Genomic DNA, 67,570 nt, shown 5'->3' on the forward strand with positions numbered 1-67,570 from the left:
TGTTTAAGCAAGGTCTTGCTCTTCGTTTATAGCCCTCTCACTCACTCCGATGGGTTCCTTCCCTGGCCTTTCGCAGCCTCTGTTTGCTGCAGGTTAAGAAAATGTCAAGCTCATTTGGAAGTTCATTGCCCCTCCTCGCTTTGCTGCAGCCATTAGTGGTCCTCTCCTGGCTGCAGGAGGCTGACATTTACATCGCAGGCTAGGGTGGGAATAATTGCAGTTAAGTCGGACTTTGTTAATCACCAGTTATGTCCACCTTCAGAAATCAGCTCAGGTGGCCCGAGCTTATTTTCTTCATTTCCCCTCTCTCACACTCTCATCTCCCTGTCTATCCCTGCCTGATCCTCTGCCCTCCCACCCCATCTCCGCTTATTTATTGACTGTGGTGGTAAAGTGTCACCCAATTAAAGACAGAAAAGAAGAAGAAGAAGAAGAATTTTGGAGACAAGGTCGGATTTGTGTGAATTTATTTCTCTTTGTACATGATCATCCCTCCCAACTCTTCCCATCCCTCTTGAACCCACTGGGGAAGAAGCCAAAGGCAGAGCTAGCGATGAAGAGGGTTGGAGTATGCGATCAGTCCTGCTCGTGCTGGAGATCCTTGGGCACTCTGGTCTTCGGGGGTGAGGTAACTTCAGGAAAGAAAGCAGGTGCTGCCCGTTGCATTTTTTCTAGTCCAAACACAGCACTGAGCCAGAAAAGGGAGCTGGCATTTCCTGCTACTGGTGAGTCTCATGCACGCAGTGCTGTATGACAAAGGGATGGATTAGGTGACCTCTGCAAGTCCTGTTCATCCCCAATTTTCTGTGATGCTGCAAGGGTGACATTTAAGGATGAGATCAAGTCTGGAAACAGTGGCTTCTGTGAGGCTCTACTAATCACAAGCTTCATTCAGATTTGAAAATGAGTTTTGACCAGGGCTATTGATTTCCCTTCTTGCTTTGCTTTTTCGATGTGTATGCATATGTGTGTGTTTGCAATTTTAACCTGAAAGACTGGAAGGCACCACTCCCCCCCTCTTCCTGACTTCTGTGCACCCCCCCTTTGAAGCCCCAGTAAGGGACTTCATTAAAAAAAAGCAGACTGCAGCAGTCAGGAAGTGAACGGGAGGAGAAGTAAGAAGAACTGATGAGGACAGCAAGTGTTTGAAAGCTGAAGAAGAAGGGGAGGAGCTGTGCCAGATGTTGCCAGCTGTTGCTCGGTGCGTGGGTGTCACATCAGCCCACCCCAACGAGAAGAACAAGCCCACAAATCAAGGCATTGTGCTATGGCCTTGCTGCTGTCCTTCCCTATTTTAGCTGACACCTCTCCCCAGCCCTCTTTTTGTCCTGCTCTCGTAGTCTTCGTTCAGCAACATCACTCCTGGGTGCTCTGCTCTGTGCTCTGGCCCTCACAGTGGTGTCTGATCGCTGTCAGCCAGCTGTTAACAAATGGGAAAGGGAAGTGGGGGAAACTGATCTTTATTCATATGACTGAAGTCCTCTAAACACATGAAATCAATCCAGCCTGTGTGTTTTGCGTATCTATATAAAAAAAAAATCTGCTCATTTCATAGTCTCCCTTTTCCCTTCTTAAAATTTGCTCGTTTTCCTGGAGTGACACTTTGCTCTGTCATCAGAAAGGGAGTGCTGACGTGTAATCCTCCTCCTCTATGTCACATTGCTCCCTGCGTACATTTGTCTTCTGCCGGCACCCAGAAGGTTTTCTCTGAGGTGTCAGGATTTCCTGAAGCTCCCCTAGGCAGAAGCAACTTGACCACAACTCAATGGGCAAATCATGCCAAAAATCACATCAGTCCCTTCCGTGCCTTCCTTTCCTTTCTCTCCCATTTGAACAAAGAATATTAGTGATGGCGTAAAAAGGAATCATTTGTATAGCCAGAAATAAAAAGTCGGTTATTCATCTAACCCTAGATCTACTCCTTATTTAAATTCATTATGCCATCTTTATTCCTCTGATCACCTACTATTTCTCCCCAGGACCTTCACCTTATTCTGTGTCTAACACTTATGCCTTTTGAGAGTGGACTAGTGAAATGCAACGTAGGAGACTGGTGTCTGGAGTACAGTCACTTCATTTTGTGCAGAAGATGATCTTTTCTCTTTTTATCTCTGCTGGTTCCTCCATGACCCCTCTGCCCCAATCTCTATTCCCACTCCTTCTCCCAAAAGTCAGGAGAAGAAAATGAAAGCTCCTCTGTCCCTGCAGCTAGAAAGGTGTGCCCCTCTGACCGCAAGCTCTCCTGCAACCTTTCCACCGCATGTAAATTTTTATAGCATATCAATAAAAGGATCTTGAGGCCAAATGGAAATCGAGCAGCTGCCTGAACTGCTTCAGGGCAAGGAAACCAAAGAGTTTTATTATTATTATTATTATTATTATATTAAACATTCATATGAATGACCCAATCAATTTCAAGCCTCTTTGTTCTGTAACCCTTCCCAGGAATCCTGGTGCTCCAGCCATGGGACCAGCAGCTCTGCCCTGGGTGCTGCAAGCACCTCTCCTCACCCTTGGGTCCCTCCTCTCCCCCTGGGGTTGTCATTTTGGGGGAAAGACCAGGGAAAGGAGCAAGTGGCTCACCAGAGGGCTTCTCTTCAGCCCACGCAAAGCAGACTGAGCCCATCTGAGTGCTGCTGTGTCTAATATTGGCTTTGCATAATGTGATTAATTGATGGCTTTTCAGAGTGTGTAACTAGTACTGGACTGGAGTTCGGTGCATTTCCATTTCGAAGACTCTAGCTGGAGACCCTCAGCTTCATTGTAGTGATCAATATTCTGACCAGAGCAAGGATGAGCCAGCTGCACACCTCTTGCAAAGCCACATGGGCCATGCCTCATCTTTATTCTCCTTCTCAGTTCCTTGACCGTTCACCCCTCCAGCAGCAATCAGCCTCTCTGGCCCTGTCATTATCCTTGCTGTAATGATGAAATAATAGCTTGCTGCTTCGAGCTTGCCATCAGGATTGTCCTGAGTGCAGATGGCCTGCGATGCCATCCAGGCAAGGGACAGTGCCAGGGGATGTATGTGCTGGCTGTAAGAGCATCCGCAGTTTCAGTGGTCCAGCTCAGAAGTCCTTCCTCAACGGTGTTTCTGCACAGACTTCGGGGGCAGAGCTGCAAGCAGGCTGGGCTTCGGATGCCATGTGTATCTGCAAGGGTGCAGACCCCTTCCTTCCCTCATTACCTCATTGAAAAACATCACCCTGAATGTGTTCAGTGAATTCTTTTGATGGGGTGTTCGATCCTCATAGGGAACCAGTCTCATTTTGGTCTCAAGCATGGTCTCTTGCCCTAGGGAAAACTACTTTTCCTCTCTGTGTATCTCTTCACCTCTTTTATTATTATATTTTATTATTATTATTATATTATTATTATTTTTTATTTTTATATTTTTTTATTTTTACATATTATATATATAATTTTATATTATTTTATTATTATTTTTGGCTGCCTTGACATCGCTGACTGCAAACTTCATAACACTAAGGTTACACAGCACTTGGCATGAAGAGACGCCATGGTCCTACCCGAGCAGTGCGAGTGCCTGGATGGAGGAGCCGGAGGAGCTGGAGGAGCCGGGTGTTGCAGAGCATCACACACTGCCCTCCGTGCTGAGTGAAGCCTTTCTGCAGAGTTCAGCATCTGGAGGGACTTCGTTTCCACCTGTTTCCAAGCTCCTAAGAGCTAGCATCCATTGCAAAATTCAGACCAACTTCCCTGCCCATCCGCCTCTTGTTTATTTGTTATTTTAATCTTCCTCCCTGGTCTACAGTGTGAAGAGAAAGGGCTGATTGACAGCTTAACTGTTTCAAATCAATAGAAAGAGCACTAGGAGATTAAAGCAATTTAAACAAGGTGTTTATGTGGTTTGGAGCTAAAACTGCACTTGAAGGAAACAAGCAGAGGAGACGAAGGAAGTGGGTCAGCCAGGAGACACATGGACGCTGTCTGGGCAGAGGTAAGATTACAACAATAGGCTGGGATGGCTTTTTCATCAGCAAGAGATCGCTGCTTTCCATAAAGGAGGCCTAATCTCAAAATTGCTTTAGCCTCCGACTGATTGTTCCATCGATTTAAACACGCTGGCCCTGCCCCTCTTCCTACCCCCACGCTCTCTAATCTCTGGTGCCTCTCTCCCTCTCATTTTCCCTCATCCCCACTTGTTGAAATGGGGCTGTAGAGACAAACCCCCTCCCAGTGAACACCTAAAAGAGGTCCCCTGGCTACATTTGGTTTGCTGGGCTGGAGAACAGAGGCGAAGCCCCAGCAGCACTGCGGCTGGAGCCTGGAGCTGATGAAGTACCTCAGGGGCAACTCTGAAGCGTTCACAAAGATCCCATTACATTTTTAATCAATGCAAAGGCCCTGTCCCCTTGCTAAATTACTTGATCTCCTCCCTTTCCCAGGCTTTTAGGTAATTGCTGTAGATGAGCACTACTTCATATCAAGGATAGCTGAGCCAGGGCTATTGATCAATCCAAACGTGCTGTTGGCATGGTTTAGAAGAGCTTTACTAACCTACCCCAGGGGCAGATCAGGTTTTTGAGTCAAATCAGGCGAGTTTCATGTTCTTTCTATTTTACATAGCCCTAATGAGGTGGTAATTCAACCCCTCCTTCCCTAGACGCCCACTGTACTATGGCAATAATTTGCCCTGGGACTTGCCAATTGTTCTCCAGCGACCACAGAAGACATTGAGACAATTGTTTTATGCCAAGTGCTTGAGCTCTGGCCAGCTGAAGTTAGAGGGGGGGGCAGTGTGCCACCCAGGAGGGGGCAGCTCTCCCCGTGCCAGCTGAGCATCTGACCCCACTGGGAAGCAATCCTGAAGAAGAGGCACGGACAAACGGCACCAGAGGTGGAGTCCGAGAGAGAGCAGGTGCATGGGGAAGCAGGTGCGTGGGACTGGAAGATGTGGTTTGTCTGTTTCAATAATTACCACATTAAAATTTCCTATAAATATGCAGCGTAGATCAACAAAGACCCCCGGCCTCCAGTCCAAACACGAAGGTTGTCAGCAGCTAAGGGATGTCCTTTAGGGGCCACCACAGAAGGTAAGGAGCCCTCAGACCATCTATCTGACAACCAGACCCTGCCATAGAGTCATTGCTGATTTCAGTCAGTCTCAGGGAGGCAATGTCAGGTCCCAGTTCTTCAGCAAGGAGCTGAGAGCAGAGTGGGTGGTAAATTACTGTTTACTCTCCGTGTCACCAGAAACATGCAGCGGGATCCTGCCTCTCCGGCTTTACAAGAAGAGCATCAAGTGGAAACACCTGCTCCTTTGGTGGGGGAACCGAGTGTGTTTCGAAGGCCATCCGCAGCGTCGATGTACCCTGTTTCTAAGTGTTTATTATTTTCTTGGTGATAAGTGTCCAGCTGACATAGTAATTCACGTGGTGCCTCAAGAGCTGTCACAGCTCCGTGCAATTAGAGTGTGCTGCACAAAGGCACGCTCCATCTTCCTCGGCGACGTGGTGCTTGCAGGGATGCTGAGTGCCGCTGGGTTCATCAGCTTAATGTCAAGCCTTTCAGCTCTCCTGCCTGGTGCACTGGGAGCTGCTCACCCCAGCCCACAGCTGGTACCGCTCCTGGGCTCCCCAGGGAGCAGGTGTGGGGCCGTGTAGCTCAGATCCCAGGTCGCTGGACGTGGGTGCAAGAATTCAGGTTTGTCCTGCCACAGAGAGATCAGCTTTACTCTTTTGTGAATCCAGCTGCTGATCTCCATGACAGGCATCATCATAATTACTTGCCTTAGCATTGTTTGCTTTTTTTTTTTTTAATGAAACTCCTGCCTGGTGTTTGACCCATATCTTTGGAAACGGACAGCTTGCTCTGGGGAAGGCCTGGTGGCCTGTGTGTGGAGGGGCAGGGCTTTGGGTGATGGTTAATTATAAGGAGCTTTGTTTAACAGCGAGGCTAGAGACCTGAGTGAGGTGTCGGCTGCCACGCAGAGCCCAGAGAAACCCAGGCACTGTCAGGGATTCACGAGTTGTGAACAGCCTTAGCACGGCCTGTCTCCGGTGGATGGTGTCCAGCTGAAGCTGTGCCAGCTGGGGCTGGGCTCCTGCCATCAGGTCCTGTCCTGCAGCCCCTGCGAGCTGCACGGATGGGGTTCGGCTGGGGGCCCCGGGGTGCACACGTACAGCTCATGGGATCAGCCTGACAAGGAGACTGTGACTGCAGATCTGCTCATCCGCAGTGGCAGGCACGGAGAGCTGGGAGGGAGTGCTATCCAAATCCACCTAGGAGAGCACGAGATACGCTCCAGAAAAGCTGGCTTTGACCCGACACCTTGCTTTTCATTTCCTGGCAGGTGTCAGCCAGGGCTGCTCAGGGGAGCTTTGCAGGGAGGCAGTGAACATTTGGGATTAATTCGGTATCAGGAAAAGCTTCTGCACAACCACCAGCCTCCCGTGGGCTACTCTCTCTGCAACGGGCTGGGAAGCTTGCTGGAAACGGGGTGAGAAAATCGTGAGATTTGAGGCTTTCATTCCTCCCCTCTCCTCTGTGCATGCTGGGTCCGTGCCATCCCTCCCTGCCCACCCCGGAGCTGGTGCGCATGCATCACCTGCCAGCTGACAGACTCAGCAGTGACAGATTATCTAAGCTGGAGGAAGGCCATTTGGACCCCGGGAAACTGGTGAGGCTTGCAGAAGAGTGCAACGGCCGGCAGCAGGAGAGCGGAGCGGAGAGCTGAGCTTTCCTCTTGTGGCCCGAGAGGAGCCAGAAGCAGGAAGGGGCTGTGTTACTCCAGGTCCTCAGCTGGCTCCTCCTGCCACTCTTTTGGGCAGCTCGTAGGCTAAACTCTCACCTAAGCCCAGAAAATGCTCTCCAGAAAATGTCCAATCCCAAGCATCCACCTGTGTGCATGAGCAGTGGGGTGGCACTGCAAGTTGTCAGCCCTGCAGGGGAGGAAAAAACTCACGGCGCTCCATCGCAGTACCGTGAGCCCCTTCCCCCACATCTAGCATGCCAAAAGGTTGTTGTGTGGAGAAGGGGAAGCTGTACGGAGATGCAAGTTGGATGTGATGTGACCAAGATCCATGCAGAGCAAGGTCAGCTGTCACCTCCTCGTGCAGTATCAGCGGGTGCGTTTGCATTGCCAGCCAATGCTCGGTGCCAGTCTGCACCAGCTGAGCACTCGAGCCATGAGTTTTGTGTGCTGGTGGCATACAAAATGCTCCGCGTTTCACTGTCTTTAGCTTGTAGAAAGAAAAAGGATTGTACTGGAGCTATAGGAAGGATGTCTTAATCAAACATGCTGGATAAATACTGTGCCTTATTTATTAGGCTTTAATTCTCCACCAAATTAGAACCTGACTAAAACATGAATCTATTCTGCAGTTCTTCACATCACACAGAAAACAATGCCAATTTAAATCCCCATTAATTCAATTTTTGAAGGTAAAGGCAAGTGGAAAAGGCACTGAGTTCCCCCATGTCCTTAGGAACATGACAAACCCAGCTGCCTCCCTTTGGCTGCTGGGGAGGAAGGTGAAGCTCAGAACCTGGGAGCACAGATGAACCATGAACTAGGGGAGGTGGAGGTACATCACCTAAGGAAGTGTCCCAGTGGATCACAGTGTGTGCTTGCCACATCCATGACATCCTTCCTGGACTCAGGAGGCCCTTCTATGATAATCTTCCTCACGTGTATGTGAGGAGCTATTAGTGTAGAGAGTAGGGGCATGGCATTGGATGTCAAACGCCACGGTTCTCCCAGGGAAAAAGGAAACTGTGCGAAGGGACCTCCAGATTTCCAAGCTTATCTGATCTCATGGGTCTGTGAACATCTAGAGGATGAAATGACCTGTGTGGAGGCCTCTGGCTGCTCCTCATGCTGTTTGCCTCCACAGAAATACAGTTGCCTCCATCCTGCTTTTAGGAAGCTCACTAAATGTTGTCTGACATGGCAGTGACCACCCCTGGGAAAAGTGCCCTGCTGGATAGCCATCACTTGTCCCTCAAACCATGAGGCCCAGTCTTCAACGTCAACTGCAAAAGAGCCTCTACGAAGATGAAATACCAGCCGCAGAGCACCAAGTGCCACCAAAACCACATTCACTCCCTTCTTGTGTCTCCTGGCGTGATCCCCACCAGGGACGGAGGGAACCTGCTGGTGGGGGACACAGTGGCTGCTGCATTTCAGGGTGCGGGCAGAATCCTGTCAACTAACACTACAGTGGGCTCTCAGATCCTGCAAGGAAGCATAATGTTGTTCAGTAATCTGAACGAGACCATGTTCATTGCTGTGCCTCACTGCACCAGCAAACAGCTGCATACATTACGGCGTCTGCTAGCAGGCAATTCCAGGGGTAATAGCAGTAACCCAGTCTAATATAACTCCCTGGTACTGTGAAAGGTGATGGGAGAAGATTGGGAAATTTCTTTCCTAAGGCTGTTCTTTCTCTGCATTCTGAAGTTGGAGATTTCTGTTCCCCCATTCACACGTATAATGACATGCTCTTAATGGCTGTAAAATTACTGAGCTCTTTTTTAACTCTGGCTCCAGCATATCACTCTCTGACCTCCCGCAGTACTGAATTACATGAGCTGACTACACAGGACACCAGGTGTGTGTTTTTTTTTCTTTTTCTTTTAACCTGCATTAAATTTACCTAACCATTAATCTAATGGAATAACACCATAGTTTTCATATTATGGGATAAGGCAAGGAGAGCAAGAAATTGCTTTTCACTATACTTCTTATAATTCTGAAATACTCCTGCCATTAACATTCCTCCCCAGGCTAAGTATCCTCTGAGAATTCTGGCCACACGGGGTGGTCATAGACAAACCCCATTTAGGCCTTCAATAGCCTTTGTTTCCCTTCAATTTTTTAATCTCAATTAAACGTTGACATCTTCCCCAGTGCGAAATGACCCAAAACATACAGTGGTACAGTCTAAGTACATCCAGGCTAAATTTGGCTGGACTTTTTCCTCAACAGCTGGGAGCCATGGGCAGTGGCTCTTCACCTAATGCAAATGATTTAAATCCCAATTCCCATCGCTCAAATTTCTTTCCCTTCCCTGAAGTAGTAGCGTTGTACTGTGACTGTCCAGTCAATATGCCCATGTCTTTAGGAATGTTTGAAGGTCCCCTTGCTATCATAATATTGATGATCTAATGTGGTCCAATCAATAAAGTTTTCTTTGGGATGAAAACATTGCTGGGCTACCTTCACAAGCCAAGAGCCCAGGTTGTTTCATCACTCCAGAGTATCAAAACCAGAACTCCCAATTGGTTTCAGCAAGCAAAAAATGACCCCATCCTTTTGTTGGAAAGACTGTTGGAAAGACTTTTCCTGACATAATTTTAATCAAATTTGATGTTTCCATTTGTTCATCATCATGTTCCTGGGGTGCTACAATCTTTGCTGATCCCAGCTTCTCATATCCCATCCCTTGATCTCTTCCCCTCTGGCCACTGCTCTGCCTCAGATCAGCAAACACCCCCCTTCGACACAATCAGATCTCAGAAAATCTTTTTTTTGAATCGGGAAAGTCCAGAATGGTTGCTACAACAATATAACCCTGCAACTACAGAGACTCTCGGAGTGATCTTGAAAGGCAGGAGAGCATCATTAGCCATGTTTCACAGGTGGCAGGCACAGGGAAGGGAAGTGATTTATTTGAAGTTGTACCTCAGGGCTGAAGTACAGGCAGGAAAAGATCCCAGGAGTTCTGACTTCTAGTTCCATTACAGAGTGTAAGTGGAAACCAACCGAGTGCTTGCAAGCTTCTCCAGGTACAAGAAAGGCCAAGGCTGCTCCAGCAGACCTGGCTGGCTGCCAGCTGGAGAAAGAAGCACATATGGGGTCCAGCTAAAATAAATGAACTCCTCTCGTGGGAGTTTCAAACTTAATCGGCTGTTTTATGACCAAGTAAGGCAGCAAAAATCTCTGGCCACATCTCTTCCTTACAGCTGAGCAGGCTGTGAAGTCCAAAGCAAGGCCCATAAACACCGCTTGTGCCTCCAGAAACCCTCTTTCTGGTTTGTGCTCAGCAAATCCTGCGTGAGATTGGCCTTTCTGCGTTTTGGTATGAATTCATCTTAGTGGCATTGGCAAGGGAAACCACAAAGATGAGATTTGTTGGGGCTGCAGGCCTTCTGCGAAGGTAAATGCAAACATATTTTCTCAACACTCGCCCTGCATCCACCTTCCACCTCTGTGCAGTCAGCTCCAGCACCAAAAGCGAGCCTCTCTAGGTACCTACACACCAGGCAGGCTTTGAGAAGCACTATCAAGAAACCTGCTGTCCCCTAACAGCTGTGACCATGAACAAGAGACATTCCCAAAGCTTCCTTCTTTTTGCCCATATCTCCCCATATTTTTCAGCACCAGCATCACTGATTTTTTTTCTTTTATTTGATGTCTTGTTTCTCTTTCAATATCTCCCTTTTTTCCCTCTCTTTTACACTCTCCCCCCCACCCCTGGGCTAAGCCATAACACCACTTTGCCAAGGCAGTTTGGCAAGCTGTACAGTCGGAATAAGTTGGAGTCAAGGAACCTGAGCTGTTTTTCAGTACTGATGTAATTATAGCCCTTGGGGAACTCGGCTGAGAGTCAGAGCCCATCTCTGAGCAGAGCAGCTGCTCCAGTGCAGGGCAAAGCTGGAAGTACCAAGGTGGATGTCCGACATGGGTGACGATATGGTGAGGGTAAGATCTGGAAAAACAGCAAGCAGGATACAGAATATCTCCCTGGAGCAAGTTGCTCCAATAATTGTGCCTCAGCCCTTGCTTAATGCAGAGCCCAGCGGCCTATATTTGGAAAAGCTGGTGGCAAAAGGGACGAGAAAGCTCTGGGTATTTCAGAGCAGTCACAAACTTTCACGATAAGAGACATGCAGAGAGGTAAGGGAATGCGTGCACAGCGGCGGGCTGTGTAACACCAGAAGGCACTACAATACTGACTAGAAGAAAGCAGATATCCAACATGCAACCCCCACGGGGATCCGTCTACGTTTCCAGCATAATGATCGCTCAAGAGTCAGTGCTCTTGTCACTAGCCTGGCAGATAACCTCTTGCCATCCTCCCTTCTAGTATGCCTTAGCTGCAGGCAGGATGTGACCCTTGCAGTGCAGACACACTGTACTTACACTGGCCAGTGCTTGGCAAGCAGGTACCAGGACGCAGCTCCTACTATAAAAATCTGACTGAAGACAGGCTTCTGACTGGCAAGGAAGAAATGCCCTTCTTCTTTTTCCTTTCACCATTTTCAGGGCTGCAAGCAGCAAATCAAACCTTTCCCTAAGTGCAGAAGTGCAGCCTGCAGAGTTTGGTGATAGAGAGGGCAGAGCAGGGCCCTGCTCCTGCGGAGTGTTTCTAGCAGTTTGTTTCTCGCTTGTTGTTCTGAAAATGCCTTGAGCTTTTTGTTCTTTCACTGTTGCTGAAGGTGGCAGACAAGCCAGCACTGTTGTTCTGCCAAGGGAGAGGAATAGAAATAAAAATAATAACCATGTGCCTTCACCGTGGCTTGGAGTCGTGGGAGGGAGTACAGATTAAAGGGGGACCTGGGACCTGGTCTGCTGCCACCCCATCCGAGTTCAGAGGACTTTGTAACATTTTAAATACCAAATACAGCTTCAAGTAGTCTGATGAAGCCTGATATTTCCCCGTCAAATACCCAGGATAACACGAGCCAAAGCCCTCCCTCTGCTCAGGTCTGGGTTGTATTTGTAAATGGGCAATCAGCTGGTGTTCCTCATCTCTTCGGAGTCCATAACCCAGGATATCGTATGCAGACCTCACTTCACCTGGCAACACAGACACCTACAGCAGAGTGAGCTATTCTGACTTCTGTAGACATCGGAGAGAAACAGATACCTCTGGTGTGCAATTCATCCTGTGCTGAAGCCTGACAGAGGTGAAATGAATCGTGCCCTTGATGTGCCCCTTTTCTCCTTGGCCTGGAAAGGCAGCCTGGTGCGATGCAGGCAGACAAACAGCACGGTGGGCATCCAGATGGCAGAGGGGAGGCTCTCTGGGCATCCCAAGGGAGACATCCCAGAATGAAGGCAACCAAAAAGGCTTATTTGGGAACCTTTACCCGCATTTGTACAGACAGTCAAGGCCGTTCCCCAGTTGTTTAGCTATTAAACCACACTCGTGGTGCAGGCTCCCAGCACATCCTCCTTTCCCTGGGGAGAGGCCATGCCTCGCGTGGTGCCCGCTGATGGCCTGGGCTCCAGGTCCCCTCCACCCCAGCCCCACAGGGACCTGGTCAGGAACACCTGGCTGCTCTTCTGCTGGCCTCATGATGGAGCCAGAGCAGCGTGAGGACGTGGCACCGGGTGCCAGGGGAGCCTACCTGCCAGGGAAGGGGCGTGAGCGTCTGTGCAGCTCACTGTAATTTCTCTAATGGCTTTCTTTGGCTTGATAGATATTGAAGAAAGCTTGTTGCCGGGGCAATTTCCATGGAGAGATAATAAGAGATCATTTTCAAGTGAGCGAAACTTTAATGGCACATTGTGGTAATGAGGCAGCAAGGAGAGTAATGACCGGAGACCTCAGAGTGCGAGCACATCACGAGAAGGGGGAGGACTCGGAGTTCACTGCTCAAGGCAGACATTTGAGGCCTGATCTTTGTCCCCTTGAAGTCAGGCTGGAGTTTTGCTGCTAGCTACAGGGAGAACAAAATTAAGATGTACGTGCTGGTAAAGGGGTTGGGTGGCTCCACAGAGATGCAGGAAGACCCCGGTAAGGCTCGGGCACCAAACACTCCAGCCTCCTCCTTCTGCAGAAGAGAGGCTGAAACAAAAGCTGGGGGAGAGCTGGATAATCCCACGCACAATTCTGTGCTTCCCTTCTGAAACCAACAGGAAATATTTTAACCTGTATGTGTTAAGAGGCTGTGTTCCTGGATGAGAGGAAAGGCTGTATATCAGAGGGCAAAGATGCCATCTGTTTTAAGCTCTGGACATCTCCAGAAATCTGCAGGAAGCAGGACTGAAATTCAGGAGTGGTAGTGCTGGAGGGTTGGTGAGCAGAGATTTCGTGTTCTTTTCCTTGTCAGGTCTGAATCTCAGATAAACCTGAGAAGATTTGCCCAGGAACTGACATGCAGAAGAGTGTGGATGTCCTGCCTCCACCTGAAGGCAGGAAGGTGTTTCATATCTCCCATGAATTCCCTGAATTCATCTCTGCAACGTGGTTTTGGCCTTCCTCTTGAGGAGGTCCCTCCATCAGCTACTTCCTAAGGGCAGCCAGAGCAAGTTGTTGTTTACCTCCCCTCCAAAGAAGTCGGGTGAAGGGTCTGCTTCCCTCCAGCCTCGTTAACAGTTGTTTCATTAATCACAGCTTTCTCTTCAAAACCAGAGACAATCTGTCCAATTAACATTAAAGCTCTGGCAGTCGCCTGCGACGCGGGGAACTTTGCAAGCAGCACTTTGACAACCGTCGCTAATAAGTCTAAAATTTCAAAAGCTGCTCACAAACAAAACAGCCCGGTCGCACCTCGTTAATGCCCTGTGCCGCCTGTTTTCATGAGCAGCAGAGCCAGCCTCCTCTCTATGCACTTTTATGCTGGATCTCAGCAGAGCCCAGGTCCCAAAATACTTCTCCTGCAGACCTCCGTCCACCACATCCCAGGGTTAACTGGGCAAATCCCTTCTCCTGCAGTGTGCCCCCCACCAGGCTTTAACACTGGACCACACCTGGAACAACTCAGCTCCTACAACACGGAGCTGTAGGTCAGAAAGAATCAGCAAGCTGAAGTGTTGGTCCAGCAGAAAGGACCATTAGTAAGAGCTTGTAGGGGTCATGCCATGCGAGAAGAGAAGAATAGAAGTAGTAAGTTGTGGAGAAGAAGTTATCCAGTTAACTAGAAGCCTCTTAGTCTAACCTTGGCTCAAGATTTCAAAGTGAATTTTGAAGGAAAGAGCAATTAAATACCTGGAGATAAAGAGGAAATGAGATAAGATGCAACATGAGTTTACAAAATGCAGATTGTGTCAGACGAACACGATAGCTTTGTTTTGATAAGATACTTGATTTTTCTAGACAAAGGAAATGCTGCCGATCTCCTTTATCTAGACTTCAGTAAGGTATCTGATAGGTGCCATGTGGGAAATTATTAGAGAAGCTGGAGGAAATGAGGATTAGTAAACTGTAAGGTGAGGTGCAACCCTCTGGAGGGAATTTACTAGAAGAGTTTCTCACAGAACACCTTTGGAACTGATCTTCTTTTCTTCTTGTGTATCATCTCGGCAATGAGAGCACAATCCTGAAGCTGAAATCCCCCAGTGACACAGAACTGGAAGTTTTGTTGATGCAGAGGAAAATGAGAACACAAGTCTGTAAGAACTAAATGACCTTGAGAATAAGAATAACAGAAATGAGACAGAAAGCAAAAAGTTTGAGATGACAGGCCATGAATCTGAGGACTTGCAATAGCCTCAGATATAATACAGAAGATGGTGAGCAGCAAATGATCAAGGAGAAGATCTGTGTGCTCTAAGTGGCTGCAGACTAACTGAGACGTCAGCCACAGAAAGGCAAACGATATCCTCGGATGTATCAGAAGGGGTATTTCAGCAAATAAAGGTTAAAAATGATGTCACTGACTGTGGGTCTTGGTTTTTAAGGTCAAGATAAGCTTAACCTTGCAGGAATGCAGAGGAAGGCTGGAAGCTGATCTAGAAATGGAAAGCAGATCACAGAGAGGGGAGCAGAAGAGTCACGAAGAGCATGTTTAATTCAGTAAAACACAGGCTGATACGGGTGAAGCTCCAGAGAGGTATAGGAGCTCTGTGAGCTGAGGGGATAATGGTGCTGAGGCACCCATGGCAGGAGCATGGTCAGACGAGAACTAAGAAAGAAGGTTCCCTGCCTGCTGGTGGAAGCTGCAGGGACAAAAGGAAAAGTTTTGGGGTCTGAGCTTTTCCTTTCACACCTGCAATGACAAGGAGTGGCCTTGCCAGCCCAGGAGGTCCCTGACACTCGAGTGTTCCCAGGCAGGGCACTTCTCCCTTGAGTTCTTCCCAGTACTCTGGCCAGCTTTCTCAGTGCTGATGCCCCTGCCAGTCCCTTCAGGCTCCTGCCAGAAAGCCAGTACATCAATGTGAGAAACTGAAGTTACGATTGCAGCCCATGTGGGAACATCTCAGCTCTAACGCAGCCAGGTCAGGTAACAAAATCAGGGAAAACAGATCAGCAGGAGAGTTAACATGGTGTAAGAACCCGAGCTATCTGACCGGGCTCTTGGTCCTGCTTGCTATCCTGCACTATCATATTTTTACTCCTTTGGTTAGCATTTCTTTCTTCCTAGCTTACATCAATGTATTAGACATACACATCTCCATTTTGCTGACTAAGGATGCCTAAAGATGTTAAGCTGCCATTTGGAATCAGGTTTGCTGATACAATTTGTGCCGAGCATGTTTTCCCTCCTGTCTGTTGCTCCTGCATTAGACTCATTTTAACCAGCACTTTTTTTTTTTCTTTTGCTTTATATTTGCCTCATTTTCAGGCCTTTTGTGAAACTGGGACAAGTGCTTTCTGACGAACCAGCTATAGATTTGAGGACCTTGCTGAGAAGGCTATTTACTGGGTGGGTATGAACTGGGCTTAAATTTAAAGGAACCATTAAAGCCTTGTCTGGCACGGGGCTATCACACGTGTCACAGCTTTGATTATTGCTGCCTGCCATGCTGGGAGGTCAATGTGAGATGAATGAAGATTGGGAAACACTCAGATTTGAGCAATCAAGGTGATATACCCTTGGAAGGGGGTGGGAGGGAGAGAGGGGAAGGCTTTGGTGATCTGGCAGGGTTTCTGCTCAGCTTTGGACCAGCAGCACACGTTATAATTTCATGTAGAAGCTGGCATTCTTCATGTTTCAGATTTTTTTTTTTATAAAGTTTTGTCCCCTAGCGTGATTTTTGCATTAGCAGTAGCCAGACATTGGGGAATCTGCAGGGCCCTAGGGAAGGAAGAAGCAGGAGCTGTGCATTCAGGGTTGTCAGTGACTTGTTGCCTCTTAAAAAATGCCAACACACCAGTCTGCAGTGGAGTGGGCGACTGCATTGTGCTGTGGACATGGGCTCTACCTGTCCGTCTGTACCATCGCTATAACATGCGTGCTGGAGCAGCTTGTCCGTTTGATGTACATGATGTATGTTAGGAACTTGGCTAAACTATAGTTGTCATTGTTATTTTCCTTCTGTGCAGATCCTGGCTCTTCAGACCCAAGTTCTTTACACACACAGCACAGGAGGGAGGCTGGTGTTCAGGATTTGGCCTGGGGGATGATGGTTTAGCCTCAGAGGGGATGGAGATGAGCAGTTAGGGCAGCAAGTGACACCTGTGCTCCTGTGCTACCTCTCCTCAATCCACTCTTGCCATCCACCCTAAGAAATGCCATAATCCCTGATTGTCAGAGCAGGAAACTGAGGCGCAGGGATTGAAAGCAATGGGCCCAAAGTCAAGGTTTACAGCTGTAAAAAGTATTCAGGAGTTTTTAGCATGTAATACTTTATTCAACATGATGTGAGAGTCAGGCTATCCAAGCGCAGTGTCTGAATGACAGGAGCATCCTTCCCCTGCCCTGCCCGAGGTGTCCCCGGCCAGCACACAGCTCAGTGACTTGTATCACCCCTCCTGGCCCTGCCAGCTCAGGACACCTCCTTAGAGAGGGTCTATATGGGGAAGACACCTCTGCTAAGGACCAAGTCCTCTTTCAGACACGTATGTAGAGTGTCAGGCTTAATTTCCCCATCTGCGCTGAGCCCCCTCCCTTCCTGTGGGATCACCACTTTGGCAGGTTGACGGTGAACCTCTGAGTGTCAGTATTTGTTCCTTCCAGAAAAGGTCAATGCCCAGCACTTCTGGGCAATGGCACCACGACCTTTTCAAAGCATGGACAGATGGAAGTGGCTCTGTGGAGAAAGGCCAGGGCAGGAGGGCAGCTGGCAGCCTTTCTAGAAGTCTATTTAAGTGGCAGAACATAAAAGTCTCCCAAACCCACACACATTTGCGCACATTTTAGGTGTAATTTTGGATGTCTTGGTTTCAGGATGAGACACAAAAGTCTTTGCTAACTGTCTGAACCCAGTGAAATGCCTATCTCACTACCCCACATGTTTAGAGAGAGGTTCAGGCCCAAAAGCACAGCTGAATTGGGCCCAGATCTGGAGCTGTTCCAGAGATGAAGAGAACAGACAAAGCAGATCCAACGCCCTCAAAAGCACACAGTTGGGGAAAATTGCCTTACTGGCCAAATGAGATAAAGCGCGGAGTAAGTTTAATTTCTGTGTTACATTCTTGTTAATAACAATATCTAATTAAGGCATCTGGTGACAAGTTAATGGGCAGAAAAGGAAAAAAATCAAGCAGGCTTTATTGAATTTTTCTTTCAACTCCAGCTCTCTGGATTTGAATGAATCCATCATCGGAGACAGCCTTGTGTGTCTGAGTCTGCCTTCATCCCAGTAGTGTAAGTTGTAGCTTTATTGTCTAGGATCTACCCCTTAAAATTAAACTCGTCATTCTTATGAAGATGATTGCTTGAAGGGGAGATTAACCTTTACGACGTGATGATGGAAGTTGTTGTTCATTTCAAGAGCCCATGAATATTACTGGGCGTAATGAAAACATGCAACAAGATCCCTGTCCCTGCCTAGGAACTTTATGTGTTCCTAAATAAAAGATGGGTGATTTATCAATAGCTGAGCAGTTAGTTTTGTTTGTTATGTGCTGCACATTCCCTTTTCTCCTCTTCCCTCTGGCTTGAGAAAGAGACAACTAGATTGTCCACAGCCTCTTGCAGAGGAAAAGCCCTTTGGTCTTTTCTTCTTGTTACCCTTTAATATGGCTAACATCAAGGCTGCGCATATCAATATTGCGAGCTCTGGCCCCTTGGATTGTGTCTACACCACAACCCAAAGGTTTACCACTGGCTGCTGCAGACAGACCAGAGTTAGCAGCGTGCTCAGGGAGGGAAGCAGTGTTTCCAGGACAGTTCACCCATGGCAAACCTTAACCCTCACAAATATTGTTTGAGTCCAGGAAGGACACAAATGCAGCCCTGACTAAACAGTTCTGTGTAAAATGACACTAAGTTGGTTTTGAGCTCCTCTGCATGTGATTGATCTCCTGTAACAGGACACGTGCAATTAACTGACAGCTCTGCTATTAATAAATATTCCTGAGAGTATGGATAAAATGAATTGGGGTCTCTGTGGATTATTGCCTTTCTCCATCTGACACTTCTTTAGATGAATGACATGGAACAAAAATCTTAAGAGTATATAATTGACTGTGTATTAGGGTTTATGAAGAGATTCCTACAATAAATGTCATGTTCCACCTGACGGAGTAGCTGTTATGTGAACATGCCAAAGTACCACTTTCCTTGCTATGATCTTTGTTCTCACTTGCTTTCTCTGCATTAGCTTAAAATCTCCTTCAGCCAATGCCACTGAATGCAGCCTGAATAATGACTTGAGTGGAAAATAAGGACGGGAATAAAGAATGAGATGAACACTTACCGTCAGAGGCCTCAAATTGAGCACCAAAGCAAAAGGAGGCCCTCTGTTCCAGAGGCAGAGAGTTTCTGCTGCTTCCACTAGCAACAGCTTCTCTGGAAACCAGGAATACTGATTTATGTCCTGTTGGAAATGGAGGACTCGGGCACAGCTGTGCCAGGTATTGTCAAGCCTCTGCTCCAAAGGGGCTGGCTAGATCAGGAGGATGAAGCACTGGAAAGAAATGAAGGCACCAAATGATAGGAAGTACTGAGGGGTCTCTGAGACTGTCCTGCACCAGTGGGAGAGGAGAAGATTTGCTTTCACAGTCCTCAGGGTCATGTTGTGTGTCTCTGGGTGCTCTGACCTCTGACAGAGATGTTTGCTGCTCTCAACTACATGTTACTAACATATTTTCGTTCTGATCAGTTGAAGTCCTGTTGGGATTTAGGAGTGTTGGGGTGCTCTCATTAAAGGAAAGGTTCAGTTTACAAGCAGGTTTCTGCCCTGTAGGCTGGGAGCAGGGTTAATAACACAGGCACAAACCCTCCCCCTGGCCCAGCAGTGGCTGGTGGAGATACAGGCAGCCTGCCTACACCTGCCTGTGGATGTGCATCCTGAGATGGTTTGCAAAAGGACAGTGCCTTTGCAGCAGCAGCCAGCTCTTGTGTCCTTTCATGTCCAACAGCAAGGAGGAAACTGTTTGTGCATCCCAGCCCTCCCTCCCCATCGTCAGCCCAGCCTTTTTTTCCATTGCTGCCCAGGATCTTTACATCCTATCTTCTTTCTCTGACCTCTTTTTCTGTCCTCCTTCCCCCACCATCATCCACGTGTCTCACACTCAAGCCTCTCACAGCTTGCATGCGGTGGGGCTGAGGGATGCTCTGTCACCTTCTGCCCTTCCACGCCCCCCCCTGCCCTACTCCCCACTGATCTCTTGCAGAAGACAGGTAACCTCGGCCAGAAAGACAGATGCCACAGTCCCGTTCCCCTTTTCAGCAGCTCCTTCCCCTCGCTTCTTTCTGATGGAAATCGTGGGCAAGAAAAATCTATTATTACTCTCCAAATCATATCAAATATTTATCAGGGTAATTCTCTAGTTATCACCACCGATTGCAAGCCTTAGTCACGTAGTAAATCTTGTTAGTGTCATCTCTGGGAACGTGTCTCGTCTGTCTCCTCAGCCGAGTGCTGCATAAACCAGGTTGCCCCGGGGGAACTTGGCTTATGGGGAAGGCAGTGGAGAAGGAGGAGGCGCAGGCGATCAGAGATGGTCACAGACTTCCCAAATCCCCTTGCTCCCAGGATGTGAGATGGGGGCTGGTCAGGATGGGGCTAAGGGGAGAGCAGGCAGGTTGCACGTGGGAAGGGGAGGTCTTCTGGGTCACGGCAGCTGATGCCTCCCTGATGTGCCAGGTCTCTGGTGCTAAGGCTAGTGGCTCAATTACGTGATTATTCCTTTGGTTTGAAGCAGCACTGCCCTGGGGGTTCTGTAAGTCAGGGCAACCTTGATATCTCTGCTAGCCATGCCAAGGACTCTCCCCTTCCACCTGCTGCATAAAGGACTAGCAAACGCAGACACTCTAGCTGGGCTTTTTTTGTTGTTGTTGTTGGCACCAAAATGTTTCCAGATTGTACCTATTTTTAAACTCTTTATTGGGTCAGATCTGGACAGCTTGGAGACTTCATCTCTTCCCTCTTTCTACCCCTGTGCACATAACTTATTGCTGCAAAGGGAAGAAAAGAGCAGCAAATTTCCTCTGCCAGAACCAATCAATCTGGCACCTGTCATCAGCATCAGAGCAGCTATAAAATATTTAATTTCTTAATGATGAATTGGCAGATTGTTTAAAAAAGACAACAAGGAAACAAAGAAAAGGAAACAGACACTCACAATCTGCAGTCACTCTCTCTGCCAGGCTAAGCCTTTGGAGCTGATAGCAGAAATGTTTTTCCACCCAAACTACCTGACAGTGCTGCCTATTAATAAAGCCCTACTGGCTGTTTTGCGGATGTTCCTGCTCATACAGTCACTGGACCCTTGACTTGCTATCCCAGAGTCCCACTACCAATTCCTGATGAGACTCAGTCTTCAAAGGAGCCTCTTTTCATAAAATAGAAAAAAACAAAATCCTCAGTGGAACAGATCTTTCCTCCCTCATGTGCTGTTACACCAGTATAAATAAAGGAGTGACCAGGCTGGGTCCAGAGCACAAGCCAAGTATTCTGTCTCCAGTAGTGACCAACAGAGGATGCTTTAGGAAATGTACAGGAATAGGTCAATCATATAGTGCTATTTCTCTAGCAGCCTCCAGCAATCTACAGTCCAGGGAGATCTTTGTGGTTTCTAGCTCCAACTGGAATTTTCTTCCACAAACTTGCCTAGTCATTTTTTTTAAAACTCATGAAAACTTTCAGCATCCATAAAATCTTCACTCAAATAGTCCCATAGTTCTCCCGTATGAAGCTGTACATCTTATTTTGTTTTCAGCATATCACCTACTAATTTAACTCGATGTTCCCAGATTTTGCATTAAAGAGACAGTGAAAAATCATTCTCTCTTCACCTCCCATCCCTTGGACATGTTTGGCTCACAAAACAGGGAGCAGCACAGAGATGTCTGGGCTAACAGAGATCAGAACTGGGAAGTTTGCAGTAGATAGGCTGATTTCCCAAGGAATGGCAGCTGGAGTGTACCCAAAGATACCTTCTGCCTCTGATACCTCCAGTTGTGAGCTTGGAGGGGAGCCTGAGTGCGTACCCATATTATGGTACCCATATATTTCTCTTTGCAAAGTTGGAAAATGATGGTGGTGGCAGTCTGATGCAGCTGCTCTGGAAAGGGCATGGCACAGAAACCAAGCTCCTCCACTGAAGTTATATGAATTACTTACAGAACTTCAAAAATACATCCCTGTCCCCATATCAATTTATTCCCATTCCTCTTGCACCTGAGTAAATCCTCTAAATACACAGGCAAGCAAACTGCCTGGCCAAAAACCTCCTTTTACTGTAGCCTGTTCTAGTGGGCTTTATTGCAAACATAGTGATATTTGTTTTGATGGTTTTCTTTGTTTGATTAACTTTCTAAGTCCTGTTCTTGAAACATTTTAATTACAAGAATCACAAGGTTTCACTAAAGTAAATACAGACTTTTAGCCATCATATATGTGAAAAAAAAAACCTCCAAAGAGTTCTAAAGGCTCACAAAAAAAAAAAAATCTGAAAAAATCTGAAACCCTGAAGAAAAGAAAAGGAAGCGAGCATTTATCATGGTTTATTATTTTTAAGTTGGTCTCATGATTTGAAGTGGTGACGCTCCGTAGTGGCGTGACCGAACCTACACTATTCATCTGGACTGGGGGAACACGCTGGGAAGTTTGGCAGACGCAAGTGGGTGGCTGGCAGCTTGCATGCGGAGCCTTCGTGCTTCCTCCTCTGCCTCTCCTTGCAGTGGGTGGGGAGCAAGGGCTCCGGCAGGCATCCACGGTGGGATTGAACATTTGTAGTTGGGTGGCAATGTCCAGTAGGTAGCACGGGACATGCAACTTCTTAGCTAAAAAAGCTCAATTCACCAAGAGATTTCTGGCACAGCCTTCAAGCTCTGTCTGCTCCAGTGGTTTGTTTCAGCCCTCCTGCAGACATCCTGTGTAAATATGCTAAACAAAAGCTCCCACTTGTAGGGGAAGGGCTTAACCTGCTTTCAAGAGGGGTCAGTGCAATTAAGAGCAGAGCCCGTCGTCGTTGCCAGGAGCTGGTCTGTGATGGCAAACTGCTGCTTCAGACCTCCCCCATCCCTGCTGGCATGGGTTTGCTCTAGGGCAAAGCAGGGTTTCCCCCAGCTCCCGTGCAAAGTCTCTGAACCACAGAAGGATGTTTTCCTATGCACCAAAGCACATTGCTCTCCTAAGGGCTGGTTGCTTTGGCACAGGGATAAGATGAAATCAAAGGCCTCTACTTTTGTGTCAGACAGCTCTTTTCCCCATTAACTCTAGATCTGTCTTCTACAGACGGTGTTTAAAGAGAAGTTTGCTCCATTGATCCTGCCTAATATCTCTTTGAATGTTTTGAATGGAAAACATCCCCTTATCTCTAATCAAAGCTGTGTTTTTATCTGCCTCTGGGCCAAAACACTGCAACAGGCTTGGCCCTTACAGGAGGACTGGATGCTGAGCAGAGAGGGGCTGCCTGCTGCCCTTCCAGGCATGGGGACAACCTGAAAACCAGCCTGTTCCCGCTGTGCCACCGGCTGCAGGCTTTTTGGGTATGCAAGGGGTAATTAGAAAGCAGCAATCCAGCAACTTTTACTAGGTGGTAGCTGATTGCAGCACAGTAAGTCTGAAGAGGAATCTCTTTCCCATCTACTAAAATAGACACCACCGCCAGCAAAAAATTGGGAAGTGTGACTCAAAGCGGGGGAAGGAAGAGGGATAGGGCTGATGGGTAGCTAGACACCCACATCAGGAGAGCATCTAAGCAAAACTGCTTGCATCCTACCGTTGTCAACGTGATTTCAAATTAAGCATATGCTTAAGTAGAGAAGGTACCGAGAGAATAGTTAGTCGTAGGAAGTTTTTGGCTTGCAGCAGTAGAGGACACATTAAGAGTGTTCTTGGGATGGACAGTCTCGGTACCCTTTCTACCACAGTGCTTTTCTATCAAGCTTTAGCAAAGACCATGAGGTTAAATAGACCCTGCCTTTCCTTCCGTCTTATTGCCCAGAATCGGCCCTGAGGACTGGCCTGAGGGCATCCCTTGCCCTTGACTCCTTGCCAGGAGTGCCTAGCAGGAAACCTTCCTCCAGATGGAGCAGGCTAGGAGAGGTAATGAAATGCAAAGAGGAAAGAAATGAAAACATATGGATATCTCTAATTTTGCTTATGTTTTTGATGTCATTTAGGCCACCATAAAATGCAAGGAAAATATTATGATTCCACTCTAATAACTTTTTACATCCATTTGCACTGGCATAAATTTCCTCTGAGTAGAATTTTTGTCAAAATCTAGTTTAGGCAGATTCTTTATTTTATTGTTTGATTGAAAAGAACCTGCTTTCTCCCAAATATATTTTTTTCATTAAAAAGTAATAACGGAACATGGCTAGCCAAAGCCATGTATTATAGTGAATGTAGAGATCTATAGTGTTTGAGAAAAACAGGAATATTGGGCACTGAGGTAGACACATTTCCAGAGCTATTTATAACAGTTTCAGCTTAAATACTTTGGTTCTTTGTTAGCTTTCTTAAGAAATCAAAATTTCTGTGGAAAAGCTTTGACAGGAGGGTTTTGGCTGAGTTTCTCCAAGGGAACACTGTCCCCTCCAGCTCTCTACTGCCATCCCATTTCAGCTCTCCGCTTCTCCACTGGGTTTTATAAAACTAAGCACTGGCTCATGCTTGTGGTGGGTGGTGAATCACACCTTTACCTCCTTGCTTCCCGGGGAAATTTGGCTGAGGCCGCAGCAGATGCACAGTCTGAAAAAAAAAGAAAAGAAAAAAAAAAACAAAACAGCTTACCAGAGAAAGCAAATTCCCTCCCCTGTTTGCCTTGGATGGCAAACTTTATCACTTCCAGGGATTTTATCAAGATGCCTGGAGTCACAAAGCGGCCAGTTTGCGAGTCATACAAAATGGCTGGCACTGGAGGCAGGGGCTGAAAGCAGGGGAAGGAGTGGGATGAATTTCCCTGGCCTCTCCGGGGCTGCAACTTGCTTCCAGAGGACCTGTGTAGGTACAAACTCCTGTGCTGCAACCCATGCTGGGGACAGGGACGTGGCCCCAGGGCCTGCAGTGCCCGAGGTGGGCAGGGAACATAGAGCTCGGCCTGCGCAGCACAGGGCTAAGAACTGCCACCATGGGCTTGCACAGGCCGGCCTGCGGCAGGCTGTCATTTTGGGGCGGTGAAAGCCACCGTGACTAACCCAGCCTGGATGGGAGCTGGCTGGGGAGAGAGGTAGGGCTGGCAATGTGCCAAAAGTCCCCCCCCCCCCCCACCCAACCCCAAAGTTTTCAAGTTCCTGCTGTCCAGCCTGCAGCACAAGGGGCAAGCAAATGTAACGCCCTCCCTCGGGAGGCCACGGCCCAAGGGATCGCTTGCTGTGAGGGAAGCGAAGGCAAGGAGACCACAGCGGGGCAGGCCAGCACTTCGGTAGGGAGGCCTGCTGTGTGAGTGCCAGGTTGCGGGGGCGAGGAGAAAGCAGGGCCAGGACCTTTGGCAGGTATGGTACGAGTGGCCCCGCATCCCTGGGGACTGGGCTGTGGTGAAGAAGGGGGGCAGCCCCTCAGGGTGGGCTTGTCAGACAAGGGGCGCCGGGTGTCTGAGGGGCGGGTGGGGGAGTTTGTCACAGACGGCTGGAGCAAGCAGGAGGGCGAGGGTGTGCCCATTTCCCAGGGAGACAAACAGCCATATGGTGTTTAAAATGCCCTCTGCTCTCAGGTTTCTCCCCATGTCACCCCAAAGCCCAAGGCCCGGCTCTTACTGCCCCTTGTACCCCACTGCAAAGTGCTCTGGAGTGGGGATGCTCCAGGGGCCGAGCTCCTCTGTCACGCTGACAGTAGCCCCTATCCCCATGTAACACCAGGCCTTATTTTCCTCCTTTTCCCCACAGAAAAGCTATTTCAGGCCATGGTTATTATAGCAGTTGGTTTTATAACCCAGATCCCAGCATGGCTAGCCAGCGGTGTGTACCCCATTGCTTATCTTGTCTGCTGTCAGGCTGCTTCATTTTCCTCACCTCTGGTGATTTATTTTGTTTTGTTTTGGTATTTTATATTTTATTTTATTTTATTTTATTTTATTTTATTTTATTTTATTTTATTTTATTTTTATTCTATTTTACTTTATTTTATTTTATTTTACTCTATTTTACTTTATTTTATTTTTCTTTTTCCTGTGAGTGCAAGAGCCAGAAACAAAGGCAGTGAAGCCAGGAGTGCCCTTTGCTGCCACTGTGCCTGTCCCTGCAGTGAAGCTGATCAATGTGTCTGCTTTTTGGCCCCGGCTGCAGCCTGCTGTGTGGGGCACAAGGAGCTGTGAAAGGCTTTTCCTCTCTTCTCTCTTTCCTTCTGGTCTGTCTTCCCAGGAACTTAGCTGGGACAGTCTCTGCCCCAGGACGTGGTGTGGACTGGCAGGCAGAGAGCTGTGAGGGCGCTGGAGGGTGAGCTGGGGCCTTGTGGTGTGCACATCATCCCCTCTGCTTGCATCAGCCATGGCAGGTTGCGCTGCAGGCAGGGGAGATGTGGGAAGGCATGTGCATACCCCGGGGCTCTGAGAGCCAGCCTCTCGCCCTGGGCCTGACAGTTCGTGTGGATCCTTCCTCTTCCTCCTGCCCTGCAGGGCTTGTGCCTGGAGCACTTGGGGTAGCTCATTTTTCCCATGCAGCAGTTCGTATTTTTCCTTGCACAGTAAGTTGGGTCTTGGTTAGGCTCCAGGGCCTGTCTGTGCATCTTGCTGCTGTTCTAAGGCTTGGGGATGGGGAAGAAAGCTGCAGAGAGCAGTGTGAATTGCTAAAGCTTTGGGCTGGCAAACTGACATCAGATCAATGGGAGAAAACATGAGGGCTGAAGGAGGGTTGCGTTTGGAATTGTGCCCTGGAGGGGAACGGGAAGGAGCAGTGACAGCAATATCCATGTGGGGAGACAGGACCCATGCCGGCCACAGAGGGATGCAAAGTGGTCTGGTTCCACAGAGACAAGGCTGCAGCACCCCAAGGTGCCTTTTCCGAACGAGAAGGCAGACCAGAGCAAGCTAAACACAGAGATGCCAGTGGCCCCAGTGCTGCCAGCCATGTGCTCTGCCCTCCCCACACTGTGCACAGCTCCTCCATCCCCGGCTCTGCTGCTGGATGTCCTCTTCCCAGGTCCCCTGAGGTGGCCGGACACCATGCTGTGCGTGTTGCTTGCTGCTGCCGTCACTGATCGGGGCACTTTGCAGCTCTCACCCTAGGTGCTGTCAAAGCACCATGATGCCATTTGCTGGCGTTGTTAATGAGCACTCTCTCCCATGGACTCGCTTAACAGCGTGGCACAGTGCCCGCTGACAGCGGCTGAGGACCTGCCACAGCTGGAAAAGGGCTTTTTAAGCAGAGAGATGGCCCTGCTGGGACATCTCTAGGGTGGGGAATTTTCCAGGCGAAAAAGGGGGGTAAAATCCCCATTTCCCACTCCATGCTTCTTTTGCTGGTAGTTCCTTTGCTATTCCCCTCTGAGATCTTGGTAGCCTTGTGAGATGTTGGGCTGATTTCAGGCCCGTGCTGAAGGGCACTGAGATTGCTGAAACATTTGGTCTGGAGCTTTCACCCACACTTCAGCACTGCACCCAGGCTCTGTAGCACAGCCATGCTGGGGCTCAGAGACCTCCCTGGGAACGGGAGCAGGTCCTGTCTGCCTCCCTCCTCCCCAGCCCCATGCAATTCTCCGTAGGTTTTCTGTACATCCCCTGAAAAGTAATGCAAAGACAGCAGCAGAAAAATGAAGCCCAAGTTGATGTAGGGTGGATGTGGCTGCTCTCCTGTCCCTGTGCATGGATGACTGCAGGGAACGAGAGCCTGTTTGGGGTGGGTGCACGGCACTGGTGAGGTGTGCCCTGCAAAATCCCCAGTTAATGCATCTGGGGGTCCTCCAAGTCCCTCCATCCCCACTTTACAAAGTCCTCCCTTTAAGGTCACCTGAAGCAGTGGCAAGCTGAAGTAAGGCTGTGGCAGCTGTGGCACCTCCTGGTCTCAGGCTGAGCTCTGACGCAGCCATTGAGCTGACTTTCTGCGGCACGTGGAACGGTTGCACAGTGTTGGTCCACAGAGCGTCCCGGCGCAGGGCTCTCCTGTGAACACTTCTTGGTGCCCACGCACATGTGGAGGTGGTGGCCACAGGCCATCCTGCTCCTGGGCGGTCAGTGCTGGGAGCTGGGATGTGCCACCCCCAGGGACACCCAGGGTTTTGCTCACAGGTTCCTCTGCCTCCTTGGCCTCTGTGAGTTTTGGCACACAGGAGATGCTGCAGTGCATACCTGAAGCACATGATGGCACTGCAGGAGCGCAAAACAGCCTCGGCCTCTTCTGCAGCTCAGCTGGGCTTTTAACCCCTCCGAGGAGGCAAAGCTACTGCAAGTGCGGTGGCTTTCCAGGGACCAGGTGAGGAGGAGGGTTTGGGGGGCGATGGTGCCCACTGCTGTCCCCAGCTAGGGCAAAGCATTGCACCCGAGCTGCTGGCTGCCTCCATGGCATCGCCCATCTCCCTGGGACAGGAGGAGCTGAGTGCGTGCGGCGCTGCGTCGTGGGCCTGAGCACATTTGTGAGCTGGCACCTCCCAAAATGCAGGGTGGATTTGTGCAGTGGCTCCTCACAGCCGTACAGGGTGTAGTCCCTGATCTTGGCATGCCTGAGGCCATTCCCCCTCTCTGCGGAGACCCACCTAAATCTTCCCCAGAGAGACCAGCTGTGCTTGACCAGGTGGCAAGACAGATGTAGGGCTAATTTGGGCAGCAGCACCTGTACGCCAGCATGCACCAAATGCATTCACCCGGGTGCACTGAGGGGCACTGCCCCGGCCCTCAGCTCGCTCAGATCCTGTCGCTGCCACGTCTGGCTTCGCCTCCTGAGCTCACGCAGGCAGAGAGATGGTCTTCAGATACGCGCTGGTCGGAAGCGAGCCCCGGTGCAGGTCTTGCATGATAATATCCTGCTGGCTGGCACCTGGGGCTTGGAAGAGGGCGAGCGCATTTGTTAGTTTGCTGGCTCCTGAAGCGACTGATCCTCTAGCCAAAAACCGGGGAGAGCTGCAGAGACGAACAGAAAGGCTGCAACAGCATTTCCATGTAGCACATGCTTTTTTCCTGAAATAATCCCTGCAGGAGAGAAACTCTGCTTAAAATATTTGGATGTGACAATCGTGGTAGTTAGCTGTTCTTTGTAGATGAACTGAAAATGTATAAATGCAGCAAGTTCTGCCCAAATTATTGCCAGATTGTGTAGGTATGTGAAAGTGTGATCTTCATAGAGGTTGGCTTGAATTATGTGGTGGACACGAGGTGGATGGCTCTGCTTTTCCTCCTGTTGTCATCCCCATAGGAAAAAGTTCTCTTTAGGACTTCTCCATAAGTAACAAGACATACGTCCATGAGAGAAAGCACAAAATCAGGAGCAGAGGAGAAAAACACTCTTCCAAGTAAGGAGAGGGGTGGAGGGGCTTGGTTTCTGCAGCTTGTGTCCATCTCTCTGGATGGAGCACTCTTTGCTTGATATCTCCCTGTTTTAAATGCAGCTGATTGATTTTCTTTCTCATTCTCCTTTTGTGCCTGTTTATTTTAATAAAGATAGATTTTTTTTTGAAACCTGAAGCAAAATGTTCCACTGTCTCCACCCACCCCCCTGGCACTAAGCGCTGATGGGTATTTCAGTGGTTATAATTTGATTTCTGCCTCTCCTGCTGGGCTGATGTGAGAGAAACAACATTTAGAGAAGTAGATTTAAAAAAAAAAAATTTGGAGCAGGGGAGGCAGAGGCTGGGAGTGGTGTGGGAAGAGGGAAAGAGAATCAGCAAGAATGCACTCTCGTTTTCTAGGCCATTTTTTTTTCAAGTTTGCAATCTCTGATGGACAAAAATCCCAGTATAGCTCATCTAATCAATCGCTCTCTGAAGAATAGAAAATGCCTCATCTCTTTAGGTATTTTTGTGTTATTCTTGGCCTGCTGCAGTGACTCATCGGAGCTGCTCTGTGCCAACGATTTCGGGCTTGTAGCCCCTTTGAGAGGTAGAGAATTCTGGTAATTCCGTTTTGCAAGTGGAGAAGCTGAGGCAGGGAGTAGTAAATCGGTTCCTTCCCCTTCAGATCATGTGTGTGGCGAGGGCAGTGTGTGGAGCAGGCGTTAAGGGCTGATTTCTGACCCTGTGATTCAATCAGCACACATAATCCAGATGCAGTTTCCGCAGCGCTCAGCTCTTTACACTTAGACAAAACGAGGTTTTCACTAGTGCTTAGCAGTCAGCCCATCTCCAGCGATAATATTGAGCAGCAGATTTTTAAAAGAACTCAGCAACTCCTCAACTCCTGGAGTTTCTTAGGGAAAAGCTCCTGCTTTTAGCTAACAGGCATGGTTTTTTCTTTGCCAAAAATCTGACCCTTCATTTCTAGGCACAGAATTAAAAACTCGATCATCATTTTTTTTCTAGTTTTAAAACAGGAGCATCCTTCTTTTCCTTTTTTTTTCTTGATTTTTCTGGTTTCTAGGGACATGATTAGTGATTGCTTGTGTGCATATCTGAAGTTAATAGCTTTTCTAAATATTTTTTCCTCCTCTAAAATACATATCGAGATTGTCTGCAGCAGTTTGCATTTCCTGCTGTGGAGACAAATACCTTAATTAGAATGGAAAGCAGGAAAAAAAAATCACACAGAAAAAGAAAACATCTCTGTGAAAAGAAACCTGAAAGGCTTGAGAGAAGTAGAAACGGGCAAATGAAGCCTCCTGGCAGGCAGGAGGCATCTTGCAGAAACAAGGGTGTATGCACACAGGCTTTGGGGGCTGTTTTGCAGAGGGGGTACTGCTGGAAGCCGGGCTGGGTGCAGAAGCTGTTGCCTTTCTGTCAGGCAGTAAGAGCTGTTCTCAAACTGCTCATTCTCAGCCTCCTGCAGCTCCTGCTCTGATCTGTCTGCAGGGCTTGGTTTCAGTGATCTTGTCTTGAGAACAGGAGGGACAGGGGATGTTCTTTTGCCATCGTAACTGCCTTGGACATGGGTTTTTCCTCCACTTTAGAGTGAAGGCTTACATAAATCCTATGTGGTTGCTGTAGTTTGTTATGGGACTCTTTGTACCTGCTGGTCCTCCCTTGGCTTCAGCATGCACTGGGGAAACCACAGCAGAAGAAAGCAGCAAGAGATGCCTATATATCAGGCTGGTTTTAACTCTGAGGACAAATGAGAGGGATGGGAAGCTGCAAGTACAAAATTGTTGCTCAGACCTGCAGATTTGCTCCTTGAGTCTAGTTAGAGGTGAAAGTACTGCATGTAGTTTCGACTGCAAAGTTTGACAGAGCAGGAGAAAAGGTGACCATATTTATAACCGAGAGCACCGTGTAAGTCTGCAACGTTTGCCTGCAGGGAAATGGGGTGAGAGACCTCTTGCCTTCCTTATATTTTTAAGCAAAAGCATCAGCCTGCAAAAGGCACACATTCAGCCCACTCCCACCTCCACAGTAGGTCTGCAGCCAGAAAAGATGAGCTAGCTCTCTCCACACCCCTGTCTTAAGGTCTTTCTGGGAAACACTCCCAATCCCCTTCCCCTAACAGGCATCCATCCACCCAAAAAAAAGACCCTGCTGTCCCAAAGCACAGCAGGCTGCCAGGGCTTCCTATTTACGGCCAGCTCTGATGCACTTCACATGCTGCCCGTAGCTGGGGGACCACCCAGACCTCCTTGACATCGTCCAGGAGGGCAGCAGCTGCCAGCCCTGGGTTTCAGAGGGCAGCCTTGCTCTAGATGAGTGGCAGCCAGCAGAAGGGTCTGCTTGGATGGATTAATCAGCCTTGCAAAGGTCTTTTTCCAGGCCAGGGGATGGGGGGAAGAAGGTGGACTGAGAGCATCGCAGACTGCTTCCCTGCTGCTGAGCTCGGATTTGTATCCAGCTCATTGAGGATAATTAGATGATCACCATCAGATGGGTAAGCTGAGCGCTCACTTTCTGCACCATCCCTCCAAGAGAGGAGCACATTATTCCTGTTTTTCACCAGCCCGAACCAGCAATTGTCTATGTGAGCTGCGGTGCTGTCCCTATATAATTAAGGCTGTCAGTCAAACCCAGACACCTAAACACTACAAACTCCACAGCATAGAAGGATTGATCACAGGACTTTATTGGCAGTCAAAGCAGCACTTTGTGGGCTCTCTTTTCCTTTGTCAGTGGAACAAACTGTGGGGCCGTGAGAAGGGAACACCCCTGGGAAGGTGGTTAGGTGCCTCCACCGCCTGCTTACTGGGCACGCAGCTGTGATGCCAGATCCTGTGCAGGCAGAGGGATGAGCTGCACTGATCCTGATCAGTGTTTGCAGGGGCCTTGAGGCCAGCAGGCAGAGCATGGGGAGCACCAGTGCTGTGTGGACAGAGGCACAGCGTCGGAAAGTCTAGGCTTACGGGACAGGCACGCAGCCTGCCTGTCTCTGCAGAAGTGCCAGATGAAAGCTCCTCAGCCCCGTCTGACTGATGTTGTCTCTACTTTTTTGCAGGGTGTGCATGGAGACAGCATGAATGCCAGATCTGTAGCGGGAAGACTTGTCCTTGCCCTTTTTCAGTGGAAAAGGCTGGTGATATTGTTGTGCGTGGGTAAGAAAACCTCAATCCGTGCTGAACCTTGCTGTTTCCCAGCCATCACTCACCGCTGTGTCCCCCTGCCCTATGCCTTGCAGGGCTGGGACTGTATAGAGGGAGGGTCCCCTCCTGGCCATGGATGTCTTCACTGGAGAGACCCCCAAAATGGAATAAGCCAGAAGATAGCAGGGAAGGAGACACATTTCCATAAATCCAACAAACACTGCCCCATGTCCCCACAGACTGAGATGAGGGGGATCTGTGGACTTAAATGCATTCCCAGTGCATAGGGATCAGCAACAGGAGCACAGGCACCGGTCGTGGTGCCCTGCTTTCACTGCACATAGCTCCATCGCTTGTATTCCCAAATGCTGGGCCTTGTCCTGCAAACGGCCCCGCCACGTGCAGCTCCCCCTGCAACAGCTCTGCTCTCCTGTGCATGAGCCTTCCACTCATATTTGTCACTAGCAAACTTGTTTTTTTCCAAGAGATTTTTTAGGTGTGCCTGTTTTGGGTGAATTTTATCAAGTCATCTTGGATGTCTCAGGGGGTGTGGTGAGCAGAAAAGCATCTAAAAGGTGACTTTTTTCCCGAAGTACAGAAATCCTTCTGTTGTTTTGCACAAGTGTAGAACAGCTAGGTGTTAACTTCATGAATTCTCCCCTGTATTAATATTTGTTAATATTTAAAAACCTCAAAGCAAGGCAAGCCTCCCGTCTGGTATGTGTGCAGAGGGCTGCGGGAGGCTAAAGCAGGGTTAACATGCTTCTGTGATAATCGAATGAGATTCCTGGGACAGAGGGGAGGTCTAGCAGTCACCCTCTGATAAATGCCACTGCAGTCTTTGCAGGATTAGGGTCCAGAGGTGGGTGTTTGCCTGCATTGTGTGTTTGTGTGTAGCAACCCAGAAATTAATCGGCTGATGAAAGCCTCGGTGTGGTATGTGCAGGAGGTCCAGGAGAGACCCACTGGTACAATGTCTGTACGAGTGTACGTAACTGCTTGTGATCTCGCTCCAAGAGAATGAAAACCAATTCTAATTTCATACTGTCATTGAAAGACCAGTTGTTTGTCACAGAAAAAAATCACTGCTGCTTAATGGCCAAGATGCGACCATTGTCATTTTCATAAAAAAGAAAGAGCCATCATAATGTAACGACTATTTTGTTGTACGATGTGGGAAGTGCTGAGGAAAGTCAAATTAAAAGTCTTTATCTCCAATCTGAGTGGCCTCTTTACTAATGGTTAATAAACAAACAAAACACAAAGAAACAGCAAAAACAACTAATGCTGGAAAATGCTAGCACCAGCACACCAGCAGCTCCATGAAGCCAGCAGGTGGAGCTGGGCACTCTGATGGGCTGGGTGAGGGGACAGACCTCTGGGCCCCTCCTAAATCAGGGGCAAATCCTTCCCCTTCCTCAGCTCCTTAGAGCTGCAGCAATGTCTGAAGTGTCAATTCCCTCACATTTCCTGCTTTGGGTCATGCCACTAGAAGGGTGCACATGATGGAGAAGTCTTTCCCTGCTGCATCCACATGCAGGGCAAGCATGAATCCCAAATTCATCCAGGGGAAGCCAAGCTTGTGCTCTGAATCAGCACAGTGCCTTGCTTAAGGTGAAGAGCAGCTCAGACAAGCTGTGGTCCATGTTACTAAACTGCTCTCAGCTAATCTTTTGTCTGGCATGGACCTGCTGATTTCAGCACTGGAAGCAGCCCTGGTTGAGACTGGAGGATTTCTCCTGCATGTGCATTTCTTCTTACTGCTGTGAGCCTTTGCTTTCCTCAGCTTTCTGGATTTTGTACCCAAGCATCATGGTGTGAGTTGTGGCTGCATTGTGCTGCCTGTCTGGGGCATAATGGATTGCTTTGTGCAGCAGGAGCTGCTTCAATGTGCTCGTGGTCCTCGGGTTCACTACCAGAAGGCCCATTAATTCTTGCTAGCAAGGGCCTAAATCAAATGCAGCCACTTGGAGGCTCCAAACTCTGAAACAGGGTCTGATCTGCTCAGCTGCAGGTCTGATGGCTGCAGGGACTCAGGAGGTGCTGTTGTGGGGGGAGAGGTCCCGTGGGCTGCACAGTGGGCTGGTTGTAGCTGTCGTGCTGTGGCTGTGCAGCTGATCTACCTGTGTCTGCCTCTCCTTCTGCAGGTCTGTGCATGAAGGAGCTGTACTATGTGATGAACACACTTGAAAGTCATGTTGGGTAAGTTAACTTCTTCCATTTTCTGACCTCAGTGCTGCTGTGGTCTGGGGTAACTGTGGGACACAGTTCTTTATTGTGGAAAGTAGCTGCCAGGGTAAAACCTGGGCTAAGAAACAGCTCCCCCAGTAAGGTTTGAATCCTTGGGGACTTGGAGGACTGTGTTCTGCCTGGAAGGACAGGGCAGATGGAAAAGTAGCAGGATGAAACAACATTGGTGAGCCTGGAGATAGCTAGACCACAGCAGGGATTCCCCAGTGTTGGTGGTCACCGCTGGAGGAACTTGTGGCTGTCCCACAGTGCTCTTCGTTGTGTGCCTCCATGTGGAGTAAAGAACAAGGCTCACCTGAGGCCAACGATTTCCTAAAACTCAAGCTGCTCAAGGCCGTGAGCAGCTTGACTTAACTTTGGCATTATTATTTGGCAGATGTCTTTTTCCATCTAAATTCCTGTGTGTTTCTGTTGAGCAGACAAGGAGGCCTTTACCTGCTCTTTGGAGGGGGCCTGTTCATGGACAGCAGTGGTCAGGAGCTGGGAGATGGGACAACATGGTCAGAAGCTCAAAACCCTCCATTTGTAGACATCTTTAAGAGACCTCCTGAACTACCACTGGTTCTCAGGCCACAATCTAAGGTTTGAGAGCCTTCAGGAAGGGCTGGTAGGAAATTAACCGTGTTTCTTTTACAGGAGGCATGTTGGTGCTTGCCAGAGACGCTTCATGTGGAGAAAGCCTTTTCTTGGGAGGTTTGTTAGCTGTATCTCATTTGTGTGGGGAATTTTGATGAGAGATCAGTCAGTGTCTCGGTGGCTACTGCTTGGTGGAGACTGGCATTCTGGGGTTTGTGTGCAGAAATGCAGGAAGGAAATAGAACTAAGCTCAGCTAACTCTTGCACAATTGCACCTTGGCCCCATAACAAGTGAGTCAACAGGCCAGCAGGATGATGCAATGCAGAAAGTGTGAGTAAAATGTCCAAGCAGAGAGGAAGAGGTGCGAGCTGTTAAATTGGTCAGTGTGCAGTCAGGCTTTGTCATGGGTGTTTTGAGCTTTGTCATGAAGTGAATGAGTAAATGAAATTGGGAACGTAACTGGAATTCTCTCCCTCTCTCCTCTGGATAAACAATGAAACAATGAGTAAGCATTCCTCAAACTAGTACAGAGAGAGAAATGACTGAAAAAAGAGAGAAGCTGGGGGGGCAGAACTGGAGAGGAAATGAAATTTTTCTGTCGCTGCTGCTCAGAAGATGGGTTAGAATCAGTGAGCAGTAGGGACTGGATTTTAAAAATGTGGGTCATTTCTGGGAAGTACTTCAGGACAGTTCAGCAGCTTTCCAAAGCTCTTCATTATTCAGCCTGCTTCAGCTGCCCTAGTCCTTGTGTCTGACACTGCTGTGACTGCTCCACTTGTCCATGAACTGCTGCGTCTCTGATTCTCTCTTGTTAGGTCTGAATCTCACTGGAAGCCTTTCCTGACCAGCAAATCCTTATACTCGCTCATGGACAGGCCTTTTAGACAGAAGGCTGAAGAAGTTCTGTGGTTCCATGAACTTCCTTTTGGGCTGCAGAGTTCAGGTATTGCAGTGCTCTGCCCTCAGTGTTGTGGATGGACACGGTGTGGCTGGAGATCCTCCCTCTCCCTGGCAGCCTCAAGTGCTGCAGAGGAGATAGAAATACTGGGTGCCAGCGTGCACCAGGGTCAATCTGGGCTGACTGGATGGGGTGCCTTTGAGAAAAGGTCGTAGTCCATCATAGTAGTCATGAAAGAAGGAGAGCAGTGCTTTAACTACAGGCTCTAGCTGTGCAGGGAGGGATGGGAAGTGGAAAGCTGAGAGAAATGCTCTTGTGGGTAGAGTAGGAGCCACTGCAGAAGTTATTAAATGCCATTGGAAAGAGGATACTGAGTGGGCTGGTACCTGTTGCCTTATTCAGTGTGAGGTACTACAGACCAGCTTCAATTGCTGGTAGTGCTGATCATAACGTGCATGTCCTTCATGTGGCAAAAATGCCTAGTGTGGACAGTGTTGGGCAGATGGAGGTGACGAGCAGTGTTTAAGTAGGCTGTCCCGTGTAAACTGTCCTGGCATTTTACATGGGGGTGAAACCCCAAAAGAAAAAGGAGAGTTAGCCTGTTGTCAGTGGTGGGGCCACGATTTTCCCCTGAAGATGACTCTTCAACTTCTTCTCTTCTAGTTCTCTCTGCTTTTAGCACATTGCAGCTTCTTCCAGAGCAGGAGTTGCCTGGATCCTTTGGCCGGTACGATGGCTGGGCTGGAGATGGGTGTTGGGGGAGCAGGTCTGTCGGAGAAGTGATAGATGGGTTGAGAGCCCCGGTTTCTGCAGCTTTTCGAAGTTCTCTCTCTTAGTGCTCAACTTCACAGTCCTTTCTGCCTCTCACTCCTGCTACTCTTCATCTCCTCTCTCAGTAGGCTTCTCTTTCTCTCCCTTTTAAATGTACCCTTTCAAGCAGTTCTTCTACTGATGAACTTAAGCTGCTAGCTCCCAGCTCCCTCCCTTTCACTTCTGTCATACCCTGAGTTCTGTTCTCAGTGTTGCCCTGTCCCATCTATTTTCTCTTGCTTTAAATCCATCCCAAGCATGACAGAGTGAAAAGCTGGGTGAATCCCTCAGTTCTGCCTGCCCACATTCAGGGGGAGCTGGAAGCAAAGTAAGCTGTCCGTGGCAGCTCTTGGCAAGCACTTTCACTTGGGTCCTTCTTTCCTCTAGTTAATTAGATTAATTTTTCTGTGATGTCTCATTCTCCCTCTCCCCAGTGCACTGCATGCCACAAGCAGAGGTCCACCCTCATAGTTACTGGTCTACTGGGTAAACCCCAGCATACCAGCTATCCGGTGTGGCTACACTGACTAGAAACAGCCAGAGTCCTACTAGTCAGGGATTCTCTCCTCTGATGTCACCCCAGGAGTTACTTGAGGACATCAAAAAGGCCCTCAGGGTTGCTGATTTAACCTGGTGGAGATGCTAGTCAGAGGATTTTATCTCTTGCAATCTATTCTTCTGCCAGCTTATGGTGCCAAAGGTGCATTGTGGTTGGCAATGGCTACTCCATCCATGGACAGCGCTTTGGGAATTTGATTGACTCTCACCATGTTATCATCAGGTACTGAATCCTTACTAAAACCTTAACAATTAAGCAGAGCTTGAGGACTGATATCATATATGTAACTTTCTTGCCTGGGAAACATTTAGGGTCCAGCAGCTCAGGTAATCAAATAACTTTTTTTGAGTTTATGGCTAAGCACAGACACCGCAGGAGCCAGAAACTGTACTGCTAACTCATAGGTGTTGTACCTGGGACTGGACGGCCACCTCCAGCTCAGTGCAGTCGTAGGAAATCCCAATCTTTGTCTGCATTGCAACTTTACATGCAGATTTAGTCTGTCTTAAGCAAATCATTTAATGTGTTTCATGTCCCTATCTGAAAAATAGTGGTTGCTTGCCATTGCCATCTTTTTCTTGCAAAGGAGGAACTATTGGGATGTGTGGTGGGGAGGCCCATTCTGTGCAACCAGACTGCTGGGTTGGGCCATAATGTGTGGTGGTGCCTCACGTGCGTTCATATGGCCAGTCTGGCATCTGACAGCACACAGCTGCATCCATGGTTGGGAACAGGCGATAATGAAATTGGACCAATCCTGCCCTTCTGGCTTTGATTCTCAGATTAAATGATGCTCCAGTAAAAGAGTACAAGAAAGATGTGGGTGAGAGAACCAGCATCCGTCTCTTCTTCCCTGAATCTGCTCTGCCCAACCCTTTAGAAAACAATGACAATGATACGCTGATGGTGTTTGTCCCATTCAAGCCTCTGGATTTCCTCTGGCTGAGGGAAGTGTTGCTGAAAACAAGGAACAAGGTGAGAAGTCTTTAATGAGGGGAGGTTGAAACAAGGTTATTTGTAGTGACATATTCAATAGCTCTAATAATCATGTATCTTTCAAATATTTAATGAGCTGCACAAGGCACCTGAGACCTAATTTTTCACTAATTAGAAAGACCCCAGTCACAGCTAGATTGCATATGGGTGCATTGGAATGAGTGGAAAAGACCAGGAGATAACTTTGTTCCTCCAAATTCTCAGTCCTCTGAGCATCGAGCCAGAGCAACAGACCACAGCTAACTTTCTCCTGGCATGGTCTGATGTCCATGGACGTGCCATAAAGACCTCTCTGCCTTTCTCCTACAGACAAAGGTGGGATTTTGGCGGCAGCCCCCCCAGCAGTGGAATGGGAACATCTCTCAGCTACGTATTCTCAACCCATATGTCACCTACGAAGCAACGTACAAACTGCTGCAGCTGAATGCATCAAGTAGGGTATGATATCATGCTGGAGAGCAAACAGATGACCGTCAGTGTTCCGTGTCTTCCCTAATACCTTACTGCTTCAGCGCCACACAAGGGGAAGGAAAACCTAGTCACTGGGTCAGCCAGTCCCTTCCCCTAGTAAATGCAGTCTTTCCCTATAGCATGGTGTTTCAAGTTTTGAGCCCTGTTTGTACAAGGAAAAGGAAGACTTTTCCCCACCTGTCACAACTGTGCAGCATTACTCTAATTCCAATCTGCCCGGTAATCCCTTGCCATTTTGCATACAAGTGACTCTTCAGAGTTGAATTTCTGGCCATAGTTGTAGACCTCAGGATACCTGCTTCTCTAGCGACTAGCAGCTTTGTCATACAAGGCCTTTCATACATGTTCCTTTGCTTTCCCTGTCTAGACCATTACTGATAATTAGCTAGCATAAAATGTGAGGAGTTTTGGTTGGCTTTCCTTAAAACATTCAGTTCTTACAGATCTCTGGCTTGAGGCTGGCTGTTATGCCCACTGCTTCTGGAACACAAATTTCCCCTTCGCTGCACGATGGAGGATTACTTCATTAATGAATCTAATGATACTTTGTCTTCAGTCCTGATGATCTTTGTGATGGTGCTGTGGAATCTTTAATTAACTTTAAGCCTGCTGGGCACCACCAGGATGTTTATAATCTGCAACAAATGCAGGAGAAGCTTGAAGGTCTGGTGTGGTGAAATAACCTTGTCCAAGGTCGTGCGCTGACTCTTGGCTGGGCTGAGATTAGAGACCAAGTCTCCTGACTGCTGAAGCAATGCTGCAAAAAAGTACATTTCCCTGTTAAACTGTTAGGAAAGTGCAAAGTGGGACAATCCAGATGAGGGGTGCTAAGTGCTAGGGTGAGCTTGGGGAACCAGGCAGCGTGTTCAGCTGCTCACAAGCGTGGTGGCTGTTCTGCACAGCCACAAGGCTTTTAATGTCGCGGTTTGTACATGGTCATGTTAGGTTTATGTGAGCAGAGGGCAGTTTTGTAGCACACAGGCCAGGGACGGGAATTTAATGCATGGATTAGAAGTGAGGTTTCACACGAGGGCCCCCAGCAGGGAACACACACACAGAGGCACATGGAAAAGAAAGAGATGCAGGGACTTTGTCCAGGCTCTGTAATGGATGTGGCCTTATTAAAAAGTGTGCTGATTCCTTCCATCCAAAAGCTTTTTGATTTCCATGGAGCTCCGTGTTTTATCATTTCAGAGGTTTTACACTCCTGAGCCCTTATCTTCTGCAGCACCTTCTCAAAAGATGTTCCTTGTTTGAGTTCAGGGAGTGTTGTCCAGGCATTTGTCCTACTTCATTTACATATTTTCTTGCTACGTGGAGTATGTGGAAACTATTGGTCCCAGCTGAAAAGGTGTTGCTAGTATCGGTTTTGTAATAGTATGAGTTTGAAATGCTAAACAGATGTTCTCTCTTTTCCCTTCCCAGAGATATGCCACCACGGGAATCATTGCTTTGAACTTAGCCCTCCATATATGCCAGGAGGTCAATATTGCAGGCTTTGGTTACCCCGGCAACCATGACAATACTACACCAATACATTATTACAATACAGGTCGCTCACGGAAAGAAGAGGTAGAAAATGCTTCCCCTTCAAACTGAGGTGTTCTCCATAGGGAAGCCTGCTGGCAAAAGCCGGGACTAAAGGAGCTGTGAGCTCTGGTAGCTGTCACTCGTGTTTCTTGTGGAAATTCCTGCTGGGGCATCCTGGGGAACATGCTTTGTTCCCAGAGAGCAGCTTGAGAACAGATGCTGGCTCCTTTGTGGTGCCTGTCATCTGGCCTAGTTCGGGGAGGAGGGTCCTGTGCAGTGAAAGTCCTGCAGGGGGCTACATGTTGGGTCAGGCAGGATCCAGTGCATTTTGGGGTGGATGAGAGGCACTGTAAGGAATAATCAGTAACTTTGGCTCTCTTGTCCTTGCAGCTCATTCAGCATAATCTCACAGCTGAGAGGAACTGGCTGCTGAAGATGATTGAGTGGGGAGTGATTGCTGACCTAGCCAGCCCTGCCTTTCAGGCCCAGAACCACTGAGAGAAGGCCATGATGCTTGCTGTCCCCATCCAGACAACCCTGGTGATCCCAGCTGGACTTTACCTTTGTTCCAGGTTGTTTTGAGCATGTGACAGCGTGTCCTGTCCCACATGGGATGGGAGTTGAATCCTCCAAATTGAGAGCACTTGCGCTTTCCTCTGTTAGCCTCTGGCTTCCACTGCTGTCTGCTGCACTGGAGGATGAGCAGTATTACACAACCCTTCTTCCTTGAGTAATCTCTTCCTGGTTTGTAAACAGTTATCCTTTGCTCACCAGGTTATTTGTGAAAAGCACCAGACTGAGACGCTAAGCTGGTCTGCAGCCCCTGAGAAGGGGAGTGGTGAGAGCGCAGTGCCTACCTTGAGATTTCAAACTGCTTCCTACACAGATTGGAGTGAGAGAGAGTCATACCTACCCATCGCTATGGAAAAGGACTGAACACTCAGAAATTTCAGTATCTCGCTGATTGTTGGCAAATGTTAATGTCTGCAGGAGTTGTTTCTTTTATTGTTCTGTTTGAGAATAAATGCACTTCTGGTTTCAAGGGGTTGGCACTGTCTTGTGGGAGGGATATTCCCCATGCAGACAGGTGAGAACTACCTTAGAATTGCCTCTGAGATCTTTTTATTGCTCTATGACCCCATGCAGTCTCCTTTTTTTTTTCCCTCCCAGCATTCTGACCCGAGCTTTGCATGTCTCTTCCAGTTTGTTCTGAGCGTGGAGCCACCCTGCCAAGTCTACTTTGTGTGCTAAAGAGCTTCCACATTTAAGAAACACCCTTAAGAACTCACCTATTTGTGGCTGGCTCAACTCCACATCTCACAGGCGGTGAGAGTCTGCGGTGAGATGGTCTCATGACCACCTCTGTGGCCACATCTTCTCACCCTCTACGGCTTCCTTCCAGGAAGCAGCTATGTCATATTTCCCATTCTTTACTGCTTTCTTTTTGGCCTTTTATCACTGTGGGATAACCTCAGTTGATGCTTTACCAAAATGTTGCCTCTACCTGGAGAAAGAACCTACAGCATGATGTTAAACTGATGACGATGTTGCTAGGACCCCTTTGTTGCAGCCTCTTCAGCCAGGTGCTCACTGAGAAGAAGGTTCCTTCTGCATAGCTGTTTAAAGACAAGCTCTAAGAGTGGGGTTGGTTCAACTTAGATCAAGCTGTACGTGTCTTACAGCAGCAGCATTTGGGGTGTGGGAGCATTATAACTGCTAACTATTTCTATAGGAAACGAAGCTTCTGCTTTCCTTCCCATTTCCTTCCTCCCCCTGCTTTCACTGTGCTCAGGCTTTCAGGGTACTTCCCATGCTATTCTTGGCACTTCTTTTCCTGGGCAACTTATCTTTCAGTATCTCAGGCATCTCTCCTGAAGGCTTTTGATAATGTCTTCTCATGATCTGCAAAGAGTTAATCTCCTTCATGTTGTTCCTGCTGCTATTGCCTTTTGTCCAGCTTGGTTCCTGCTCCACTAGAGCTGAAATGGTTTTGCCCTGGTCAGTGCATGCAGTTCTTGGCCAAAGAAATGCTGACAAATATCCCCCAAAGCTGCCTTGCCCCAGGAGCCTGGTGGAGGAACAGGAGGCCCCAGTCCAGCTCAGTTTGAGGAAGGTCACCTGAAGGCTAAAAGGGGAAGACCTGGTCTTGCACGTGCAGACAGAACTGAACTGATCTTGGGAGGAAAAAGCTGTTTCAGTAAGTTCCTCTTCATTGGCTAAACACTGGCTTCGGGTTATGGTCTGCATGCAAGTAAGTCTTTACTGTCTACCTAGCACATAATAGCCACACAGATTCTGCTTTGTTCCAAAAATACAGTGTTCCTACATGGATACAAATACGTATGTGGATCTGGCTCAAGCAGTGTTTCAGAAGTTACTGCTTTGTAAGCAAAGGCAGTGGGCTCTCAACTATGTGGATAATTAATACTCTGTGTTCTTCTCCTGTTGGAGTAAAATGGCATAAAAATTTTAATGTCTGAAAGCTGATGTATAAGGCATGCTACCAGCTAACCCCAGGAGGTAGCTTACATTTTCTCTCGAGGTAACTCACACAAGAACTTTGCCACAGCTTGCAGGAGCTGCGTCTGCACTTTCCGACGCAGTCATTGCAACATTTTCCTGTCATGTAGTGGCAAGTCATGGTAGTGAAACCGTAAACACGAGGCTCAAGAATCTTAGCGCTGGTCACTGCCTGTGGCAGTGCTCTTCGTGCTTGCAGCAAGCAGGTCTGTTACACGCATTTTTGCTCTTGTGTCTAAGAGCTGCCTGATTTTCCCTCAAAACAGGGTTCTGTAATCTCTCCAGGTGACTACGGTTCATTAGAGCTGCCTCTTGATCAGTCTTTCACGGAGTGTTAGGAGAGGTTTTGTTTTTAACCGTGCTCCGGCAGTGGCACTGAACACCCAAATCTACCTGCCTTGTGTCCAGTTTAGAAAGCCTGAGATCTGCAGTCCTCCATGTCCTACCCACATTTCGTGCCTGGCAGTCCGAATAAATCCACGCCCTACCACAGACTCATTATTACCAAGAGAACTGGGGAAAAGGAGGTGAAATAAGAAGGATAAAGCAAAGCCACTGTAATACAAAACATATGTAAATTAGGCTACTGGACACCATAATAAGGATGTAATGAAGGGGGAAAGAAAAGGAAAATGAGTCCTATTGTTGCTAGAGTAGCAAAAGCCAGCACCCTCCTCAGGGCTGCAGAAAGGCAATTATACTGCTTCCCAGCACGGTGCATTTCATGCCAAGGCACTGTGAACATCCTCTTGTCAGTGGTGACAGTGAATCCCCGGCTCTGTGGCCAGCTGAGGAGTGACCATGGTTCATCCGAGGCAGAAGGGCAGGGAGCTGCGGGGCTGCGTGGTGCCAGCCTGCCTCTCCCACAGGACAAGGGAGCTCCCCCATCACGCGCTGCCTGTCCACCAGCACTTGGCGAGCAAATCCAGATGTCTCCACCATCCGTGTGAAATCCATGTGAAACCGTTTAGACTAAACACTGACTTCAGTAAAATGTAGGGCTCCTATTTGACCTGACGTAGTCCATATGGAGTACCTGCCACAGATAGTGACTGCCTTGACACTGATTAATCACTTCCTCTAGTCATATATTCGTCCCTGAACACCTGACACAGTTCTTCCCTAATAGCTTTTGCATAGTTCTGGAGTATTCATATGACCTTGGCTTTGGGGAATAACCCATCTGATGACACGCATTACCTACTTCCATGTAGGCTCGGATGCTTTTGATCAAACTAACTTGGACAGTAGCTTTTGGATTTGTTTCTTTCCCTTGTGTACACTCCTACCTGTCCTTTTCTGCAGTGGGAAAGAGCTCAGCTGTGCTGATTGTGCTTTGTTTTGAGTGGCAGCACTTGCAGTTGGCTGGGGCTTGGTCAGTGCTACATAGCTTGTACAGACTGGCTCTGATTCTACCTTCATGTGCTTACCTGCCACTTAGAGACACAGGCACAACAAGCAATCTGCATTACTGATTCTCTGTGCTTCAAAACTGGCAGTTTCTATGATGTGATTAGATGTAATGATGTAAATGATCTGTAACTAGAGTCATTCATTGCTCAACAGACAGCAGCAAAGCTTTCTACCACCCCAAACTCAATGCAGAGTTTCTCCCTCAATCTGAACAGTTATCTTCTCCAATGCTACAAGATCCAGAAGCAAAGGCAAGAGGTCTGATCTTCCATCAGATGTGAAATGATTACACCCACTTCACATGGCAGAGCTTCACAGGTGAGAGTTACAGGCATCAAGGCAGTGTAGTGAGGACCCTTTCTGATGACATCAGTTTCTCAGCTCCTCCACCAGCCCAGGCACAGCGGGAGGATCAGCACCGTCACTATACAGCGTCTGCCAGGTCGGCCGGGGACTGCTGTGTGAGGCGGTGACTCACCATTTCCAGGAAGCAACGTGTTTGTGATATTTGCAGCAAGAGCATCTTAAAGCCATTTTCAGATATTTTTTTTTCATTGTGATTTATAAAAATCGTTTTTCCCAGCAGAATAGCTGGGAAAATTCAACATGCTGTTACTTTTTTGAGACATTTTCTTTTCCTATTTACTCAGACAACCTTTCAGGCTTGGACAGATGACTCAGCTGCGAAGTAAAAGGAGGGACCATGTGTCAGCTGAACCTTAAGCATTCAGTAACTGTCTATGCACCCTGAACCTAGATCACAGCTGCAACATGATGAGAGTTAAGCTTAATTCACCCCAAGTGACTGCTAAGCTGAGCTGTATTAACTGATACACTGCTAGTTAGGAAGGCCAGTGCTGCGACCCATCTGAAAGCAATACAGCATCGGGTGGTACAGCGTGCCTGACCTTCTCAGCTATGTTTGGAAGTTCTCATGGTGCTCCCCATCTCTAGCTCTGCAAATACTGTGTTGTGTAAGTACCAGCATTTCATGGATGCTCTCACCTATCTGATCCCTGACTCACAGCCAAATAGTTATTACACATGGTCCTTTCACTCAAAATAAAACCTGCTTTGCTCATTCTTGAAACAGTTCTTGCTATGTTCCTCAACCCCCATTTGCAGATAGACTTGGGGACCTGTTTAGCCTGACTGCTGAGCCAAGTACAGCCTCTCTTGTGGGCAATAGTCGTTGATCTACATGTGATACTGGGTTAGACGTGACCTCGAAATCACCATAGATACAGACTGCCCTATTTGTTCTCATGGCTGGGACATTATGCAGCTACGTTTGCTCCAGCTAACCTCGTACTGAACAAACACTGAAGTTCTCTGTCTGCCTTTGCCTCCTTAGCAAGTTGCTGGGTTGGTTTGCAGATGTTCGTATATTGTCTACACACCAGTTCTCTCAATGAAATGTATGCAGGATATCAGCAGTTGTCTTGTCCAAGAGTTTAGCTAACTTTTGTGTTCAGCTGGAGTTCCTTTTTTTTTTTTTTCTTTTTTTTGGGGTTTAAATATATGCAATAGTACAACACGTTTTGTCAGTACAACTATGTTGTGGCCATCTTATGCTGGGTAATACTTTGCTTCAGATGACAGGGGTTGCGTATATGCTGTCTGCTGTTGTGTTACTTATATTATAATAATGTTCAGGAGAACAAAGATTATCCTGGCAGGTGTTTTTAGAAACACTGAGATTTCTGTAACACCTCCTTCCTGAAAGATCTTTGATGATCCTACTAGAAAATTGCCAGCACAGTGAATCATGTTATATTTTAGATGTTATTCTTGTCACTTTAAAGGATTCCAAATAATACTTTTGTTTCTTGTGAACTGAAAGAGGCAATTACAGAGACATTATGGCTTTCTACAGTCATTGCACATTGTATGCAAGCTGAAGAATATGAAGTTAACTGGCATTGACTTTCTAAACTGGTGGCTGGGTTTGATTTGCTAGCTTGCAAGTTTTCAGCTTGTGCCCCATCTCTTGCAATTTCTGTAGGATTTGTCCTTGAACCAATGATGATATGCATTGTGAAACTGTCCCCTGTGATAAAAGCAGCACGTTCTTTGAATGTCCTTCAAGTTGTACTTTCCACTTGACTCCTAAGCATGGCTGTTGGATGGATTTTGTGACGCTCCCAAACTCTCCAACATCTTCAGTGAGTCTCCATTGACATGGTAATTTCTAGAGCATACTTCAGGCTCATCTCAGCTTTAGATAAAAATTAAATGTGGATTGCTTCATTCTGCATATTGAATACTAAAGGACATGCTCATTTGTCCTTTCTGCAGACACATGATGCTCTGCCAATTTCCTTAATCCAGGCACAGAAGCAGTCAGCAATTGTTTCCATTCACTTTTGATTCCATCTGTAAAAGGAAATACCTGCAATCACAAGAGGCTTTTCAGAACAAGGATTTTGTAGAACTTGCCCAATTTCAACAAACTTTTTGTCTGCTGGCTTAATGGGCGCTATCTGGCTGCACATCAGGGTGTCAGTTTTAGCTTCCATTGTGCTGATGTGTTTTTTATCACAGAGATCATCCATTATTTTAGGATTTCCCCATCCCTCAGTGGCCCTCTACTGACCTTGCCAAAGAAGTCCTGTGTCCATCCCCCCTCCCTGAGATTTTATCTTTTTCTCTGTAAGTGGATTGCTCACTGGCCTGGTGTTTCAGTTTATATTTACTATCAATATTCACAGACTTTCATGTGTAGTCACTCCCTGTTCCATCTACTTCTAGACTAGTATCCTATCCTCATCTCCCATTTTTGCCGTTTTTCTGTGTTAATGATATTCCACAACCCTACAGCTAGATCCCCGGTAACAACTCTTATTTATCTACAGAAAGACATGAGTAGATACAATAAAACACCACCATTTATCAGAGTAAATGAAGGCAAGGAGCTTTATTAGAAAGCTCACAGCTGAATTAAATTGGTATTACCAACACTCGGCTTTTTCAAAGCCTCCCCCAGAAACAACAGCTGTGTCTGCACTGTGAGTTAAGGATGGTGTTGAGATGGCCCTCCACATGGATTTTGTAGCAAGGCTTCAAACCTGAACCCCAGCTCTCCCAGCTTGTCCCAGCCAAGGGCAGGGGTGCAGGGTGCCCAGCACGGCACTGCGGGCTGAGCAGTGTCTGGGGCTCTGACTGCTGCGTGGTCGGATCTCCTCTGCTCGCCCCTCGTACATGGCCCCGTGCAGCCTTTTCCTGCGATGATGCGATACTGAGGCCCAGTAAATCCTAAGTGTGTGTTCATGAGATTTCAGCCTTAGCTAAACCAGTAACATAATAGTTACTGGGCTCAGGAAAATATTTGCCCAAGGTGAGCACTTGCCCTGGGAGCATGGCAGGGGGATGAATGCAGAGACTCATTTGCTCTACACAGTGCATTCACATTATGGGATGTGAAACCTGGCCTTCTGGAAATTGGACTCACAATTTCACAAAAGTTTCCCTTTTTTTTCCACCAATTTAGCCTGAGCTAATCTGAGGTAATCGAGTCAAGTGACACACTGGTACAACACATATTGCTCTTTAATTTCTAGTCCAAATTACACCTTTTGTTACTTCCTTTTTTTCTTCCTTTTTTAAACACAGAGTTGCAAGAAGCACAAGTCACTCCAAGCATGTCTAGAAACTGGGCAGTCACCAGTTTCACTTCCCCTTGTTCTCTGCAGCTCGCAGTGACATGCGGTGAGAAGCAGGAGCGGTGGGAGGCAGCGCTCAGCATTTCAGGAGGTTTCTCGCTCCAGGTCCTTGCGTGACACCCTTGGTGCTTTCTTCTGCACGCCTGGCCTCCTGAAGATGCCCAGGAGAGCAGCTCTCCTCCCGTGGACATTCGGGGAGCTGCTGCGGCTGGCGCTCATCCTGTCGCAGCTGGCAGTCTGCCTCCTCAGTCCCTGTTTGGAGGTACGTGATCTCTGCATGAGCACGAAATCCTTCTGCTTCTCTGGTGCAACTTTCCCCTCTGCTTGGGAGATTTGTGCATCAGATCTGTCGTGTGTTAGTTTTCTTACAGAAGCTCATCTTTCTTCCAAGGCTGTTACCAAGGCAATTGAAATATTTGAAGTAAACGCTGGTCTCAAAAACACCTGAGAACCAGAACAAGCAGCACGAATCATTTCTTCTTCTTGGCTTTCTGCACCTCTGAGGTTACTACACTACAGCTAAACTAATAGATTATGTGTCCCTTCAGGAAGAGATCCAAGCCTTGTCTAAAAATTCTGCAAATTATGATATTTTAGCCTGATTTGTGCTGTAGAGTGACTTCACCGGTACCCCAAATACCTGGCACTGATGAACTGCCTTTTGCAAACTTTACTTATTACTCACAGACTAATTTCTGTTAGAGCTGCCTGCTTCTCTGCAATGTGTCAAAGCTGAGCACTGATCCGGGGCACACCATACATCCCCTGAGTTTGTTTCGCTGGCTCTTTCAGAGGTTGCTGCTGGTTCATCCATAGCCTCAAGGAACACTGTCCTGTGGTTTTGCACCTGCTTCAATCAGCAAGAAATGTAGCTCTTCCTGGGGAGCAGGACTGGTTCTACCAGAGGTGGGAGAGATGCTTAGGATATATGAGATTATTTCCTGAAGCTCAGGGCAGCTCATTTAGAACTGAACTTCAAAATTCACTTAGAAATGAACTATGTGGTAGTCGCTCTGCTCCTGCTTTCCTGACAGTATAATTTTCTGACATTTTGTGAAGAGTGGGTGTTGACTGTGAATGGATCTGCCACTGTTACAGGTCATCCCTAGCAAAGCTTTCAGATGCATGGGGCTGAACATCTCTGGAGTTCCCCCTGAAGTCCCAAACACCACCCAGGAGCTGGACCTCAGCTTCAACAATCTGAAATCACTGAGCTCAAATTATTTTTCATCAGTCCCTGAACTGCAGCTTCTGGATCTTTCAAGGTAATGAGCCTTTTTTATGTGGTTACTGGTCAATCTGACTTCACCATCTGGGTCTCAACAGTTCCAGATTTTGGGGTCTTGTTGATTTTGGCTGTTTATTGTTTTGGTCTTGGCTTTATCCCTCTGTCTGTCTCTCTGCACATGCCCATGGCAATGAAGTACAGCTTTTAGTCCAGTTACTGAGGGCACACTCTCTCAGAGCTGGGCTTGTCAGTCTGATCTTGTAGGACACGATGTGAGAGGGAGGAGGATGTTTTACTTCTTTCTGAACAAGAAAAATGCCAGACTTTCCACTGTTACAAAAACTCCAAAGTGGAACATGGAACATCTTGGATCTTGGGGAAACTGTTTTTCTAATCACATCTAAAAAAAAAAAAATTACATTCATTTTCTAAAAGGTTGTTTTAAAATATCAACATATCTCTTTTCCTTTCTACTCACATATCTGGGGGAGGAGATGAGGGAGGCTTATTAGCAAATTTGAATTGATGTATAATTTCCATTGACTTGAGACAATAGTTTCTACGAGTAAATTGTTTCACTGAAAAATGTCACTCAGTCCCATCACAGTTACAGCTCTGAAGTAGCTGAGTGGCAGAGCAGGCTTGCTGTAAGGCACTGACTGGGTTGTAAAGCTCATTCTGCTTGAGTTCGTTACAGAATGGGTTTGGGTCTCAAACTTGGGTCTTCTCGTGTGAAACCACCTTTAGCCAGCCACACTCCTCTTCACTCTCCCTTTTCTCTTTTAGAACCAACATGACCAGGGGTCTGTTCCCTCTCAGATATCAGCAAAACTGCTGGGTTGTGAGCTTTGCAACTGCTGCATCAGTCCTGTGCCGGGGGACTGCCCAGCTGTTGCTGAGAGAGTCTGGAAGCTGTGAGAGTGCAAGATGTAAAGGAGTCCTCTATCTGGTTGGCTCTGCCATCCATGATGAGCATCAGAGCCTTACTTTGGCCTAAAAAGAAAACTAAAATGCTTCTGTCCTGCTGCCTGCCTGAATTTTGGCCATGGCTCCAGGTCTCTTGCTTTGCAACTGAAATTCAGATTTAGGATGAGGAGGAGAGAGAAGTTCTCCTGCTATGGCAGGGTTCCTTTTGCATGGCTCGTTAATGGTGCGCCTTCCTGGGAAATGACTGTGTTCACCTGCAGATTGAGGAAGGAGGGGCTGGGTTCAGGAGCACAGCAAAACCAAGCTAAGCCCCAGCAAGATGTTGAGTCTGAGAACATTGCATTAGCACTTAGTGCAGTAGTGTTAGTGAACGTAGAGTACAAGAGTACGTTTATTCATTCATCTACACTTATCCTCTTTTCTTGCCCACCAGGTGCCACATCCATACAATAGAAGATAACTCTTTTGTGGATCTTCATGAACTTTCCACCTTAATTTTAACTGCCAATTCCCTCCGGTACCTGGGGTCAGCAACCTTCTATGGTTTAACATCTCTGAAAAAACTAGTATTGGTGGAAACCAGCATATCCTCTCTGACTGACCTACCAATTGGACACTTGCATACCCTGCAGGAGCTGAATTTGGGCCACAACAACATTGCTTCATTGAAGCTCCCCAATTATTTTTCCAACCTGACCTCTCTCAGGCACCTGAGCTTTTTCTCCAATAAGATTACGTATATCTCCAAAGGAGACCTTGATGCCCTGTGTGAAGCAAACAGGCTCAACCTCACCTTGGTGCTCTCTCTGAATAATATAAAATACATCCAGCCGGGGTCCTTTGCAAAGATTCATCTTGGTGAACTAGTTCTGAGGTCCTCTTTTGAGAACTTCCATGACATGCACACTTCTCTTCATGGCCTGGCAGGGCTACAGGTCAACAGACTAATAGTTGGAGAATTCAGGGACAATCAGAAACTGGAAGATTTTCAGAATGGACTCTTGAGTGGACTCTGCCAGGTACAGATGCAGGAGTTTGTCTTAATCTGTTTCAGGAATTTTGAGAATAACACGGACACCCTTTTTAACTGTATAGGCAACGTCTCCAGTATTCGGCTGGTGAACGTCAATCTTGAAGAGCTGTCAGAGGTTCCTATGTTTCCTCAAGTGAAACATCTGGAATGCAAGAAATGCAAGTTTAAGGAAGTGCCTGCTGTGAAGCTGTCCCTCTTTAAGGAGCTGAGAGTGCTTCGTATTACCCAGAGCAAACACCTTAATAGCTTCCGGCAGAAATTTAAGAATCTAACTTACCTGGAGGTCATAGATTTGAGTGAGAATCGGCTCTCCTTCACTTCATGCTGTTCTCCTCAGTTTCCTGGGTCTGCAAACTTGAGACACTTGAACCTAAGCTTCAATTCTGACATCAGTTTGACTGGAGACTTCACCAATGTGAAGAATCTCTTATACTTGGACCTTCAGCACACAAAGTTAGACGACCATGGCACCTACCCTGTCTTTCTATCCCTTCAGAAACTCATTTACCTTGATATTTCCTATACCAAAACTCATGTTAAATCCGATCATGTATTTCATGGCCTGAACTCTCTGCAAGTGCTCAAGATGGCAGGCAACTCCTTTGAGAACAATAAATTGTCCAATAACTTCAAAAACTTGAGCCACCTCCACACCTTGGATATTTCAAATTGCAAATTAGTACAGGTGGATCAAAGCACATTTAATGCTCTCTCTGAACTAAAAGAGCTGAACATCAGCAACAATAAGCTCCTGACCTTTGATCCTGTAGTCTACAAGCCACTCCAAGCTCTCACAGCCCTGGATTTCAGCCACAACCAGCTGAGTGTCCTGTTGGACTCAGCCCTGGAAATCCTGCCTGCTAGTCTGGTCTACCTAGATCTCTCTCACAACTTGTTTGAATGCTCATGCAGTTACCTGAACTTTATGAAATGGATCAAAGAAAAGGAGGACCTGCTGCAGAACAAGCATTTAATGGTATGCCACACACCTGCATACGTGAAGAACTTGAGCCTGTCAAGCTTCTACATGTCCTCCTGCCGTCCCAACCCAAGCACAGTGGCATGCTCAGTGGTCATATTGCTTGCTGCAGTGGTGTTCATATTCCTGATTTACAAGTACTACTTCCAGCTCTACTACATCTTGGTGCTGCTCAGTGGATGTAAACACTCTGCAGAAAGGGGACCCACCTATGATGCCTTTGTTATCCACTCCAGCAAAGACCAAGAATGGGTGATAAAAGAGCTGGTTGAACCCTTAGAAGGAGGAAAACCTCCCTTCCAACTTTGTCTTTATTACAGGGATTTCCTACCAGGGGTACCCATTGTCACCAACATCATCCAAGAAGGTTTTCTAAGTAGCAGAAATGTCATTGCAGTCATCTCCACCAACTTTCTGGAGAGTAAGTGGTGTAGCTTTGAGTTTGACATTGCCCAGTCCTGGCAGCTGGTTGAAGACAAGGCTGGAATCATCATGATTGTACTCGAAGAAGTGAATAAGACCTTGCTGAGGCAGAAGCTGGGGCTGTCCCGATACCTCCGGAGGAACACCTACCTAGAGTGGAAAGACAAGGAGATAAGCAAGCATATCTTCTGGAGGCAGCTCACAGGAGTCCTGCTACAGGGCAAAAAATGGAATCACGAGGAGGAAAAGCTCATGTGAAGAGAAAGATCACTTCCGTCTTGTCTTCCATCCTGGCCTTGGCTGATGATGGCTGGCGCTCAGAAGCTGGCTCTTCTGTGGCTGTTCAGAGCTGGAGGAGGTGGATGGAGGCACTGTAAAAGCACTACAGAAAAACCCATGAGCCCTTCCTCATGGGAACTTGCAAGCTAAGGAGTGACAGCAGCTAGAAGAGCTGCAGATGCCTGAGCTCTGTGATTGTCTGTAGCTGTCAGCTGAAGCTGGTCCAGCAATTCTCGCAGTCTCATAGGCTGGTGAATGGATGTAAGAATGGATGGATCTTACCACCATTTGTCTGCCTCTGAAAGAGGATTTGGGTCCAGGGGAGACTCAGTGGAACTTCAGGGTCTGTCACTTTGAGTGGACCTAGGACTTCCTGGGGAGAGCAAAGGAACAGGAAAGAGAAACAAGATTTGGATCCTGAAAATACTGAATCATGCTTCCTAGGAAGGCTTGCCCAGGGGAAAATCCCTACAGAGGGAAATGGGCTGCCCTACAGCCACAGACCATCTGGCAACCACTCGGTAAAGCTGAGCAGTTATGTCATCAATGTGTGTAGGGGTTGTTAGTGGTGGGAAATTTCCCCAAAATGTTTGATTAAATTTTATTTGTACCAAGACCAAATATTGAAACCCCCAGATATTTCCATGACCTGCAACTCTTATTTATGTCCAGACTATGTAGCATTTGGGGGAGTGGTTTGGGATTTTTGTGTGGGATCTGAAGGTTAGTGGGACCAGAAGAAGCTGCAGAAATGCTTAAAATCTTTAAAGTCAAGATATTTCTTTGCCACAGCTGCTTCTCCTGGTCCAATGTTTCTTTAGAGCCAGACAATTGTAGAATAAGCTTTTCTACCATATGTACAAGCCTTAATTCACTGGTGTAAGGTGCCAGAGGAGTCTCCAGCCCATGGGATGAAATGGGCCTTAGATATGGTCAGACCTAGCCACAAGCCCCTCTTCCTTCCCCCACCACCCTATGGCATCCTCTGGTCCCGTTGGGCATCTGAAGGGTTCGGCTGCTGCAGTAACGGGTCGGAGGCCGGAAGGGAGAGTTTTGCTTTTGTTTCACTGAGAACGTGCCTGGCATTTCCCAGGGAGAAGAGAAAGAGGTGAAAAGCCTGGGTTAGCTAAACTAAATGTATCCCAGCACTACCCTGAATAAAGGGAGGGGAACTCTAAATGCCATTCAGTCATATTGGTGAGAACTCTATTGATGTGTTGAATATTGAATGCTGCTGGAGTATTGGTCTCTATTTACAGAAGGCTTTGGTTGGGATTAATCACTGAATTAGTCTAGTTTTAAACTTGCAAATCCTTCTATAATCAATGACGTTCTACAGAGGTAAAACAGAAGCAATTGAGTGGTGAATCAGATCTGATATTTATTCAGAAGGGTCTGATCCATCTCACTTTTCTCAGCACCAGCCAGCGACATTGCCATGGAAGCCAGTGATAGGCGAGACTGACTTCAGACACTATTTGCAAAAAAGGGAGAGCTAATTTCAGGGTTCATGCTGGCAAAAGCCGAATCACAGTCCCCACTCCATGAGCTCTGTCAACCGTAGATCGGGATAACGCTACCAAAAAACCTACAGCCCTCTCTAAGGTCTTTTGTGACCCATGAGGCAAAGCTTTAATAAAACTAAGCTGGATGCTGCATTTGCTTGCCCAGATGGCTTGTTTTGTGTCTGCTGAGCATTGTTGCAGCCATATCGGAAGCACGATGCTCCTTGCCTCTGCCATGACCACGGTGCCCAGAGCAGCACCCCAGATCCTCACCCAGAGCAGGGTTTGGGGTCTGGTGGGAGCCCACCTGGGGCAGGCAAAGGCACAGGAGACGTGGGCACAGCTCAAGGTTCCCTGCATCGAGGCCACAGGAGTGCACGGAGGACAAAGCAAATATTAGCCCATACCTCAGCAGCCACAAGTTAAATTGGAAAACGAATGAGGGAAAATGAAATGGGGTGGGAGTTACTGCTCCTGAATTGAGCAGCACGGAAGCGACATTTCTCCCTCGCTCTTTCTCTCTGCGGCTCCTCTGCAAACAATTCAGTGTATATGTATTTCTGGCACAAAGCACAGCCTCCTATGATTCTTGATTGTAATTATAATAATGGGTTTCAGAAAGTCTGCAAGTGGTTCTGGGCATTATAATAAGGGTTTAGGACAGTATTGTTTAAAAAGCGAGTGTTTGTTGAATATCAAAGCAACTTCAGGAGGAGAGCAGGGGTGATGATGAGAGGAGGCTCCCACCTGTACAGTTTAAGCAGAAACCAGTCGCTTGTCATCCTCATCCTCTTCACACACGCTCAGAGTCTCCGCAGCAGAGGCAGGTATGTGAATTGCCCCGGGCCTTCCTGCCACCCAAGACAAAGCACAAAGCCATCACAGCTCCTGGAAGGTGCGAGGGGAGGGAGATGGTGAGACAGAGACTGGAGCATTCAGAAAGCGAGGGAAATGGATGATGTTCATCCTCTGCGAGCCCAGTCAACACCATTCCTCTTTCCCTCGATGCATTTAGATATTTCCCTTAGCCTTAGCAGTAGCTGGTGCTTTGAAGATACAAGCTGATTTATTTTATTGTCAAGACCTGCATAAGAAGCAGGATTTTTTTTTTTTTCTGCAAGGCACAATGCTCAGCAGGACAGGCTGGCTGAGGACACGAACACCCTTCGATGGGACCTGGGTGCCAGGCAGGGCTGTGTGCTGCAGTTTTCCACCTGTGCAGCCACAGGCTTTGCTGGGTGAGATGCTCCCAGCCCTCCCTCTGCCCAGCCTGACCTTGCAGTGACTGTCTGCCACCAAAAGTACTCCGTGGTTTATGAGCTGAGGAGGGAAAAGGCTGTGAACAATTGTGTTTTCAAGGCTGTGAACAATTGTATTTTCACTATTTATCTAGCAGGGAAAAATTAGATTTGGTTTTAGAAGACTCAGAACAACTTTCTTTTCCCACTAAAAGAAGAGCAAATCCTCCTCTCAAACCAAAACAGTGCTAGGTCAAAGAAAAAATACTGTAGATCACACACGTATATATTTGCCCTCGTTATAGGAAGCAAATTTCCAAAAGAACACTCGTGTCTCCAAACATGTTGGTATGCATTTTTGTTTGAAAGTGTTCACTGTGCAGCAGGTAGCTTTAATATTATTATTTACTCATGTGGGTGAATAAATGAGCAAGCAACCAAACATCCGTGCAGGTCTGCATTCATCTCTCATGTAAATAGCAGAGCATGTTCCAGTTATTAAAGCATCTATGTGGCCCAGGTCATAAAAACAGATGGAGATGAAGCTCCAAAGGGCTGTTGCAGCCAAGATAATTTCATCTCATCTGTAACAGGGATGTGCCCTGATTTCAATATGTGCTTAATTTGACCCAAGCGAAGCGCCAGTACAGACGGAGCTCCGGTCCTACTTGTGTGGCAGAGATTGATGTCTCCGAGGAAGGCATCACGATGTGCCAGCATCATCACTAAGATGTAGTTTGCAGCAAGGGCTCTGAACTGAGCAAACCCTTGTTAGCATGATTGCATTTGTGGTCTCCACACTGTAGCAGGGACATTATGTAAAAATGGAAAAGAGAGCCACTGGCATTTCTGCCTGCCTGGCTCTGGCTGGCTGCAGGAACAGCACTGCATGAAGACTCCCTTGGCCTCCCCAAGTATTAGCACAGATTTCTAGTGTCAGTTTAAAAAAACACACACAACACAACAAGAAAAAGCAGCTGGTTTCTCTGGACTGACTGATATTTGACAAGAACAGGTTGAAACTTTTCTGGAAGAGTGCTTGTCCTTTGGGAAATGCTATTTTGTAGGTGGTTTATATAATTTAATGAGGTAGTGCAGAGAATCTATGGAACAGAAATAGTCATAGCAGGGTTTCTGGCTCAGTATTGCATGGGGTTGTAATCTTGGAACAGTCACTTCCCATGGAAACAGCGATTTTAACAATGTTTTGGAGAGGTTGGAAAAAAAAGATGTCCAAAAAAAAGTTAAGTTGCTCCATAACATCACTTTTTAAAATGCTGGTTTAGTCTCAGGCTGTTGTGTGTCACAATAAATTTTAGTTCTGAAATTTCTTTCAATTTGTATAATCTGACTAACCTTCCAAAACAAAAGCAAAATACAAAAATGCTTCCACCTACACAAAATTAAAAAACACAAAACTCATGATTTTTCAGCTTTGTACCGTGCTGAGAAGCAGAACTTTTTACAAAACGGAAATTCCACCTCCATGAGAGCTCGTATGCTGACCTTCTGAAAGTTAAACCTTCACCTGGCTGTATCATGTATGTCATATGGGCCATAAAAAAACACTGACAAATCCCCAGAATGAATTTCGCTAAGTGCTTTTTGCAAAACGTCTCAAGTAAGTGCAGGCAATCAATATGAACTGCCTGAGACTGCGAGCAGTTGAACAGGGTGGGAAAGAAACAATTCCTTAACAAGTTGTTCTTTGCCGTCGCAGCTCAGGCGGAGAGCTGGGACAAGTGACGGCAAGGCACGATTTGCAGAATGTCTGCAAAGGGGTGCTGACCTTCCTCAACACCAAGGCTGTGCAGAGGGCAAAGTCACCGAGCAGCCAGCCCCGATCTCCCCGCGCTGCTGCGTGCAGAGAGGGAAACATCGTGTAATTGGGTGCAGCTCTGGCAAAAGCCTTTAAAAACAAGAGAAAATAATAGAGGGAATAGGAAAGGGCTTGGTGCAGCATCTCAGGGAAGGTGGCTGCATATCAGCAGCTCAGTCGCTGGAGGTGGCTTAGCCCCAGGGTTTCCAGCACTGACAGCCTAAAGCACCTCGAAAGCAGAAGCTCTGCGGTAAGCCTGTTTTTAGGTGCCCCCTTTATGCGTAATAGTGATAGGAAAATGATGTGAAATCAGTGCCTCTGAGAAGCTGGTTTTCAGTCAAGTTTTTGCATACTGGTGCCTATTCGGAGAGTGACTAAGGCAGCAGTGTTGTGCTCTGCATTGCTCCTGAGAGGTGAGTGTGCTCAGTTCAGCGAGTCCTGCCGGGGGAAGCCCAGGCTTGGGACCTGTGAGATCCTCACCCTGCAGCTGCCATGCTACAGAGCCTGGTTTGCCCTCTCAAAATGTCAGCATGGGACATCCAGAATGGAAATCTCATTTTAATGATCCTCTTCATGTCTTCCCTGTATGGGCACCTCCCAGAGGCTCCCACCCACGTAGGGGAGAGGGGCTGAGGCATCATTTAAATATATTTAAAAGCAGCTGGTACTGTGGCCTTGAAATCTGTTATGTGCATGACTTCACGTGTTCATTGGGGGAACTCTAAACCTGTTCTGCAATGCTCCCTACAACTTTGGTCTGCAAAAAGTGTGATTTGAGCTATTGCTCTCACTCGGTGCCATTTCAGACAAGCATGACTGCACTTCCCTCAACCAGTTTTCTTGCATTGCATTGTTTCCCCCTGAAGCCTCCCTTTTTAGCAGACAAAACATCTGCACCTGAAAGCATGTCTGTATTTACTGGCTGCCCAGATCACATCCGTGGGCCCCTTCAGCCTTAGCAATGGTATTAAAGTCTGCTGGCCTTGCGGCAGCCCTGTGGCCCACAATATAGGGTGGGTGCTGGTTTGGGACCTGGGTCTGTGCCGGAGGGATGGAGATGCGCATCCCATGGGTGATGCCAGCCTTGTTCTGCTGGTGAGCAGGACCAGGTGGTTGGAGAGCTCTTGGTGGGGAGGAGAGGGTTGGAAGGGGATGAAAGCAGAGCCTCGGCCATGGCTGCAGCTCAGGTGTGTGGCGGGGAGGCAGCGCACGGCCCCACACTTCCCAAAACCTCTTTTCTAAGGCATTAAGGGCGGTGGGGCAGCTCCTCAGCTGAAGCAAAGCTCACCCCCTCTAAGTTTTGGGGCTGTATCCCTCCAGCCAGAGGGTTTCGGATACTGCAGGCAGCTCAGCGATAAGAGAGGGCTGGTGTCTCGAGTGCTGTGTAAATAACAATGGGGTATTGTTAGGCAAAAAAGATTTAATTGCAGCCTACACTCCCAGAGAGGATAAAACAGACTTTTCTCAAGATCTAATCTCCAGTGTTTATCTCTTCTTTTCCCTTTCTCTCATCCTTTTCCTCTCCTCCATGTTTCTGTTTGCTCTCTTTCAGCTACCAGTGAGTGACCGAAATATGTGAAAGAAGGGCGGTTGGGAGGGGTCTTCTTTTTTTTAACTTTTTTTAAACAGTCTTTAAATCCTTTGGAGTGCCTGGGCCAGCACGAAGGATTAGCAGTAATTCCCCTGCCATTGCTTGCCTTTGACAATTCATTCCTCCCAGATCCCCTGGACCCGCTGCTGAATGCATTAACCGGGGGATGCGCTGGGCCCAAGCGGGGCCTGCTGTGATCCCCGCCTGCCGCAGGTGCTGCCGAGTGCCCCAACATGAGAAGCGCTGCCTGCTGTATCCCCCCTGCCTTGTTCTTTCTGTTCGTTAAGTTAATGAGTTCATTAAGACATCCCTGTGTGGTGGGATTTACAGAGCAGGAGCACCCGGGTAGGTGCGACCGGGACCAGGGCCTACAAAAACCCCACTTTCTGCTCCTCAGCCCCATTTCCACCATCCTGGGGTTTCTGGGGTGCTCCATGGCTCTCTCCCCCTGCCAGCAAACATGTGCCTGGAGCAAGATCCTTCCAACCGCTTTCCTGTCACCAGTTCTCCTCACAGACACTTACATTTGGCTTTCTTAATGGGAAATAAGTGCAGTGACAGTGACGAAAGAAAGCAGCATTTGGTCCCCCAGGACGCTCCATGCAGTTGTGCCCTCCAGTTAAAGCCCTTCCTGCCAACGTAGCTCTTTCTGCCATCCCCTCTCTGACTCTGTATAGAAATAAGCTGCTAATAAGAAAACCCAGGGTCTTCCCCCTCTCTGCTCCTCGTCCTTCTGACCTGCACAGACCCAGCAAGTCTGGGTTCCCCTCAGCAGCCCGGTGCTGCGCCGGGCCAGCCCCATGCCACGCTCCGCTGGTCCCCAAACCTCAGCAGCTGTGGCAGGGGGGTGGCGTGAATCGGCACAGCCTCAGGCAGAAACTGCACGAGCTGGGCATGTTAGAGCTGGGCATGTTAGCACGGGACAGGGACACCCTTCGGGAGCTGCCCCAGGGGCCCCGCTTTCTCCTTCCCTGGGAGTTTGGGGCTATGAGGGGGGGCGAAGATGCTGGGAGTGGAGCTACAGCCAGACCTGGGGAGCTGCTTACCCTCCGTGATAGCTGCTTCTCATGGAAAAATTGAATGTTTTATAAAGAGCCTCATGAAAGCAAAGCATATCATGATTTTGGTGTGAGGAGACGGCGAGCGAGATAGGAGCATCCCCTTAGATTTGCCTGCCAGAGGTTATTTACCTTCAGGAAGCTGCTGAATAAAAGATACAAAAATACAGCAGAAAGTAGTATTATTTTCTCCTTTCAAAGCATGATGGGAGGCATAAAAAAAACATTGTAAGGGGTATCTTTGAGTGTTGCCAGCCTGGGTTTGTCAGGGCAGAGTTTTCATGGAGCGCTCTCTGGGTGACCCAGTTTCTGAGACACAGGCACAGACACACTCGCATTCACGCACACACGCTGCAAGCCGCAATCCACAACTTTAATAACTGTGTGACATACAAAGGAGATTTTGATGCAAAGTGGAGCTGGCAGAGAAGTGGAAGGAAGTATCTGTTTTTTTTCCCTTTATTTATTTATTTTTTTCCTTCAGTGCCACACCAGGATTGCAGTCAAGGTAGTTTCAACCTTCAGCAAGGACTGATGTTATTGTGGGTTCTACTTTTAATGACATTTAACAAGAAGTGGTAGCTCAGGGGGAGGGGAAACAAGGGTTTTCTTTTCTTTTCAGGAGGAATTTACTAGGGCTGTCAGGATTAAATGCATGAAGCGAATGCATATGGGGCTGCAAAGAGGGTTTAATAGCTTCGCTGCTGGTATTTGCCAGCCCTGCCGTACATCTGATTTAATATCTGTCTGTGCGGAGGTGTGTGTCTAAGGGTAGGTCCCAGCACCGTGGTCATGCCAGGGTGACTTTGCTGTCATCTATGGTTTTCTGGCTGTGGGTAAGGTATGGGCAACATGGGGCTGTGGGTATAGTTATGCAGTCAGTAATCTGTGTTTGCTTCTGAGAACTTCCCTTCGGGGGTGAGGCTGTGACTGCTCGAGTCCAGGTGACGAACATCACCTTTGCCACCATGATTTTGATCTACGGGGCTCTGCAGTGAGCTGGCAAGTACTCACCTGAGTGGCTTCGCCGGGCCCCCAGGGCAAGTGCTGGCTGGAGGGGTGCTCCAAGCTGAACGGGAATGGGTCTGGGCAGCCCCAAATGCTCACATCCTTCCCGAGGTCATGCCAGGCTTCTGGATCGAAGGCAAGCACACTCCACCCAGGCTGATTCCCGCTGTCTTCTTCCCTGTATTTAAAGCAAAGCATAGAGCCTATTTAGTTTAATATTGCAGGAAATGTCTAAAAATTAAACATCCTGATAAAATCTGGGATATAAGAAGGGGCTGTACATCAGAGAGGGAGGAACAACAGGACAACACCCAAAGAAGATGAATGCTGGGCCAGAAGGACAGCTCAGGATTCCCCCAGGATTTGTTTGTGGCAGACCGAGTCCTTGGAGTGGTCTTTTGGCTTGGATCTCCATCAGAAAATATTCTTTAACCATAAATAAGCTGGTGATGCCTTGTGTACCTCAAGGGTGCTGTAGGTGGCTAGACTCAAACTTCCAGAAACACAGCAACTGAGAAACGGAAGACAGCACTACTGCGGAGCTACTGCAGCCCTGCCTGTATGAGCCTGCACGAGCCAGCAGGCATGGCTTGGTGGAGACAGTGCCAAATAAAGAGGAAAAAAGGAGAAGGAGCTATGGTCTGTGCTGTGTGGTGGCGGTGCAATTCCCACCTGCACTTCTGCCACTGAACCTTAGCAGATGGTGGGCACGGTCGCTGGACCAGGCTGGGAGACCTTGTCAGAACCCCTCCACGTCTCGAGGCTCCCAGGAGGAGAAGATCCAGGTGCTGAGGCTCCAGGGGGGCTCTGTGCTCCCAGGGACTGTCAGCAGTTTTGTGAAGGGACCTGGCAGGAGGGGCAGAGCCTGTCCACTGGGAACAGCTACCGGCTCCCTGCGATGCAGCCAGCTAGAGAAAACAAGCACTCAAGCCAAGCAGGTCGCACACCTTGAGCAGGCCAGTGGTGACTTGCTGTATGGAGATATGTGGTGGTTCTGACTAATATGGGGGAAAACCGTGTGTCTTACAGCATGGGGAATTTCTAACAGGCCAGCACGTTGCTAAAAGAGAGGAAGAAACACCTCTCGGTGGTGAGCGCTGAGCTGTGTGGTGCATGGTGGGATGTGTGCGCTGGGGACCACAGCCTCGAGCCCCAGCTTTCCTGCCCAGCCCCAGGGGGACAGTGGGGACACCTCTGTCACCCCTCCTCCAGCAGCACCCACCTGGCCAGCACTGCTGGAGCCGAGCTCAGAGCAGATGCCCGGGTCCAACACACGGGCTGCTCTCCTCCGGCATGGCGCGATGGGCTGGGGATAGCTGCGCGCGTCGTTGCTGCTCTTTGCATCTGATATCCAAACACAGCGTGGGGAAATGACAGCAATATGTGCTCCCCTGACACCCAGGGAATATAGTGATATTGCTGTGAAAATGAGGCTGCTGCCGCGCAGCTAAACTCTGAACCCTTCCCTCTGTGAGAGAGCTATGATTAGAATCTCATCTCGCTCTGTATTGCACAGCACCTGCAGAAGAAAATCCCACCCAGTGACACGCAACTATTTTTAAAGGCCTGTTTCTAGCGGGCTGGGAGATGGGGCTGGTGAGAATCCTGCTGGTGCCATGGATTGCTTTCAAACTCCTTGTAGAAGACGGAGCTAGACTTGGGGAATGCGGCTGAAAAAGGAAGCAACAGAATTATTTTGCCAAGCCTGAAACTTGAGCCAGCTCTTCGCCTGCAAAGCTGAATTTCAGCAACTCCTGTGTCTGCTTTTTTTTTTTTCCGCTTCTCTGTGCTTAAGTCAGTGAGATGCCTCCAGCTGTTGGAAACTCGTGCTTTGGCTGCAAAAGGGATGCCAGGGCTTGTTCCACGGGCAATGTGGGCAGGAAGGGGGTCCTGGAGCAGCTCTGCTCTCCTGCCCAGGGCTCTGCATTGGGCCGGCTGAGAAAGAGGTGGGAAAACCACAGCAAACGGACAGAGAAGGCAACAAGGCTCAAAGAGTCATGCCCTTGAGAAGTGAGACGTGATGACCTTGAGTTTGGGGCATTTTGTAGGAGAACAAATCCACCAGCAATGGAGAGGGAGGACGTGTGCAGGCGGTGTAGGCCAAAGCCCCCTTCCCACTTGGTATGCTGCTCATGGACAGAGCTTTATGCTATTCAAACATAATTCTCTCTCCCTCTCCTAATGCAACCAGAGAAGTGCATTACATTTATCTTAATAAAACACATCATCCTGCGAGCAGTGGAACAGGAAGCCTGCTTTCCTACGGTCGTCTCCCATGTGGGGTCTCTGGTGTTGGATAGGGTGGCTGAGCCCCTAACACAGCCTGGGAATGGGGTGAGAAGTGGGAGGATGATGGGAAGAATTGCTAATTTGAGTCCACCCTTCCTTGCGAAGTACGCTGGAACTTTATTCCTCTAAGACCTCTATTCTTTCATCACCTCTGATCGCAGGCCAGCAGGTTTAGAAAACTTTTATGCAGTTCCTGTGGGCCAGCTAGCCCAATCCCATAAGCCTGGTTTCCTTGGGAAACTGCCTTAAAAAGTAAACAGAGCTGACCTGGAATCCCTGCAAATTATTTGACATTATATCCCCCAGACTTTGACCCACATACCTGTGCTTTTCAGGGCTGACATTTATCACCAGGGCCGTGGTGGAGATTTGCAATAACCCAAGAATGGGTCCTGCTTAGCGTGTGCCATTGGCCATACAGTCTGCAGATTGAGCACGCAGCATTAAATAGATGTACCCAGCCACAAAACCAGTTCCCATTTTGTATAATACAGGCCAACAGAGATTTGAAAAATGTTCCATTTCTGTATAGAAAGACTATTTTTAAAATTGAACAGTAAGTTAGTCCTCTATTGACTTTCAATTTCCATCCTCTTACATTTCCATAGCAACTCTGGCCATTTATACATTTATCTTTGTATTTAACTTTCCTCTTTCATATCATTTCAAGTGGACTCGAGTGCTGTGAAAGGGTTAAACTGGCCTCTGAAATATCTCTCCTTTTTTAAGCAATTACTTGAAAATACACATATATATTTTAGGCTAAATTGCCAAGTTTGTGGTTTAATGAAAACTGTCTCTGGAATATTTGCCCTGAAGAATCCTTCAGGGTGATAACACGAACAAGTCACAACCTCTCTCCTCTCACCCTGCCTTCTATTATTACTGTGTTCAAAATTTTCATACAGCATCTAAACTTGCTGTGATAGCTGTGACAGTCAAATAGCTGGTTATCGGGTAGGCTTGCACTTTGGTAATTCTGTTTCTTTTTTTTTTTTCCTCTTTAAAAAAAAATTTGCATGTGTATTTGGGAACAGTGAGAAAGCAAGTGTGCTTCACAACTTTCTGTGCTTCTGGGCTCGGGGCAGAGATGTGGAGTTCACTGTGTCCTCAGCTCAGGGCCGGGTTCCCACCAGGCAGCTGCAGGGTGTGTGGTGGGGGCGCAGTAACCCCTGGGAGACCTTGCACCTTAGGCAGGTGCCGTAAGGCCAAGTGGATAGCCACAGGTAAAATGGTGAACCTCCATGCACCGGTCATGTCAGTGACACTGGAGCCCCGCTGAGGAGGCTGCGCTGGCGGAGCTCCTTAGAGATCTTCTTGGTCTTGAAGTCTTGGGTAAGGTCTGCATGGGGCACCAAGAAGAAAGCTTGCAGTAGAAATCCTCTTTGAAGTCCACACTTGCCATTTCCTCTCTACATGTTTCATAGGTCTTGTAGCTCTTTATTATCTGTTGGGGGGTTCATCTTGGCAACCTCTTGGCTTTCAGTTTGCGTTGCCAGTGCTGCTTGTTCTTTAACATCTTCCCACCCGCCTCCATCCCAAAGGACAGCCGAGTGTTCCTACCCCTTACTAGGGGAAGCATGTCCCCTATCCCCAGGACACCAGCAGGTGACTTACCTGCGGCACGGAGAAACATTTCCCTGGAGTCCTGGTGACCCACTCAAGTGGAGCTCAGGGGAGAACATGCTGCTCTGGGGAGACCTCTTCCCTGTGACTGCCTTCACCTTGGGCTCTGGTAACCCACAGATGCTCTGCATCAAAGACCTACTTAACTGACCAAGGTGCTTGAGTGCCAAAGGCATTTTTAAATTTTTATTTTAATGGGCATGGGAGTCTAAATCTCATTGACTTTCAAATCGACTGTGCAGATCAATGCATAATGCCCTGACAAGGCAAGACGGTTTCCTACAGAACGTCCTCCTGCACATCAGCCCATCCACTTCTGCGCTGCCCCGGCACCAGGGGATTCAGCTGTGATCTCCTCCTGCCGGGGAATTTCTGGGGAGACCTGGAGCCAAAACTTCAGGCTGATTTTTGCAAAGATGTAAGCATCTGATGAAACTGATGCCTGACTCCCGTCAAAATCTGGTGCATAACCTGCTTAGATGTGCCTGAAAATGTTATTAAAGCTCTTCCCCATGCCTTTAAGCACCTAAATACATTTGGAAATGCTTTCTTAGGTCACGCAGGGGTGAAAAGCCAAGATGTTTCCAGTGGTCTGTGCTCCTAAGTTGTTTGCTGCTCCCTGAGGAAATCTTTTTGTCTGCATTGTGCTGTTGTCTCATGTAACCTTCCCCTTTCATTCCATCACTCGTGTTGTTCCTCAGTGAAGGACTCTAAATAATTCCTCCCCCTTCCTTACTGTTGACACCTTCCTGAGTATTTGCAGGCCGTTATTAAATCACCTCTTTACTCATCCTTTATCTGAGCTGTACATAATTAGTTCCTTTAATCTTTCCTCATAGGTCAATCCTTCTAAACCCTTAATCATCTTTATCTCCTTTTCCTGGAGCCCCTCCAATTTGCTGACAATTTTTTTTTTAATTTTATTTTGCATCGAGAAACAAGCCACAAGTCCCGAGTGCTTTTCGGAGCTACGGCAGTGTGGGGCTGCAGGTTTCCCCTGGGGATCACCCCTGCTTGGCTCTGGCACAGCCTGGTGAGCACCACTGGTGCTGGAAGGGAGCGAGCCACCTCCTGGTAGAGCAGCCCAGCTCTGCTAGCAAGGACTGTGTGGCCTCCCTTTATCCTTTGCTAGCACAAAATTTGCATCCCTTCCCAGCTGACTGCTTTGGGTGACAGAAAGAGAAGATTTCCAGGTGTCTTAAGTTCACTGTCCAAGCTGCTTCATAACACAATGGGTCTTGGATGCTCCCAGCTCCTAAGGAGGCTCTGGTGCTGGCAGGTGCTCTGCGAGAGGAGCCAAAGTCCTGGCAGTGCTGGGACTGGCTGCAGGTGCTAGATGGGGAAGGCAAGAAGCAGCACGGGTGGCTGGCAGGAGATGAAGGCTCTTTCATTGCTTTCACCACTGCCAGATATGGAGGACAGGTGATGCATCATGCATTTCACCAAATTGAGCTTTTTTTTTTTTTTGCCAGGTTTTTTTGTCCCTGCCAGACGAGGTTATCAGCACTGCTATCCTGACAGTCCTTTGCAATGCAGATGAGCTGTACGAGTCTCACACTTCTATCCGTGTGGCCACAGCAGCACCAGGCTCTTTCCCCTGACTCTCAGAGCTGTACCCCAGTGACTTTCCACCTGCAGGACCTCCGTCCTTCTTGCAGGGGAAGGATGCTACTGCTCCCACCCTTGCTGCTGTGTCCCAAACACAGACACACAGTGCCCAGCTTGGCAGTGCAGGACGTTTGCATGCACAGCCCAGAACAGCATGGCCTGTTTTGCTTTGCTCATAATAATGCTATTTCTGCTCTTTTTTTTCTTTTTTTTTTTTTGGTATTATTTTTGTCCATATTCCTTTCCCTCCAAGGAACCTTTCTTAGCTAATATTGCATTCACCTTCACAATATCCTTGCAATATCCTTGGCTGATAACAACAGGACTGGGGAAACAAGCACAAGGGCAGAGTCCTTGCCCCCCGTCCTCTGTCTTGGGGGTTCTGTCTCCTTTGCTGTCTGAAATCACATGGCAAGGACCCCACAAAGAGTAAGCTTCCTGGGGTAACATGATGGAGCACTGACCACTTGGAGTCTGTGCTTTGCTTGGCTGTCTTATCCTAAACGAACACTTGCAATTTTCTCCCTGGGAAGCACAGCTTCTTCTTTCTCCTAAGCATGCTCACCAGGGTGCTCCCTATCACATACTCTGCCTAAAAGCAAAGGCCACCTTCATCTCCCTTCCTTTTATTAATTATAATTTGCCTCCGGATTAGACTGATTGCAAAGCAAAATAAGGAGATGAAAGGGTGGTGGAATTTTTCAGCTCAGACTCGTCTCGTGGTACTCCTAAAACTTCAAACCCCCTAAGCCTGTTTCTCAGAGCAGGGAGCTGCCTGTGACCACCAGCCCTTACTTTACAAGTTTCTGCGCTAGTTTGTGCAAGAGAGCCCTGACAGAGCCCCATGGTCACAGCTTTGGTGTCTGCACAGCAGCAAGGACTAGACCCTCTCCAACACAGATGACAAAACCTGTGTCTTAGGATGTCTGCCAGTTCTGCAGAAAGCTGGCTTTCCTTTTTTCCATCCATCCCAGCAAAACTCTGTGAATTGTGCATGAGTCACCCTGACCCCTCAGAGGATGGCTGCAAGGTCGACCTGATCTGGCAAGTCCCAGGAAGGTGAGATCTGGCTGGGCATGGGCAGAGTCACCCTTCTTGTGCTGCAAAATGCACTTGAGGTTTCCAGAGACCATCATGTGCTCTGGTTGTGGTGCAAGGGTACGAGCAAAGAGTCAGGCAGTGGCTTGTGGTGGAAGTTAAACAGCTGAGACTGTCTGTTAAATCTGCCTCGAGGTACCGAGGTATCCACTTGTGCATAACGAGGATGTGAGGCTGCGTGATAACACAGGTACTCTTGGATATGATGGGAGAGGCTGCTGACAGAGACGGTTTTGCTTGACAGGGATGTGAAATACTTGATCGATGTAGCAAGGGTCACCCTGATGTAAGTAGGAGCTCCTTAGGAAGGAGAGCAGAGCGGTTGCGGCATTGCCACCCCATTCCTGTGCCTCTCCCAGGGGATAACAGCAAAGTTTGAAGCCTCCTGGAGCCCACAGC

The 67,570-nt window shown here is 48.0% G+C and overlaps 2 protein-coding genes and 1 long non-coding RNA gene across 20 annotated transcripts in view; all 3 read left to right on the top strand.

Moving 5' to 3' along the window:
* The window catches only part of LOC310884790, a 16,216-nt gene extending 9,736 nt beyond the window's left edge, over positions 1-6,480 (top strand). The window contains exon 4 of the long non-coding RNA XR_014574407.1: positions 3,491-6,480. This is a non-coding gene — a long non-coding RNA (uncharacterized lncRNA). The remainder of the gene's footprint in view (positions 1-3,490) is intronic.
* Positions 6,481-24,473: 17,993 nt separating this feature from the next.
* Positions 24,474-42,210, top strand: LOC310884990 (CMP-N-acetylneuraminate-beta-galactosamide-alpha-2,3-sialyltransferase 4-like). Of its 15 annotated transcripts, XM_083807683.1 has the most exons (13): positions 25,744-27,603; positions 28,540-28,636; positions 31,692-31,788; positions 33,924-33,978; positions 34,446-34,526; positions 34,663-34,719; positions 35,419-35,546; positions 36,165-36,228; positions 36,997-37,092; positions 37,653-37,845; positions 38,176-38,304; positions 39,763-39,909; positions 40,258-42,200. In XM_083807683.1, the coding sequence occupies exons 3-13, from the start codon at positions 31,710-31,712 to the stop codon at positions 40,363-40,365; spliced, it is 1,137 nt and encodes a 378-aa protein (XP_083663809.1). In that variant the 5' UTR covers positions 25,744-27,603; positions 28,540-28,636; positions 31,692-31,709; the 3' UTR covers positions 40,366-42,200. The 15 variants fall into 15 exon arrangements, 14 of the variants coding, with proteins under 14 accessions (XP_083663807.1, XP_083663797.1, XP_083663805.1 ...); XM_083807681.1 differs by lacking the exons at positions 25,744-27,603; positions 28,540-28,636 and adding an exon at positions 24,474-24,693; XR_014574487.1 differs by lacking the exon at positions 28,540-28,636 and having other exon boundaries at positions 25,539-25,879; positions 39,763-39,996; positions 40,258-42,210.
* Positions 42,211-44,662: 2,452 nt separating this feature from the next.
* TLR4 (toll like receptor 4) lies at positions 44,663-60,706 on the top strand. Of its 4 annotated transcripts, none has more exons than XM_083807721.1 (4): positions 44,663-45,984; positions 47,493-47,724; positions 48,561-48,727; positions 50,051-60,706. In XM_083807721.1, the coding sequence occupies exons 2-4, from the start codon at positions 47,620-47,622 to the stop codon at positions 52,308-52,310; spliced, it is 2,532 nt and encodes an 843-aa protein (XP_083663847.1). In that variant the 5' UTR covers positions 44,663-45,984; positions 47,493-47,619; the 3' UTR covers positions 52,311-60,706. The 4 variants fall into 4 exon arrangements, with proteins under 4 accessions (XP_083663847.1, XP_083663848.1, XP_083663849.1 ...); XM_083807722.1 differs by having other exon boundaries at positions 44,663-45,965; XM_083807723.1 differs by having other exon boundaries at positions 44,663-44,774.
* Positions 60,707-67,570: the final 6,864 nt, after the last annotated feature.

This window comes from Anser anser (assembly GCF_964211835.1).
Source record: "Anser anser genome assembly, chromosome: 21".
In the NCBI taxonomy this organism is placed as follows: domain Eukaryota; kingdom Metazoa; phylum Chordata; class Aves; order Anseriformes; family Anatidae; genus Anser; species Anser anser.

Excerpts from the sequence above, each read along its gene's own strand:
- TLR4 (XM_083807721.1), top strand. The coding sequence starts at position 47,620 with ATGCCCAGGAGAGCAGCTCTCCTCCCGTGGACATTCGGGGAGCTGCTG. Across the intron at positions 47,725-48,560 it reads TCCTCAGTCCCTGTTTGGAG|GTCATCCCTAGCAAAGCTTT; the intron begins GTACGTGATCTC and ends CCACTGTTACAG. Across the intron at positions 48,728-50,050 it reads CAGCTTCTGGATCTTTCAAG|GTGCCACATCCATACAATAG; the intron begins GTAATGAGCCTT and ends CTTGCCCACCAG.
- LOC310884990 (XM_083807671.1), top strand. The coding sequence starts at position 25,712 with ATGTGGGAAGGCATGTGCATACCCCGGGGCTCTGAGAGCCAGCCTCTC. Across the intron at positions 33,979-34,445 it reads ACACTTGAAAGTCATGTTGG|ACAAGGAGGCCTTTACCTGC; the intron begins GTAAGTTAACTT and ends TCTGTTGAGCAG. Across the intron at positions 37,846-38,175 it reads TGCTGAAAACAAGGAACAAG|ACAAAGGTGGGATTTTGGCG; the intron begins GTGAGAAGTCTT and ends TTTCTCCTACAG.